The sequence below is a fragment of the Urtica dioica genome, chromosome 1 (assembly GCF_054948205.1).
Source record: "Urtica dioica subsp. dioica isolate 48M chromosome 1, U.dioica_male_clone48M_v1_H2, whole genome shotgun sequence".
Taxonomy (NCBI): domain Eukaryota; kingdom Viridiplantae; phylum Streptophyta; class Magnoliopsida; order Rosales; family Urticaceae; genus Urtica; species Urtica dioica.
In genome coordinates, this window is record NC_142756.1 from 31,332,194 (window position 1) to 31,404,282 (window position 72,089).

The 72,089-nt window shown below is 40.5% G+C and overlaps 2 protein-coding genes and 1 pseudogene across 2 annotated transcripts in view; 1 reads left to right on the forward strand and 2 right to left on the reverse strand.

The window, feature by feature from the left end:
- LOC149407886 (uncharacterized) overlaps positions 1-2,861 on the reverse strand; it is a 3,510-nt gene extending 649 nt beyond the window's left edge. The window contains exons 1-4 of the mRNA XM_089615970.1: positions 2,244-2,861; positions 1,640-1,872; positions 699-1,218; positions 1-613 (exon numbers count right to left, since the gene is read on the reverse strand). The exon at positions 1-613 is cut by the window's left edge and continues 649 nt beyond it. Of these exons, the coding sequence (XP_089472096.1) occupies positions 1-613; positions 699-1,218; positions 1,640-1,870 (1,364 nt within the window). The 5' untranslated portion in view covers positions 1,871-1,872; positions 2,244-2,861. The remainder of the gene's footprint in view (positions 614-698; positions 1,219-1,639; positions 1,873-2,243) is intronic.
- Positions 2,862-10,087: 7,226 nt separating this feature from the next.
- LOC149407887 (uncharacterized) lies at positions 10,088-31,296 on the forward strand (annotated as a pseudogene).
- Positions 31,297-63,376: 32,080 nt separating this feature from the next.
- LOC149407888 (uncharacterized) lies at positions 63,377-64,308 on the reverse strand. Its single transcript, XM_089622500.1, has 3 exons — positions 64,221-64,308; positions 63,877-64,149; positions 63,377-63,765 (listed from the first exon to the last, which is right to left on the reverse strand). The coding sequence occupies exons 1-3, from the start codon at positions 64,306-64,308 to the stop codon at positions 63,377-63,379; spliced, it is 750 nt and encodes a 249-aa protein (XP_089478626.1).
- Positions 64,309-72,089: the final 7,781 nt, after the last annotated feature.

Genomic DNA, 72,089 nt, shown 5'->3' on the forward strand with positions numbered 1-72,089 from the left:
ACGTCGACGTTAAACGCATCTTCGTTGTTGACTTCCTCGGCCTCGGAGATCACGTCAGCCAAGAAACGGAGAGCGATGGCCGAGAGAGCCTCGGCCGCGGCGAGGGCTTCGGAGTCGGGTTCTTCGTCTGAATCATCCACCGGAGGAGGAGCTTCCAGATCTATCCCTGTGAATCGAGCCTCTTCCTCTTCTTCTTCTTCTTCTTCTTCTTCTTCTTCTTCTTCTTCTTCTTCTTCTTCTTCTACTTCAGCGAAGCACTCGTTCAGGTCTATTTGGGGTCTGTGAAAGCCGAGGATCTTCTTGACGTTCGAGCTCTCGCTCGTGGACGATGAGTCCTGAATCGTGAGCCATGGCAGTGTCTTTACCTCGGAGACTACGTGGCTTTCTCTGCATGCGACTTCGCTCTGAGACTTTGTAGAGGTCAATGTAGAGGATGGTTCAGAATCGGCCACATGTATTATTCTCGACTGATTATTATTATTATTGTTGTTATTCCCTTCGGCGACTTCCACGCCGAATATTTTCCGTTTCACCGGAGCTTTGAGAAACTCACTTGACTCTCTCGGATTTCGAAATTCTTCGGTTCGAGATGGGATCTCGTCTTTTATTTGACCTGAAAGAATGATCAACTAGTTATGCTAATTCAGTTTACTATACCAAAAAATAAAAAAGCTTGAGAATAAAGATGTGATGTTTACTAATAATCCCTCCGCTCTTCCCGACTAGGCGATTCTCGGACAGCTGTTTCGCAGCGGACCACATGTCAGCGTACACATGAGATTTTCTCTTCTCCTCCGAAAATACTATGTTCTCGTTTCCGATATTACGGTCCGAACATAATCCCGACGCCTCATCGTCATCAATTTCTATAGGCTCATTGAGATCGGCCAAGTTAAGAGTTCTTCTCGTGATAAGGCTGCCTTTTTTATCTCCTTCCACGTCGTCCCCTTCGTCTGCGGGTATTTCGAGGTCAAAGTCAAACGGTCTTCTTTGAGGCGTCTTGCTCTTGTTGAGGTCCATCGTCTCGCTCTGATCTTTCAGTCTTCCGAAAGTGGGCGGCCCGGCCAAGGGAAAGCCCGAGGCGCACCGACTTCTTTTATCGTCTTCGTGACGAAATCCCGAGGTGAATCGGACCGGTTGTTCTTCTTTTTCATGGTTGCTTCGGACTTCGCTCATCAAGTCCCTTTGCTTTCTGTAGAGGCGATGAAGTTCGTATACCTGGACCAACAACAAGACACTGTTCAAAAATTGATTCCTTACTATATTCCCATTCTCGCATGTTCCAAGAATTTGAAGGAAAAAGCTGTGAAATATTCACATTTTCCTTTAATTTTTTCTCAATCCGAACTAGACATTATGCTACTTTTTTTTTTTTTTTTTCCTTTTCCTTACAGGGGCTCATAGCCATGATCTTTCTTTAGTACTAACTGAAGATCCTTGAAGCAAAATATGTTTAGAAAAATCTTTATATAACCTACATTTCTTGCTACAATCTCATCCTTGTGTCGGATGTGCTTAGGAAAAAAAAACATTTTCCAGCGTATTTTGCAGTTTTTTTTATAACTTTTTTCTTAAATTTTACTCAATCCAATTTAAGACTAATTGAAGATCCTATTTAGGCCATATGTTTGTTTAGTACCTGTTGTCTGAAAATCGAGTCGTGTTTGACGATGGTTTGGCGTAACTTTTCCTTCTCGTAATCGACACCATCGGTGGTTGCCAAGTAGACGCCGTAGTGGTGGTGTTGGGCCGTCTTTAATGGGCCGCTCTCGTGGGCCAAGGCCCAACCGCCGCCACCGCCGTTACTACCTATGCCCTTCATCGAGTAATACCCAGGTATATACATCTTTGACTGCACTTCCGTTACCATTCCTGAATCCAATTCCAATCACAATCCAACCAAATACAAGCTTTTCAATTACTTTGTTCTCTTGTGTCTTCAACATAGCGAAAAGAAAAGAAAAGAAAAAGCATTTTTAGATTAAATCTCTAGGGATTTTAACAGAGATTTTCAACAGCCCGAATTGAATTTTTAAACGCTTAGTTTACATAGGCAGTGCATAGAATGAATAATTTTAAGTCCTGAAAAAAATAATTAGTGAAATAATTAGAAACGCAAATAGAGTCTTACCCAAAAGTAATCTGAATTTGAATTTCATTCAACATACCAGAAAAGCCAATCAACTTAAAAGCTAATAGAATTATTCTCAATTAAATAAATAGATAAAGTTGCAGAAAATTACCTCTCAGACAAGAGCTTCTCTCTCAATAAAATTCACCGAGAATAAGTCCTTCAAAATCCTAGCTATGGCCGAGAAGAAGAAACCCATTTCGCTCCAGAACGATGAACAGAAACCGAGACAAGAGAACCCAGAAAATTCGCCGAAGAAAAACCATAGAAATAAAGTGGATGATGATGATGATGATGATAATAACAATAATATCTCTCAACTTCCATTAAAAGGAAAAGAAAAATAAAAAGGACTCGGTACTGCTACTACAACAAGTAGATCATATCATCTGTATACTAAAAAGGAAAAATATAATAAAATGATAATAAATAAAGAAATCAGATCTGCTGGGCCAGAATCTGAGGAAAAAATAGCGAGAGATCCCACATCCCAGATAGAGAAGATCTTGGGTTCACCTAGGCGAGACTTCTCTCAAGAACAATGACTTCAAATTTGTCAACTTGTGGTCTGCCATTATTCTATATGCCTTGCTTCTCTTAAAGGCTCTATTGATTTTTTCATATTTATTAATTATATACTTTTATTTTACCTAATTTATTTTCTGGGTTTTTGAGGATGTGAAAGATATGGGTATTTTATTTTGTTTTATTTTAATTGGTTTCTAACCTTTGTCTTATGGAAAGGAAAAAAAATGTATTAATAATTTATTGTTTTTACGTCTAGATTCTCTCCACCTTCCATGCTTTTTGGGTACAAAATAGATTTTTTTTTATTATTATTGAGAAAATATGGAGACACCTGGGTAATAACTGAAGCAGCAACGTAACAGTTTCCAAAACTACGATAAGTTTTGCTTCAGTTGAAAGTTGAATCCACGCGCGTGCAATTGGATATATGACTGAGAGCAACAAATAAATTTCATATGACTAAAAAAAATCAGATAAAGTACAATGGTTTTGTACGAAGGAGATCGGTGTTGTGCAACAAGTTATGTGATGACGTGTGTGTTGTTCGGTGGGATTTCGTATCAAACACGCGCTTTTGTAGCGCGTGGTATTGCTCATCCATTATAAAATTGAAAAATAGGAAGAAATAAATCAAGGATTATGATTGGTCCGATTCAGAAATGAGATTATTGTTGGGTTACGTTATAGCTTTTTAATTTATTTTTTAAAATATGTATATATGTGTCTAGCTTTTATTGGCTCTTCTTATTCTTACCACTCTTTTTATTCCTTTTTTTAACCTTTTCTGAAATGGCCTCTAGTCAACTATGTAAAAGAAAAACCAAAAGAAAAGATTGCATTTTCTAATATAATTTTTATTTTATTTTTTTGTGTGTGTGGATATTATGAATGTCATTTACAGCTCAAAAAATACATTTTATATTTGATGATGATATTGAATTTGCTCATTCAATTCAATGACTTGAGGTCCACTCTATGATGCATTATTAATTTATGAACCCAAAAAGCACCACACAAATAATTGATATTATGTATATATTAATAACTATTATTATATTATAATAAGATACAAAAAAACATCGGAAATCAAAATTCTGAAATCTAAACGGTGTATGGTCATATTACAATGAGTACACGTGGCTTAGCGGGAGATACCACATCTCCCGTTACCGCCCCCGTCACCCCTCCCGTTATTTGACCCAACGGGAGTCCCGTCCCGTTAGGTAATGGGACGAGAGCGGGATATGGCATAACGGGAATTCGGACCCCGTTAGGTTTAAAAAAAAAAGTTTTTAAAATATTTTAAATAATTATATAGAATTATGTAATTGAAATTATTTTAAACTAAATGAGTAGAAAGTAATAATAAAGAAGAATGTCAACTTAAAAATGGGTCTCCTAAAAAACATCACTGGCCCTTAAAAAGGTGCGACGGCGAGGAAAAAGAGCACCCCTTATCTCGTTAATTATTTGAAAAATTATCCCGGACAAGGGCCGGGATATCCCTTAATTATACAAGTTAGAATAACCATTGATATTTACATTTGCAAAATCAACTTCAAAATCGTCAAGAATATCAAAGCATATGAATGTTTCTTGTGCTCGATTTCTATGTTGAATCCAATCATTACCACATGTCAATGCTTCGACCATCTCCGGTTTCAAGCTACATCTTCTATCGTCGAGGATGCGTCCTGCGCTACTAAAAGCCGCCTCAGATGACACGATTGAAACAGGGATGGTGAGGATGTCTTGTGTCATAGATTACAACACTGGGATGTTGGAACCGATCTAGGGTTTAAGAAAATAATTAACGCTTCGGTAAGCGGCGGAATTTTAAAAAATTTCTTTTACAAGTAAAAACAGTTTTTTTACTAACCTAGACAAAGTGCAAGTACATGTAATTAAAAACTAATATGAGCTAAGAAGTTTACTAACCTTTCTTGAAGCTTGATCTTTGAGAAGCTCTTAGAAAGTTACAACGCTCGTCTCCCCTCGCAGCACGTCTCTCTTTCTTTCCTCGGCACCTCGAGCAACCACGAAAGTTTCTATCACTAAATCACTCGAAATAAAGGAATTAGTGAGTGGGCACTTTTAAACACTACGACTTAAGAACGAGTCTTGAAGTCGCAGAGCTAAACACTAGGTCGAGTGAGGACCTAGGTGCCAAAACAAGAAAAATCGAAAATAAAGTAGAGAGAGAGAGAAGAGGGGCGGCAACCACAAGTTCTAGAGAGAGAAGCTCTCAATCTCTAACTTATGTGGAATGAATAGAATGAGAAGAATGAGGCTCCTATTTATAGGAGAAGTCTTACCTTCAATAAGGTAGTTTCCTCTTCTATAGAATATCACATATTCATGAGCAAAAAATCCCTTATTTCCCATTCCATTTGGTCGGCCAAGGCAGCCTTCTAGAGGCTTGGATTTGTTTCCTTTTTTGTTCCTTGCCTTGCTTCTTTCTCAACTTGGGCGCCTACCTCATTTCCCTTAGAGGAAATTTGTTTCCTCTTTTTCTTTTGGCAAGTATCTTCATACATTTATGCACAAAATATTCTCTCTATCTCTTGGGTATGTTGGGCGCCTATCTCATTCAAGGAAGGCCTTCTAGAAGCTTTTCCACTTGTTCATGACAACATGAAAAAAAGGCCCATTAAGAATTTTCAATAAAATTCTTATGAAATGAAATTAATTCACAAGGCCCAATGATCAAGTCATGGCCGAGTGACATTTAGTCATCAAATGAACTTGTCAAAAAATTTATTGACATTCATTTCATCCTATGTCTCAAAAGACAAAAATACCCTTTTGACAATTTTCGTTCTTGTTTTGACTTAGCTTCCAGTTTAAATATTCCTATCGATGTGATTCGTGACAGTGACCTCATGGACCCAAATGAACAAAGCTTGAGCTAAACACTTGGACTCAAAAGTTCACAAACCTTTTCCAAGTTTAGCTTAATGCCAACTGACTCCACTAAAGAGCTGACACTGAAAATCTCTCGGTTCAAATGAATTTATTTTCTACTCAAGAATTCACCTAATTATAATGAGTGGATCCATTGAATATTATCTATGCTACCCTTCATGAATGTCATCAGCTAGTCGGGATTTACTAAATTACCATTTTACCCTTCTAGCTGTTATTTCCTCAACTCCTTTGTCGCTTGTGAATAAGTTAGAAACAATGTATATGACGAGGAGCTAACAAGTCACATTGTTTCATCCAAAAGAGTCAGGACTCAATTTGGACACTGGCCAGTTCATTTATACACACTCCAAGGAACAAAGCATGAGGTGACATACATTGCATTTCAGCAATCTTGTACATGAATTCCATATATATGAGAACTTCACAAAGTTACTCATGACATTCTCACAACTTAGTACTTCACCAATAGGCCCTGTTCGGAATCACATAGTGAGTCCGAACTCTGACTTTCTCAAATGAGATTACTAAGGTGTGAAATGGCATGTCTCATTTCAGGATTAAGGTAACCATGATGCAATTCATACATAGTGACTTCGAGACATAAGAGGTTAAATGGTTTGTTCTTATCTTGTCTCTAGAAGTGCACTGGTCAATTCAGTACCTTAGGAAGATACCTAGAAGAACTATAGAGTCTCCAACTCTCAATGCCTCATAACCAGACATCATAGACTCTTCTAAAAATCATACTGAGGTCAATAGTCCTTTGACCCTTAGATTGCGAATATATCGTTTTAAGTAAACTACGAAGAGTTTGTTCATGCAAATCTACATTTGTCTCTTCGTAAGTTGTTAAGTTTGTTTATGGACTAAAAGACTAAGGTTTTATCATAAAGCTTCAAACAAAGAAAGAATGAATGAACGTTTCAACTTTATATTAATGAATAAGCAATTACAAGCAAGAGTCTTCGTAAGACTATATGACATCAAATGTACATAAATAGACACTACTACTCTTCTTGTGGGCACCATTGACAACATGGGAACGTGTGTCGGATGGGCTCGACCTCGGTTGACTTGTCCCACCTTCATGTTGTTGAGGAGATGGGCTATAAGCAGGCGCGTTGACGAACACATTCGTGTATTGGTGTTTTCTTGGATATTGCGTCTGTGATTGACTTGGCTGCGTTCAATATTGCGGTAGGAGTTTCGCTTCGTAAACCCTGAAAAGATCATAAAAAGCTTGCACGATCCTCGCAAGATCAAGTGCAATGTAATCTTGATCCTCGAAATGATTTCTAATGTACTTAAGAAACTTTTTTAATCCACCAATTTTACATTAGCAGTCTAGAATGGCTCCAAAACCGTATAATAATGGAACTTTTCTTGCCCCCCAAAATTTTAGAAACTTGGCTCTCATTGCTTGAATACAATCTTGAAAAATTGTTTCGTTTTTATACTTATCAAAATGCACAGCAATTGCGGTCATAATATGAAGACCGAGAAAAGAAGTATGAGTGTAAACAGGGTAAAGATAACAAGTTTCTTTGTAAAAAAACGTCAAGAAAAGAAACAAATGATTCAGCCATCTTGATATCATATTCGGTAACAGCGTCATCCCCATGTTCACTGTTAATGTGAGAAACAATAACATTGACATAATGCTCAGATAAAAAGTTGGTCAACATAAGAAAGGTAGAATTCCACCTAATTTTGTTATCTAGATGAAAGGTGCGCTCTTGAGACCGTTGTGTCTAAGACGTCTCTTAAGCTCGTCTACTCTAGAGGTTGAACTATTGATCCAACTAATGTAATACCTAATTTTGTTGATGGAATGGTCATAACTAGCGGCTCCAGCTTGAACTATAAGGTTTATGATATGGGTAGCGCATCATTGATGCAAAAGGGTATCGTCGCAATGAAGTCTATCTTTTAACTCTCTAACCATGGCGTTGTTGCTTGTGGCATTATCTAAGGTTACATAGATAATCTTATTGGTCAAACCCCACTCAGCTATAACACTAACTATGATATCTAAGATGTTTTGACTAGTATGAGAACCTTCTATCCTCTTAAAGGCTATGATACGTTTGTTGAGGTTCCAATCATCGTCTATGTTATGCACTACAACACTCAGGAAATCCATCTTTGATTGACCAGTCCATATATCCGAGGTTAATGCTACACTATACCTACCAGATGATATTGTGGCTTTCATTTCTTCCTTTTCTCCTAAAAACCATTTTATGATATCGGATCTCAAGGCTTTCCTATATATGACGTTTGGAATTATAGAACTCGTGAATCTAACAAAGCCTTGAGATTCGATATGACTAAAAGATTGATCGGTGGAAATAAAGTATTCTACTAAATCACGTCTAAAGACTACAGGATCGATATTACTTACAACGCTTGACGAGGCTCCAGATTGCGTCCCCTAGAAGTTCCTGTGATGACTCCACAAGAGCGACGTCCCGACTCTTGTGTTGTGAGCGCTGAAGATTTTTCCACAATCGTGACATTTTCCGGCTTTTTCGCCGTTCGCAATCACCTCTTCAAACCACGTCCACACAACGGACCTACTACGACGTCGTGGTGGTTGTTGTGATTGTTGAGGTGGTTGTTGTGATTGTTGAGGTTGTTGTTGTTGAGCACCTTCATGTTGTTATTGTTTTGTTGTTGTTGTGTGATGAGGACATGCCCCAAAAGGAGCCGCAAGCAAAATACCAAGTGCCGGAAGGACCCGTGACAAGAGCTCGAGCGAGGAGATTCAAGGAGGAGCTTAACAATCTGATCATCAAGCTCCAAGATGAAGAAGGGGACAAGCTCGCAAAGGAGAGGATTCAAGGAAGCCAATGATGAGGACATGCCCCAAAAGGAGCCGCAAGCAAAATACCAAGTGCCGGAAGGACCCGTGACAAGAGCTCGAGCGAGGAGATTCAAGGAGGAGCTTAACAATCTGATCATCAAGCTCCAAGATGAAGAAGGGGACAAGCTCGCAAAGGAGAGGATTCAAGGAAGCCAAGAAACAACAATGAAGAACGTCATTTGGGCTGAATTGAATTAGTCAGACTATTCCTATTTTTCTATTTTCAGTTTATGTTATTTGGGCCAAGACATGTTATTTAAAACGCCCATAATGGTTTGTATTGGGCTGGTCCTTTGTTTTATGCTTATTAGTACTTAAATAAGGCTAAATGGGCTTATTAGGTTATGGGGCCCATGGAGCTGCGAATTTGACCTTTGTAAACTCTATAAATTAAGCCTTTAGGCTGAATGGAAGACACACAATTCTGATTTTCGAGTTAAACACTTTTCTGTGAGGATTTTCATTCTCTCTTTGGTTCGTTTAGAACTATTCGAGTCTCTTACAAAGCGGTCCGTGTAGGAGTTCGAGCCCGACTCATCAGACGGCCATTCGCATCCGTCCGTGGCGTCATTCGATCCACCTTCGTTCCTAAAACGTAGACGATCCGTCGCTGTGCTATTGGGGTATCGGGTCTCGGAGCTTAGTCGGCCGAGGTTCGTATCAAGTGGTATCAGAGCTAGTCTCTACTTTTAGGTCTGCTTATCCTTTGTTTCGTTTTCTTTGTTTTCGTCTCTTCGTTTATGTTGTGTTCATTCCGTACGTACGTATTTGTTGTGTTGAGTCTGTGTTTGTTATCTTCGTATTAGGTCTGTGTTCTTTTCGTGATAGGTCTGTGTTCTTTTCGTGATAGGTCTGAGTTCTTGAGCGTCAAAAAAAAAAAAAAAAAGAAAAAAAAAGAAAGAAAGAGAATCCGTGGAGACATAATTTTCGTTTTAATTGTCAAAGTCTGTTTTAGGAAGTCAATTTTATTCAGTTTCCCGATTTTTGGCACCTAATTTCGGAAGTATCTTTATATCTTAGTTTTCCTGATTTGCTTTTATTCCTTTTATTTCCAGAATCAATTTCCACTTAATTACCATTTCATTCGTTTCCTGATTTCGTGTGATCACAATCAATTTCAGCGTTTCACATTAATTCTGAATTAGCATTTATCTCCCGGATATCAAAAAAAAAAAAAAAAAAAAAAAAAAAGAAAGAGGATCCGAAATTTTATTTTCCTGATAGATTCCTTGTGTGTTTTGGAGCGTTTTTAGGTATCCTACATCCTATCGAAAAAAATTTTGTCGCCATTTGTCATTTTGGGCTGATTGTCGCACCTTGGGAGAATTGTTTTTTTTGGGACTTATATAAGACCTGGTCATAACTTTCCGTGGTGTCGTTTTATTGTTCGTGTCGTTTGGGTGTCGTTTGTGTCGTTTTGGTGTATCGTTTTCGAATTCCTTTCATCACCTTCCTGGTCTCTGAGTAGTTCGGTACGAGCCTATAGAGAGTTTGAGTGAGTGGTAAAAGGCAGAGAGAGTATAACTATCGCCATTATCAAACACGAGCGCTGAGTGATATTATTTGAGTGTAAACACGTGAGGGAGAGTTTGGTGAGGTTTTTCTTTTGTTACTAACAATATCTTGCAGCAACCATGTCTAACAACGGCGACGCAGATGAGGGAATTCCAGACCGGAGGCTGATGATGCAAGCAATGATAGGAGAAATGCGGAGGATGATGAGGGAAGAGTTGGAGCCACTACGAGAACGTGTCGAGAGAGTGGAGGAAGGCCAACAAGCTCCCAACAGAGGAAGACGAAGACATCCTAGGGAGGAGACAGAAGATGAGATGGAGAATGATTTTGAAGAGGAGGATTATAGGAGAGGAGGACGAAACGAGAGAATGTTCGAAAGAAGACATGGAGGAAGGGACAGAGAAGACGGAGGAATTGGTGGCATCAAGCAGAAGATTCCAACATTCCAAGGGAAAAGTGACCCGGACGCCTACTTTGAATGGGAGACCAAAGCCCAGTTTGTGTTCAATTGCTACAACTACACCGAACGCAAGAAGGTAATACTTGCTGCCGCTGAATTCACTGATTATGCTATTGTTTGGTGGGATCAGTTGGTGACGAGTAGGCAACGGGATGGAGAGGAGCCCATAGAGACTTGGGATGAGATGAAGGCCATCATGAGGAAGAGATTCGTGCCTCGCCACTATTACCGAGAGCTCTACCAGAAGCTTCAGCGCCTACGGCAAGGCACTCGCAGTGTTGAGGAGTACTACCGGGAAATGGAGGTTGCCATGATCCGAGCAAACATCGAGGAAGATCGCGAGTCTACCATGGCCAGATTTATCAACGGGCTGAACCCTGACATAGCGGACAAGGTGGAGTTGCAACATTATGTCGAGATGGAGGATTTGGTTCACTTGGCCGTCAAGATTGAGAAGCAGCTCAAGACGAGGGGTAGCATGCAGGGAAACCGATTCTCAGAACAACCTGCATGGAAGAAGACCTTCAACTGAGACGAGAAGAGCAGTTTCAAACCACGAGGGGACGTAGCCAAGCCAAGCACTTCCACGGCCCCAACCACATCTAATCCTGGTCCCAGTGCTCAAAAGAAACCGGAGACGTCATTTCAGCGAAATCGTGATATCAAGTGCTTCAAGTGCCAGGGAGTAGGTCACTTCGCGAATCAATGCCCGAATAAGAGGAGCATGACGATTCTTCCGACCGGAGAGATGATTACCGACGATGAAGAGGAAGACCGAGAGGGTACCGGAGAAGAGTCAGACGAGGAAATTGAGGCACCAGCAGAGATCGTGTTGGTCTCTCGACGAACTATGAACGCGCAGGTTGTACGAGATGATGAGGAATAGCGTGAAAACATCTTTCACACCAGGTGCCATATTGGTGAGAAGGTGTTCAGTGTTATCGTCGATGGAGGGAGTTGTACGAACATAGCCAGCGTTGCTGTAGTGAAGAAGCTTGGACTTTCCACGACAAACCACCCTCGTCCTTACAAGCTTCAGTGGTTTAATGATGGTGAAGAGGTACGTGTCTACAAACAAGTCCTTATCAGTTTCCGGATTGGCAGCTATGAGGACTCGGTGCTCTGTGACGTGGCACCAATGGACGCGGGGCATATACTTTTGGGGCGGCCGTGGAAATTCGACCGGAGGGTGACTCATGACGGCTACACCAACAAGTACTCCCTCAGGCACAAGAATCGTACCATCACCCTCGCACCCCTTACTCCAAAGCAAGTTCATGAAGATCAACTGAGGATGCAACAAGAGAGGGAAAGGTTTAGGACCCTAGAGAAGGGAAAAGAACCAAGGGATGAGGTAAAAACAGAGAGAAAAAAAGAGAGAGTCCCAGAGAGAAAACACGAGAGGGAAGTGGGGAGTGAAGAAAAAGATGGGGTCATGAAAAACAAAATCGGTGAGAGAAAACAAAACAACTTCTTTGCGGGCAAGAGTGATGTGAGGAAAGCCTTCTTTGCCAAACAGCCGATGATTTTACTTGTGTACAAGGAGGCTGCCTTATTCACTAACCAACATGGCGAGGTTCTACCTACTGCCATTGTTTCTCTTTTGCAGGAGTTCAAGGACGTTGTTGTTCGAGATATGCCAACAGGACTACCACCGATTCGGGGGATTGAGCACCAGATTGACCTTGTACCCGGAGCCTCGCTTCCAAACAGACCGGCCTACCGAACCAACCCTGAGGAAACGAAGGAGTTGCAACGGCAAGTCGAGGAACTTTTGTCAAAGGGGTACATTAGAGAGAGCATGAGCCCTTGTGCCGTACCAGTTCTATTGGTTCCAAAGAAGGATGGGTCCCAGAGGATGTGCCTGGATTGCCGAGCCATCAACAACATCATGGTCAGGTATCGATTTCCCATTCCTAGATTGGATGATATGCTAGACGAATTACATGGTGCGTGTGTTTTCTCTAAGATTGACTTAAAGAGTGGGTACCACCAAATTAGAATGAAAGAGGGGGATGAATGGAAAACCGCTTTTAAAACTAAACTTGGGTTGTATGAATGATTAGTGATGCCTTTTGGTTTGACTAATGCACCTAGCACATTTATGCGACTTATGAATCATGTTTTGCGTTCGTTCATTGGTAAATTTGTGGTGGTATACTTTGATGATATTTTGATTTATAGCAAGACCCTGGATGATCATGTCTTACACTTGCGTGAGGTTTTTATTGTACTCAAACGTGAACAGTTATTTGCTAACCTTGACAAGTGCACCTTTTGCACCGATCACGTTGTTTTCTTGGGTTTTGTTGTAAGTTCAAAAGGAGTGCAAGTAGATGAGGAAAAGGTGAAAGCTATTCAGGAGTGGCCGACGCCGACAAATGCAGCACAAGTACGAAGTTTTCATGGCTTAGCGAGCTTTTATAGGCGCTTTGTCAGAGATTTTAGCACGATCGCTGCCCCGCTCACGGAGGTGATGAAGAAAAATGTGGCGTTCACATGGGGGCAAGCACAAGAGGAGGCGTTCACCGAAATCAAAGGGAAATTAGTCAACCCTCCTTGTCTCGCATTACCTAACTTCGATAAACCATTCGAGGTTGAGTGTGATGCATCCGGTGTGGGAATCGGAGCAGTTCTCATGCAAGATCGACGGCCGATTGCGTATTTTAGCGAAAAATTGAGTGGGGCCACCCTTAATTACCCCACTTACGACAAGGAGATGTACGCATTGATTCGAGCTTTAGAGACTTGGCAGCACTACCTTTTGCCAAGAGAGTTCGTGGTCCACACCGACCATGAGTCACTGAAGTACTTGAAGGGACAACAAAAGCTCAACAAACGGCATGCGCAATGGATGGAGTTCATCGAGCCGTTTCCATATGTCATCAAGTACAAACAAGGTAAGGAGAATGTGGTAGCCGATGCCCTTTCTCGAAGGTATGTCTTACTTTCCACTTTAGATGCTAAACTGCTTGGTTTTGAACATATCAAAGAGTTGTATCCAGAAGACCGAGAGTTTAGTGAGATATTTACGAAGTGTGAGAAGGTGGCGTCGGGAGATTACTTTAGGCATGATGGATTTTTGTTCAGGCTTGGTAGACTTTGTGTGCCTAGTTGTTCTCTTCGGGAGTTGTTAGTTAGGGAAGCTCATGGTGGGGGCCTTATGGGACATTTTGGGATAGCAAAAACTCTAGGAGTGATCCAAGAGCACTTTTATTGGCCTCGCATGAAGCGTGATGTTGAGAGGATCTGTGGTAATTGTATCACATGTAGGAAAGCTAAGTCGAAAGTTCAATCACACGGTATGTATACACCTTTGCCTATTCCTAGCTCACCTTGGGTAGATATATCTATGGATTTTGTGTTAGGCTTGCCTAGGACTAAGCGGGGTCGTGATTCTGTTTTTGTAGTGGTTGATAGGTTTTCAAAGATGGCACATTTTATCCCATGTCACAAAACCGATGATGCTTCTAATGTTGCTGATCTGTTCTTTCGAGAGATTGTTAGGTTGCATGGCATGCCTAGGACGATTGTCTCGGATAGGGATACCAAGTTCTTGAGTTACTTTTGGAAGACCTTATGGGCTAAGTTGGGTACTAGGTTGTTGTTTTCGACTACTTGTCACCCCCAAACTGATGGTCAGACCGAAGTAGTCAATAGGACCTTGTCGACTTTGTTGAGGGCAATAATTAAGAAGAATATCAAAACTTGGGAAGATTGTTTACCACATGTTGAGTTTGCTTATAACCGCGCTATTCATTCATCTACTAAGTTCTCACCCTTTGAGATTGTCTATGGTTTTAACCCACTAACGCCGTTGGATTTATCTCCTATTCCTATGTCTGAGCATGTGAATTTAGATGGTGAACAGAAAGCAAAGCTTGTTAAGCAGCTTCACGAGAGGGCACGACTCAACATTGAGCGAAGAACGGAGCAGTATGCGCAGCAAGCCAACAAGGGCCGCAAGAGAGTGATTTTCGAACCAGGTGATTGGGTCTGGTTACATATGCGCAAGGAGTGTTTTCCTGAGCAACGCAAGTCCAAACTACAGCCGCGTGGCGATGGACCATTCCAAGTTATTCGCAGGATCAACGATAATGCCTACAAATTGGATCTTCCAGGTGAGTATAATGTTAGTGCTACATTCAATGTGACTGACTTATCTCCTTTTGATGCAGATCATGATTTGAGGGCAAATCCTTTTCAAGACGAGGGGAATGATGAGGACATGCCCCAAAAGGAGCCGCAAGCAAAATACCAAGTGCCGGAAGGACCCGTGACAAGAGCTCGAGCGAGGAGATTCAAGGAGGAGCTTAACAATCTGATCATCAAGCTCCAAGATGAAGAAGGGGACAAGCTCGCAAAGGAGAGGATTCAAGGAAGCCAAGAAACAACAATGAAGAACGTCATTTGGGCTGAATTGAATTAGTCAGACTATTCCTATTTTTCTATTTTCAGTTTATGTTATTTGGGCCAAGACATGTTATTTAAAACGCCCATAATGGTTTGTATTGGGCTGGTCCTTTGTTTTATGCTTATTAGTACTTAAATAAGGCTAAATGGGCTTATTAGGTTATGGGGCCCATGGAGCTGCGAATTTGACCTTTGTAAACTCTATAAATTAAGCCTTTAGGCTGAATGGAAGACACACAATTCTGATTTTCGAGTTAAACACTTTTCTGTGAGGATTTTCATTCTCTCTTTGGTTCGTTTAGAACTATTCGAGTCTCTTACAAAGCGGTGCGTGTAGGAGTTCGAGCCCGACTCATCAGACGGCCATTCGCATCCGTCCGTGGCGTCATTCGATCCACCTTCGTTCCTAAAACGTAGACGATCCGTCGCTGTGCTATTGGGGTATCGGGTCTCGGAGCTTAGTCGGCCGAGGTTCGTATCATTGTGCTCGTCGTTGTCGTCGTTGTTGTGTCTCCTCTTGTTGTTCACGTTGTCGAGGTCGTGGCACACTAACGGCAAGATCGCTTTGACTTCGACTTCCACTAGTACAAAAAGCATCATTGGGTGCGACTTTTTTCGCACCTAAAAGTCAAAAGTCGCACCCAATGATACCTTTAGGTGCGACAAAGTCGCACCCGAAAGTTCGCACCTAAAGGTGATGGGTGCGAAAAGTCGCACCCGATGGTCATGACTTTTAGGTGCGATTTTCCGCACCGAAATTCGCACCCATAAGTCAGAAAAGATGTGCGAAAAAGTCCGCGGGAAGGCTATTGGGTGCGACTTTTCGCACCCAAAGGCCTACCCGCCAAACCTTTGGGTGCGACTAGTCGCACCCATTGGCCTACCCGCCAAATTTTTGGGTGCGGCAAGTCGCACCCAATGGCTTTCCCGCGAAACTATTGGGTGCGACAAGTCGCACCCAATAGCCTGCCCGCCATTTTGTGGCGGGGAATGTTTACCTTTGGGGTGCGACTATTCGCACCCAAAGGTCTACCCGCTCAATTTTCGGGTGCGGATAGTCGCACCCGATAGTTTTTTTGAATTTTTTTTTTTGGTTTATTATGCTTATAAATTTATGATTATAATCAAATAATACTTACTAAATAGTTTATTAGTTAGAAAATTCATTAATTAATATTCATAATAATAATAAAAACTAAACATTTGTTGTTCGGTTACGATAATTATTATAATGTACGACAAATAATTAAAAAAAATGTTCATTCTTTTCCCTTTCGTTTTCCTCGGTTTGTAAACCACTCCTTCAATGTTTTACTCCCTCTTCCACCAAATCTTCCTCCGGAACTGCTGCTACCTCCTCGTGCACTGCCGCTCATACGCTCTCGCTGGAATTCTGCTGAAGCTGGCGGCGTCGTCTGAGCATCTGCCATTGAAACTGATGGCGGCGTTGTCTGAGGTGACGGGTGCATTTGAGGCGACGACGTCGTCTGAGGCATTCGTGGCATCGTGCCGGGCAACATCTGAGGCATCTGTGGCATCATGCCGGACGACATCTGAGGCAAGGGCGAAAACTGTTGCGTGAACGCGAATAGTTGTCGCTGCATCTCCTCCATCTGTTGTTGTTGGGCTCGCCTCATCTCATCCATAGCGAGTTGTTGTGCCGCCACCTGAGCTTGGAGCTCGCCAACAACTGGATCTGGAACGCGGCGCCGCGATGAGCCTGAGCCTGACGACGAGCTTTCGTCCTGAGCCTGAGCAATACCGCTGGACCTATTCCAACGTACCAATCTTGACGGTTCCTGAGAATTTCTAGCATCGCGTGCTCCTCTGCGTCGTTCTGGTTAAAGACTACGCCTTGCTCTTCTGCTTGTCGCTGAAGATCCGCCAGTAGAGTAACTATCCGCGCCTTTACACATAAGAAAAATTATTAAAAATTAATTAATATGTAAGTAACGTAATCGTAATTATCACATATGACTTACATGTGCTCGTCTCGCCCAATCTGTCGTCCATTCACCTTTTCTATTGTGGTGTTTTTGCTCCCACGTCGTTAACGCGGAGCCCAAAGTCCCATCATCCTTACTCTGCAATTGTTATGAAAATATAAGTATTGAATTTATTTCAAATTAAGTATTTCAAAATTAGAATAACTTACGTTCAAATGACGATGAGCCAAGAAAGAAAGAGATCCTTGAGTCGACCTCGTCTTCTTCTTCTTCGAATTCTCCTTGTTGCGATTAGACTTTTTCTGCAAATAATTAATTTTATCATTATTCAATCTAATAAAGATATTGTGATTTATTACAATCATACATTACGTACCTTCCAATCGTCAGTTGCGAACTCGTCTACCACCGCCTCCCAATCCTCGTTCTTATATCCCGGTGGTGTTTCCGCCTTAGCGTTTTCTTGGCTCCCACAAAACTCCAACATGTACTTCTCTGATAGCTTGGACTTCTGGTTGCGTCGCCTGATCTTGGCATTCCGAATGATAGCCTGATCAATCGTATTCTGAAAGCAATCCGCAGGCAGATCCTCGCCGGTGTCAGGATCCGTGTACACAAATCTGAACTCGGAATGAAGTGCGCTCAAAATAGCAGCCAACGTCTCGAGCGTCACTTCACCTTAATCACGAGTCGTAGGCGGGATATGTGCTTTCACCAAAGCACCGAGGCGGTTGTTAAATAGTCCAACCTTTTTATTTTCTTTCCTTATCTCTTGATAGAATGTTTGGTTTATTAGGTCCCACTTGACCACCTTCGCACCCGGTACACCCTGTGTTGCTCGCGCCGACGTCGAGCCGGTTGTTGGTCCCCTTGATTTCTTAGGACTTTGGGAATCAGGTTCCTGTGGCGGACCTTGAGAATCCGGTCTCTGTGGCGAATCTCCACCAGAACCTGAAGCGGTCGACATCCTATAAAATGAAAACAACATTTGTAAATTGACATCGTATAAAATAAAACAACATTTGTGAACATACATCACAAAACAAAAGGGAACAACATCATACAAAAACGTGGGTGACACCACAGATATATTTTATTATAAAACCTCACATAAGGCGGAGGAAAACCGTGGTTACATAGATAGTTCTCATTCATCGTCATCACTACCTATATCAACATCAACATCAACATCTTCTCCCTAAAAAACGATGCATTCCTCATGATCATCATCGTCTTCCTCACCATCGTCAACGATATTTACTAGCTCAGCATCTTCGATTTCATGTCGATGATTCAGACGATCGATGTTTGACAATTCTATTGTCAACGGAATCGAGGCTGAGGTGGTAGGGTCGACTTCAGGAACGTCCCAAATCCCTCGATGATTGCATTCCTGAACGATTTCCCAGTTATCACCTAAAACAAGATCTTTGATGTAAAAGACTTGTTTCGCCTGAATTGCGAGTATGTACGGCGGCTCCTCTGTAAACCATTGTTTCGCGGTAAAAGCACTCGTTTCTCCAGTAGTCTTATCGTTGTGAACTAGTCGCCGAGAATCGTGCTTGTCACCGTACCATATACATTTGAATAATACAACACGACAGTCGTACCTATAATTCAGCACCAAGACGTCTTCCATCCGACCGTAGTAAGTGAAATCATCCACAGGCACGCATACACCGCTATTTTGAGTGACTCGTTGATTATCGCGACGATGAGTAATGAACTTCACGCCGTTAACAAAGCAGCATGGATATTGATAAGCGACTTGAAGGGAACCGATAGAAAGCGAGTAGATCTCGTCAGACACGTCAGAGCCACTAGCTTTCATTTCAAAAATCTGGTTATTACGAAACAAAGTATTGGTTTGCACTTGTGTGTTTATAAAAAAACGGGTTATTGTGTTATTACCTTGTTCGCAAACCAATCTTTGAATCCCTTTCTATGCTCCGCTTCAATATCGCGAACTCCAGATTCGTTCAGGAAATCCAAATGCTCGCTGTTGTTTAAAACATTGCTTAAACAAAATACAATAATGAAATAACTTAGAGAAGCAAGTGGATCGATTACTTACACCAAATACGGATCCACTTCAGGACAGTTGGTATAGATGTACCACTCCGCTTTTTCTCTTTGTTCATCGTCTAATACTATCGCGTTCATCATCCCATAAGGCACACACATCTTGGATCGAAAAACGGAGAGCTCTCGCACTTGAACTTCATCAACTACTTTCTTATCTTCAATATACCTTGCAATGTACGGTAGAGCTTCTTCTACAACATAAGCTTCTGCAATATAGCCTTCTGGTCTAGCTCTATTTTTGACAAAATGTTTTAACGTACCAAGGTATCTCTCAAAAGGATACATCCACCGCATATGCACCGGGCCGTCGTGCAACGCTTCCTCTGGTAGATGCATCGCCACGTGAACCATGATCGTGAAAAAAGCAGGTGGAAATATCATCTCAAGCTTACATAAGATCACGACGATAGACTCTTGCGCTCTTTCAAGATCTTCGGCTCTTAATGTTCTCGAAGTTATCAACTTGAAAAAGTTGCAAAGATCGGTGATCGTATCATGTATTGGTTGTGGCACAAAAGGATGAATACCAACAGCCAACAATCTTTGCAAGATCACGTGGCAATCATGCGACTTCAAACCTGTGAGCTTCCCATCAGTTGTCACATTTTTTTTAAATTCCCAGCGAGACCATCGGGAAATTTGACAGATTTTAAGTACTCTGTAAATCGCTGTTTCTGCTCAAGGGTTAAAACGTACGACGCTCGCAGTTTGTAATACCTACCTCCATTTGGTTCCAAGTGCAAAGCAGTCTTGATGCCCAAGTCCATCAAGTCAAGCCTCGCCTTCTCGGTGTCATAGTTCTTCTTTTCCAAGCTGAGCATCGTCCCGAGAAGATTCTCACACACGTTCTTCTCTACGTGCATCACGTCCATGTTGTGTTTCAACTGCGACTCAGACCAGTACGGCAACTCGTAAAAGATGTTTTTCTTGGTCCAATTCAGTTCGCACTCAGCTCGCTTTCGTTTTTTGCCTACAGAGGCAGCGTGTTTGCCAGTAGTCGTGCAAGAAACACCAGCCAACTGAGCGAGTATGTCTTGTGAAGTCAACTTCTCGGGTTTATTTCGTTTCTCGTGCTTATCTTTGTAGTGATCGTTGCTTTTCCCTAATCGGTGACGCCTTTTTAAGAACCGACGATGGTCGTAGTAGACGATCCTGTCTCTGATTTTTAGGGACGGCGTGTCAAAGTTGCACGTAGGGCAAGCGAGATACCCCTGGCCGCTCCATCCCGATAAATACGATCTAGCCGGAAAATCGTTTATCGTCCAAAGTAACGCGGCACGCAATCGAAACACTTCATCTTTGGCTCCATCACGAACGCGGACTCCATTCTCCCACAGTTCTTTCAGCTCTTCAACCACAGGCTGCAAAAAAACGTCCATCTCTTTTCCTGGTGAATGAGGCCCCGGGATCAGAAGCGTGAGCATCAAGTACTCTTTCTTCATGCACAACCAAGGCGGCAAGTTGTACGCCGTAAATACTACAGGCCACATGCTGTATGATAGGTTCATATCCCCAAACGGGTTGAATCCATCCGCAGCTAGCCCAAGCCGCACGTTCCGAGGCTCTGCAGCAAAACCTGGGTATCTCTCGTCCAAATTCTTCCACGCTGTACCATCCGCAGGATGTCGTAGAACGCCACCTTCCCTGACGCGATCTCTTTCGTGCCACTGCATATGAAGCGCCGTGTGTCGAGATGCGTACAGTCGCTTCAATCAATCTTTCAAGGGAAAATATCGCAATATCTTTTGCGGTATCTTCTTACCAGTTGGCTTCCATCTACTCTCGTTACATATCGGGCACACGTCGACGTTCGCGAGATGTTTTCGGAATAGGACACAGTCATTAATGCACGCGTCGATCATCTCGTATCCCACGCCAAAACGCTTCAGCTTTGCTTTTGCCTCGTAGTGCTTCTCCGGTATTCGATTACTGGCTGGATGAGACTTCCTCAAAAGCTGCAGTAGTTATGTGAACGACTTGTTCGTCCAATGGTTCGTGACTTTAAGGTGCATCAACTGAACCAAGAATGACAACGACGAAAACTCCTTGCATCCAGGGTACAATTCCGCTTCCAACTCAGCGAACAAGTCTTCCACTTGCTCCTCCACACGCACATCGCTCGGAGCCGGCTCCGTAACACCATCGAAATCCTCGTGATCTCTTATATCCTCCACAACAGCATGTATTCCTCCTACTCCTCTCTGGGCTGTTTCTCCGATGGGGACTTCTTCAAGATGATCGACGGAACGCACGACCTCGCCATGATGATACCATTCTGTGTAGCCCGGGGTAAACCCTTTGTTTAGCAGATGATGCCTTACAACCCTAATGTCGTGCCATCTCACGTTGTTGCAAGGCTTGCATGGACATCGATATTCGTAATTATCGTTCGGAAATCTTCTTGCAGCGCGGATAAATTCATTAACTCTGATTTTATACTGCAAGGACAACCGATTGTTCTCGTTGATCCAATCTCTACTTGGATTGGACATTGATTTCGCTAAACGAAAGAGAAAAAGAACAATTATTAAGAGTTGTTGCTAAATGACGAAGACGAATGAAGTCGATTACTTATGTTGGCGCTGATGCCGAATAGTGCGGCTTAAGAGTTATTGCTAAGGGACGAAGAACTATAAAGGTGAAATTATGAATTTTATGTTATTTGAAATCGAATTGAAAAAATTAGGGTTTTGAGAATAATTGGTTGGAAACTCTACCGAAATTTCGGCAGAATTTCCCCTATAATTCTAACAAACCAAAAACCTGCAAACTCATTTAAAAATCATATACAAATCATCCAAAACTATCTTAATAATCAACTAAACCCTAAATCGAACCTTCGTGGCTCGATTACAACAAAAATTCAATAATATAAACTCATTTATCAAAAATATGTAAACTAAAACTAAATTATACAATAACTCAACTAAATTCAATTTCGTGATTAACAATTGAACAAATAACTTAAATTATATGATATTAACTTAAAAAATTACTAACTAAATTAATTTCAATTACATAAAACATTTTACCAATTTTACTAATTATATCAAATTAATTTCAATTACATGATTAACAATGTTAATAATTATATCAAATTAATTTCAATTACATTAACAATTTTACCAATTTTACTAATTATATCAAATTAATTTCAATTACATAATTAACAATTTTTATAATTCTATCAAATTAATTTCAATTACATAATTAACAATTTTATCAAACTAACTACATTAATAATACATATATATATACATATAAAAAACTATTCACTAGTACAATTAATAGCATCGGGTGCGACAAAAGTCGCACCTGAAAGCACCAATGTCGCACCTGAAAGTATCATCAGGTGCGACTTTAGATGCGACAAAGTCGCATCTGAAAGTGTGCACCTGATGATTTTAGGTGCGACATTTTAGGTGCGACAAGTCGCACCAAACGTCGCACCTAAATATCCCTCAAAATAAGAAATTAAAGCGTGAATTTTAGTATCAGATGCGACTAGTCGCATTTGATACTTTCGCGGGAAGAGTATCAGATGCGACTAGTCGCATCTGATAGTAATTCCCCGCGAAATATTTGGCGGGTGTTAGTACAATCAGATGCGACTAGTCGCATCTGATACTCTTCCCGCGAAAGTATCAGATGCGACTAGTCGCATCTGATTGTCTGTAGTTATTTTTTTTAAAATGCTGATTCTAATAGAATCAGCCTATTAAATATATAAAAATTATAGTTTAAAAAATTAATTAAATATTTTTGTTGTTAAATTAAATAAATAATTTGAATAATATTAATTAGAATAATTATATAAATAATTTAATAGAAATTCTAATATTAAATTCATAAAATTTGATAATTTACATTCAATAAATTAAAAATATTACAATTTATTCTTTTTGTTTCCCTTTTTCATTCGAAGTCTGCCAATTCTGGAATGCACGGCCTCCTCTTCCGCCAGATCTTGCTCGTGCGCCTTGGCGGCCTGATGCGCTGCCGCTCGAACGATGTCGCTGAAATTCTACCGAACCTGGCGTCTGATCAGCATTTGGCATTGAAGCGGATGGCGGCGTCTGAACATTCGGCATTGAAGCGGATGCCGGCGTCTGAACATTCGGCATTGAAGCTGATGGCGGCGTCGTCCCAGGGTGCATCATCGCGGGGGATGTCTGCATGTGAGACGGATGCTGCTGTGTGTAGGCAAAGAACTGTCGCTGAAACGCCTCCATCTGAGCTTGTTGTGCGGCCAACGCTGCTTGTAGCTTGCTAATCACTGGATCTGGAACGCGCGTCGATGAAGAACCTGAGGACGAGCTGTCGTCCTGAGCCTGAGCCAAGAGATACGAGGATCTCGGGATCGAGGGACCTATCCCGACATACCAATATCGACGTTGCCCGAGAACAGTATCCATCGCGTACTGCTCCGCCTGGTCTATGTCAAACATTTGGCCTGACTCCGCTGCTTGTCGCTGCATATCCTCGACTTGAGTCATAATTCGTGCCTTCAAACATATGTTAAAAAAATTATTAAGATTATCGAAACTTGATTATTAAGTAATTAACACAAGTAACTTACAAATGCTTGTTGCGCCCAAGCTGTCGTCCAATTGCCTTGATCATCTTGATGTTTTTTCTCCCACGTGTTTAACGCCGAGGCCAAAGTCCCATCTTCCCTACTCTGCAGTTCTTATGAAAATATGAGTAATGTATTTATTACAAAAAAAATATTACAAAATTAGAATAAACTTACGTTCAAATGTCGATGAGCCAAAAAAGAAATCGACCCTTGTGTGGACTTCGTTTTCTTGTTCTTTGAATTGTCTCTGTTGCGAGTAGACTTTTTCTGCACATATTAAATTGCGTTATAATTCGATTTCATAGAAGATAACATAATTTTTTGAATTATACATTACCTTCCAATCGTCAGTTGCGAACTCCTCTATCACCTTCTCCCAATCGTCTTTTTGATATCCTTTTGGGATTTCTTTCTTGGCGACATTCATGTTAAATCAAATGAAACTAATCACAAATTCATTAACTTCATTTTAACTTAAACTTCATTTTAACTTAAACTTCATTTTATACTAAACATGTCACAAAACATCAAAACATGTCACAAAACACAAATAAGACTTAGATTTAACCTAAACTAATCAAATTATTAAACATGTGACATTATCAATTACAATTACTAATCAATTTCAAAGTAGCATGTTACAATTACAATTTTAATTTCATTAAATAATTTTAAACTAAACAACCTATTCATGTAATTATTAGACTAATTACAATTCCTAATTGATAAATTACAATAAATCAAAACTAATTAAAACAAAACAAATTTAAACTAAACACTAACCTATACTATATCACAAACTATGTCAAAACATGTCAAAAAACACTAACCTATACTATATCAAATTAATACTAATTAAGCTACACATATATATACAAATTAATTCCTAACACATAAACTTTTATCTAATTAAAATTACTTAACAACATATACAAATTACAATATATATTTACACATATACAATATACAATAAACAATAAAATCTATACAATATATATTTACATATAATATATAAACTAATAATACCTAAACAGAAAAAAAATACTAACCTGGCCGGGACTCTCAGAGAAGGAAGGCTCGGTGGCTGGGACTCGGAGGCAGCGGGGCTGGGGCTGAGCGCACGGCGAGGTCCGGAGGCTGTGAGTTTAAACACTGATGAGAGAGAGAGCGAGGCAGAGAGGCAGAGAGAGAGAGCGAGGCAGAGAGGGATTGAGAGAGAGAAATACCGGTTGAGAGGCGGAGCGCGGCGGAGTGCGTCGGAGGCAGCGGCCGGGGCTGAGCGCACGGCGAGGTCCGGAGGCACGGGACGATGAGGCTGTGAGTTTAAACATTGAGAGAGAGAGAGAGCGAGGCAGAGAGAATCGTACCTGACGGCGGAGCGCGTCGGTGAGTCGGTGAGAGCGTTCCTGACGGCGGAGCGCGTCGGAGTGCGGCGGAGGTGGCGCGCGCGGCTTGGTGGAGGAGCTGATGGCCGAGCGCAACCAAGAAGGAGAAGAGAGAGAGAGAAGCGGCGGCGGAGCACGGCGGAGGGTGTGGAGCGCGGCTGAGTTGCAGAACTGGCCGGAGAGAGGTTTTTTTTTTTTTTAAATGGGCGGCGTGAACTGGTGACGCAGATGAGGCAGAGAGAGAGAAGCGGCGGAGGTGGTGGACAGGGCGGAGCGCGGCGGAGGTGGCAGAGAGAGAGAGAGGGTTTTTTTTGTGTTTGGAGCGGAGGTTTCGAAATGAGGAAGACGAAGTGCAGACGATTTTGTTTTATAGAAAAACCTAACTTTCAGGTGCGAATAGTCGCACCCGAAAGATTTATCAGGTGCGACTAGTCGCACCCGATAATAAAAAATTATCCAGAATGCCACGTCAATCTTGAATGAAATAATGAGGGGGAGAGTTGGCCCGCTTAAAATTTTGAAACTATCAGGTGCGACTCTGTCGCACCGGATAGTTTTTGAAACTATCAGGTGCGACTAGTCGCACGTGATATTCAAAAGCAAACAACAAATTTAGCGAAATTTTTATCACTTCGGGTTGACAATCTGGTGCGACTAGTCGTACCCGAAAGTCATTTAGATGCGACTTTTAGGTGCGACTAGTCGCACCTGATAGTCATGCGCATCAGAAAACCAAATTTGTAGTAGTGATTTAATTACCTAACTAATTAACAATTAGACTAATTATACTAATTACAATTAATCTAAAGTAATTAAAAACACAATTAAAAGGACTGCGAGAGGCTAACCTGTAGGCGGGACTTGAGCACGGCGAGGCTGCGAGAGGCACGACGGTGCTGCGACGGGGAGTTCGTGGGCGTCGCTGCCTGGGTTTCGCCAAATCAACTGAAATAAAAAGAAAAAAACACACATACACACTGAGTAACCCTGCAGACTAACAAAAACTAACAGAAAAAAAACCAACCGTTTTGAAACCAACACTGAGAAACCAACAGCCGAGCCCGAGCCGAAGCCGAATAGGAGGAGGCCGACGGCGGAGATGAAGCGCGCGGGTCTCGAGCAGCTTGGCGGGACAGCGGCCTGGAATAAAATAAAAATAAAAAAATACACTAACTACTTTCATATGAATGAACTAAGAAATGAGCTAAGTTATCAGGTACAAGTGTCATTTCAAATTATCAATTTCCACTAACAAATTAACTAACTTCAATTAAACTGACTACTTTCATATGAATGAACTAATAAATGAGCTAAGTTGCAAACTAAGTTATCAGGTTCATATGAACATGTTAATTTCCACTAACCACTCAACTATTTTCAAACACTTATCAATATTAATTAACAAACAAAACTTATTGAACAAAAATAAATAACCTCAAATAAGGAGTCGAGTAGACACACAGGGACATCGGCTCGTGGTCGGGGTCAATTGGACAGCAGCTCGATCAGGACAGCGACACTGAAAAAAAAAATTATACACCAAATACAGTCACAAACACACACACACTCAGTCACATGACAAACTTACAGCAGCTCGCTCGGGACAGTGGCTTGGGACTGAAAAACGACAAAAAATTACAAACTAATACACGCACATGGTCAGGCATACACACACATAAACACACATGAACAAATGACAGATAGAGACAAAGTAATACCTTGGCAGAATGGCTCGGGACAAGTAGCAGCTTGGCGGGACTTCTTGGCTGCAGCTAGAGAGACTCACGGACACACACTCAAGTGCAGAGGCTTCTAGGGGTCGCTCGAGGAAGAGGCCGGTTCAGATCGAGTCTGGCTCGAGGGGTCTCCGGGGGTGGTCGTCGGAGGACTGGTCCGAGGCTGAGAGAGAGAGGGTAGTGGTGGCGGTCGGAGGCTGAGAGAGAGAGCGTAGTGGTGGCGGTCAGAGGCTGAGAGAGAGAGAGCGTAGTGGTGGCGGTCGGAGGCTGAGAGAGAGTGGTAGTGGTGGCGGTCGGAGTGGTGGCGGCGACGGGGGTCGGAGAAACTACAGGAGAGAAATCGGAGAGAGAGAGTAAGTTTTTTGGGTGTTTGGCTCGGATAGAATGAAAACCGATCAGCTTCTTAATTTATATAGACATTTGAATTTGGGTGCGACTTAGTCGCACCCAATGACTTGTGTCAGTGCTTTCGGGTGCGACAAAGTTGCACCCAATGACATTTGTAAAAAAAGGGGGAAGTTTGGCCGCGGAAAAATTTAGGTCATTTAGGTGCGACTTAGTCGCACCTAATACTTTGGAGAAAGTATTGGGTGCGACTTAGTCGCACCCAAAAGTATTAACACACTTTTGGGTGCGACAAGTCGCACCACCCAAATTCAAAAAAATTCGCGAAAATTTTCCAGCGCTTATTTGATTTTTGGGTCCGACTATTCGCACCTGAAAGTCTTTTTGGTGCGACTTTTAGGTGCGAAAAGTCGCACCCAAAAGTCATCCGCACCGGAAAACTGTATTTGTAGTAGTGTTCGACGTTGAGGTGGACGTGGTGGTAGGTCTTCTTCTTCCTCCTCCTCCTCTTCCTCATTTGGATTTTGGGTTTCATCATCATCTTCTTCTTCATTTGGATTTTGGGATTCACGCATATGTTGCTCGTATTCTTGAAATGCTTCATAAGCCACTTCGGATGACGGAATTTGAGCTTGATAGGCTTGCTCGGGATCCATTTGAGGGTAGTATGGCACTTGGGTGTTTGGAATTTCGGTGAATTCAGAATGGACGAAAGTATGAGCAACATAATTTGGATCGAAACTGTATTCGGTGTTTAGGTCGGGGGCGTTTTGAGACAAGTGCAACCAATTTTCTTAAAATCGGTGCATTTGTTGACCTCGGGAAGCTCTTCCCCTTCGACCTCCTCGGTTGTGGAATGAAGATGCAATGAAAAAATGATATTGAGAGCTTGAGAGTTTGCGATTGAGAGAGTTTGAGAGAAATGTGTGAAGAAAATGAATGAAATGGGGGGTATTTATAGATTTTAGAAATAAATGGGTTAAATTTTTTTTTAAATTTTCGCCGAAATTGCCACCAACAGCTATATTCAAACAGTAATAAAAAAAAAAACAGCTCTTTTAAGATCCAACAGCCAGAATTAAAAAAAAAAATTCAATGGCCGGGACTAACGGGTTCACCGCGTCCCGTTAGTCAAGATAACGGGACTCCCCTCCCCTTACTATTTCGGTAACGGGAGTCACGCTCCCGTTACTGTGCCTAACGGTAGCGGAGATTCCGTCCCGTCCCGCTACCGTTAGGTCACGTTTAACAATGAGTTGGTGTGTGTTAATGAAGAAGGTCCCTTAGTTTTTAATTTGGCAGTATATATTTAGTGATTGTGGAGAAAAATATACTCATCACTTTATGGTAGTACCGTATTTATTTGTCAAAAATCTAATTTGAATATTTTATATAGAAATGATTTTAGAAAGCATGTTAAAATTTTGAGATTGTAGATTTAATACAAATTTTAATAAAGTATAAAACTGATCTCAAAGCACATCATCTTTATTTGATTGAATCAAAATCATTAACAACAGACAGAAAACTACAATGTGCAGTCATTTTTTTTTATTATAAAATATTTGACTATTTTGCGTTTTCTTCATTAATTGATTGAAAAACCATACAACTAAAATTCATTGACCAAACAAATGATCGTCCACCATGTAAAGTAAAATCTATAGCAGCATTCCCATATCGCGATCCTGGAAGATGTATAACTCATCTCCAGTTAAACTACAACCCAACTATTTAACATAAAGAAAAATAAAATATAAAATAAAGATAAACTAAGTAAAAACTAGGACAATAAAACAAAAATCTCGTGAGATGAGCAAGGAAACGAGATCCATCTCATGGAGAGCACATACCACAAGATAGCAGGAATCAGCGCCCATCCAACATGGTACACACATTAGTCGTCGAATAGTGGTGGTGGACAACCTCCTAGCCCAACCGAGAATCGAGCCCCATGCAGCTCCCATGACACGACCATACACTACTACAAATGTTGGATTATACAACCCACTTTCTACAACGCTTATGACAAGCGTTGTAGAAACTAGTGATTCTACAACGCTTATGACAAGCGTTGTAGAAACTTGGTGTTTCTACAACGCTTATGGATAAGCGTTGTAGAAACTTGGTGTTTCTACAATGCATATGGTTAAGCGTTGTAGAAACTTGGAGATTCTACGACGCATATAGTTAAGCGTTGTAGAAACTTGGTTTGCACAACTCAAAGCACCCGCCGAGCCCAAATATATATATATATATATATATATATATATATATATATATATATATATATATACATATGTGTCGATGAGGCCACTCCTCTAACAAGGTTTAAAATGGTGGAAGAGGAAAATGGCTTGCAGTGAGCACCACTCAATAGCTCACCCCTTGACACGCTGCTTCGTCGCCACCCTCTATCATAATCTCGACCATAGATCGTCGTTCAGAATCTCATATTTATTTTCATAATAAAGTTATGTGCACAGTTCATCCTTGAAAGAGATCGTCGATGCTCGAAGAGTCTTATGTTTGGAATAACAACATTCTAAACAAGCATAAAATTGAAGATTTTTTTATTTTATTTTCAGAAGTCGATCTCTATGCATGTTTTGTGTTAACATGAAAAATTGGTTATATCTATCTCGCGAAGTAATCTGAGTTCCGAGTACGTACTCTATGCATGTTTTGTGTTAACATGTTTCGTCTTTGATTTTGAATCTTTCTCATTCCTCTTCTTTCACACCGTGCTTTCAAGCATTTCGGCGACATTTTCGGCGAGGATTTCTGTTTTGATCATCCGTTTTTCAACGTCTTTGTCATCACAAATCTTTGGGTACATCTTTCCTTACTTATATCCTTTGGGAAAAATATTTGGGCACCGAGATTTCTTGATACGATGTTTAGTTTTCCCTTATTTAGAAGATATGGGAGGTTCGTTTCGACCTGATTTGAGGATTGACCCCTGAATAGTCAGAAGGACCGAGCCTGATCCTAAAGAAGTGATACTTCCTTCTTGGTCAAGTATCCCTTTTTTCCGAGATCTTGAGTGGTACCACATCCCCAAAGTCGGCCGGGACCGGCCCGTTTTTGCTATAGAGCTCTCCTAGGTGTTCCACCGTCCACTCTTTCATCCTATGCTCATGGGTCGGGAACTAAAAGATCAGATTTTTGATCCTTCCCAATTTGATTGCAGGGAAGAAATGTCTTCAGAGACGACTGTGTCGGAGTCTCGCGAATGGGACAAAAGACTCGAGAATGATCCCGACCGAGCACGTTCTCCTAAGCTTGAGGTGAGAGGTACTAGTCTTTCGCCAGAAAGTGATTCTCCGGGTCCGAGTGACCGGATCCTTAAAGACGAGGGAGAGGGGGTGTCTAAGGCTTGTGAACGGACATAGGGGCAGTTTTTGCCAAGCAATGGACTTCTCGGGTCAGCGATAGCTATATCAATGGCCTTTACGAAAAGTTTAAGATCCCTGAGGGGATTAGGTTGTCTGCTCCTCGGGACGATGAGCGTGCGTGCAACCCTCCTCTGGGAAAGGTGGCTTTCAATGCTTCGATTCTGAGGGTGATCGGAGGCTTGCAGTCCACCCATGGCGGCGGAGCTTCTATCGGAAATGGACTAGCTCCTACTCAGCTTGTGTCGTCCGTCTACAAAATTATTGTAGGCCTTATTGCCCTTTGGGCGAAGCACTACAAGTGCACTCTTCTTCTAGAGGATTTTACTCAATTTTACAGTTTCAAGACATCCCCGGGTCAGCACGGATTCTATTATGCTCATGCTCGGAAAAATACCGAGAAAATTGTTACCTTCCTTCTGACCAGTTAGAAAAACTGGAAGGATTATTTCTTCTGGGTGGAAGGAGATTGGTTTTTGGGAGACAAGACTGTCCCCACCAAGTTTTCTGAGCTCGGTGCGACTTCGATTAGAAAATATTTTGCTTGTAGATACATATATCCATCGCTCTACTAATTCATCCTTGTGTGTGTTTCAAGTGAGCTACCCGTATACAAGCCAGAAGAGCTCGAGGATAGCTCTACTATTTTCGACCTGTCCGAGCAAGACCGCTCTCAATTTACCATTCTCGACCCCGATTTCCTCGACAAGTTTTACGGCCGCCCTTATCGGAGTAAGTAGCCTTGTATTTTATGCGTTTTTATCACTATTTTTATTAGTGAGGTTTACTTGGTCTCTTTCAGAGATGGGAAGGAGGGCCGCTCTTAAGGAGTTTCCAAGGAACCCAAAGATAAAAAATTCTTCCGTCAAGGGTAGGGAACTTCCCGAGAAGAAAACAAGGGTTCCCGTTTCCAGCCCCTCAAAGCCTTCCGAGCCTCTTGTGGAGGTCATCTCGCCTGATGTACCGGAGCCTTCGGACGCCTAATTACATCTTGCTCCGGCCTTCTCGTTCCTTCATGAACGAGTTCATGCCGAGGAGGTCGAATCTTAGCGCGAGAAGACCACCAAGGAGGCCATGACTCTCTATGCTGAGCTCTCCGCCAAGGTAAATGAATTTGTACTTATTAAATTGTTGTGCATTTTTCTAATTGTCTCTCTTTTATCGCAGGATTTTGTTGGTATGGTTCGGCTAGCCGGCATGGTTGGATCCGAGCTTGCTTCCCTCGTTCTCGCAATGAGCTGCATCTAAAAGAGAAGGAGACGGCCAAGGCAGAGGCGAGGAAGGCTAAGGTTGAGCTTCGGTCCAAAAATGCCGAGCTGGAGTCCTCCGGGCCGAGGTCCAAAAAGTCCGAGAAGATGCGGCTGCCGAGGCCGTGGAGGCCTACAAGGCCTCCCGCGAGTACAAGGATATGAGGGACGACCTCTACTCGGCTGGGATGGACTACGGTCTAGAGCTCCTTCAGAAGCGAAATCCTAATCTGGATACCACGGACTTTGATGCCGACATGGAGTCGACCAAGACCGTTCCGAAGGAGGCGGCGGAGAATACAGAGGTCGAGGCGCAGCTATAAAGATCAATTGTGTTGTTGTTTTCTTTCTTTTTTTTTTTATTTGGCCTTAATGGGTTTTGAACTGATAGTCCGTGGTCGGACTGGTTTGTAATATATTTTATATGGCTCGGTCGGGCTTTTGACTATTGGCTCGTGGTCGGACCTTATTTTAACTTGACGTTATCTTTTACTTGTTATTTTATATTTTGAGAATTATAAATGTTTTCTTAATCGGCGAGGCTCCGACTATAAATTTAAAACGTGTGAAATTATTTTATGAAATAAGGTAATCTATATAGATGTTGTACCTGGTTGTCTTAGAAAAATTAGATTGGGATTTAAAATTAATTCATACTACTCTGCTCTTCCCTTGTTTTACTTTGTGTTAGTAAATAGTAAAAGAACTAATATGAGTAAAAATCCATTTTCATTAATCTAGGCGGCCACGCCGCTTTTCGGAATTACAAGCATTACGGCCAAGCCGTTTTTTGAATGTTTAATTGCATGTAGCGCAACCAAGCCGCTTTTTGAAATAAAAATTAAACATTAAATTTTCTTAAGTACTTGGCGTTCCAGGGATTTTTTTTCCATCTTCCCATCTAGCTTCTGGATCTTGTATGCCCCGTTTCCGTAATCTTCATTGATGATATACTATCCTTCCCGGTTGGCTCCGAGAACTCCATCTTGTGGGTTCTTCGTGTGGAAGAATTATTTTTTGAGAACTTTATCACCAACGTTGAAGTTCCGGAGCTGAAATTGTTGGAATTGATCTAGGGTTAAGAAAAGATTTAACGCTTCGAGCAAGTGGCAGAATTTAAAAATTTTCTTTTAAACAAGTAAAAAGATTTCACTAACCTAGACAAAGAGCAAGTATATGTTTATTTTTATATAAAAACTATTAAAGAGCATTACTCGTTTACTAACCTTTGTCAATCTTGAACGTTGAGAAGCCTTAGGAAGGTTGAAACGTTCGTTTCCCCACGCAGATCGTCTTTCTTCTTTCTTCGGGAAAACTCGAGTAACCACGAAAGTTTCTATCACATGAATCACTCAAGAAAGAAAGGAATTAGTGTGTGGGCACTTTTAAACACGATGACTCAAGAACAAGTCTAAGAGTCGCAGAGCTAAAACACTAGGTCAAATGTGGATCTAGGTGCCAAAACAAAAACAAAAAGAACTTAGAGAGAGAGAGAGAGAGAGAGATAGGAGTTGGGCGGCCAAGCTAGAGAGAGAAGCTCTCAATCTCTAAAACTTTTGAATGAATAAAATGAGAGGAATGAGGGCTCTATTTATAGGAGACGAATTACCTTCAACAAGGTAGTTTCCTTTTCTATAGAATATCATATATTCATGAGCAAATATTCCCCTTTTTTCCTTAGAGTCACACGGCCAAGAGAGTCTTCATGACTCCTTGGATTTGTTTCCTCTTTGATTTTGCTCTCTCCTTGCTTGGTTGGCCGAATTCCCTTCTTTTGTCATAGAGGAAATTTGTTTCCTCTTTTTCTTTTGGCAAGTATCTTGATACATCAATGCACAAAATAATCTTTCTTTTTCTCCTTGGGTTGGACGGTCACATTGCTTCTAGAAGGGGCTTCTAGATTTTCTTCATTTGTTCATGACAACATAAGAAAGGCCCATTAGGACAAAATCCTCAAGGCCCAAAATCTTATTATGTCCGAGTGTTTATATGTCATCATATGACAATGTCAAAAATTTTATTGACATTCATTTCATCCTATGTCCAAAAAGACAAAAATACAGACAATTTTCGTAAAACTTGTCTAGTTCTTGTTTTGACTTAGCATCTAGTTTAACTATTCCTACTCGATATGATTTGTGACAGTGACCTCATGGATCCAAATGAACAAATCTTGAGCTAACATACTTGGACTCAAAAGTTCACTAACCTTTTCCAAATTTAGCTTAATGTCAACTGACTCCACTAAAGAGTTGACACTGAAAATCTCTCGGTTCAAATGAATTTATTTTCTACTCAAGAATTCAACTTAATTGTGATGAGTGGATCCACTGAATATTATCTATGTTTACCCTTCATGAATATCATCAGCTAGTCGGGATTTACATTACCATTTTACCATTCTAGTTATTATTTCATCAACTCCTTTGTCGCTCGTGAATAAGTTAGAAACAATGTATTGACGAGGAGCTAACAAGTCACATTGATTCATGCAAAAGAGTCATGACTCAATTTGGACACTGGGCAGTTCATTTATTCACATTCCAAGGAACAAAGCATGAAGTGATATACGTTGCATTTCAGCAATCTTGTACATGAATTCCATATCTATGAGATCTTCACAAAGTTACTCGTGACATCTTCATAACTTAGTACTTCACCAATAGGTCCTGTTAAGAATCTCATAGTGAATCTGAACTCTGACTTTCTCAAATGAGAATACGTAAGGTATGAAATGATATGTCTCACTTCAGGATTCAGGTAAGCATGATGCAATTCATACTAGTGACTTCGAGACATAAGAGGTTAAATGGTTTGTTCTTATTCTATCTCTAGAAGTGCACTGGCAAATCCAACTCTCAATGTCTTATAACCAGACATTATAGATTCTCCTAACAATCATACTGAGATCAATAGTCCTTTGATCCTTAGATTGTGAATATGCAGTTTTAAGCAAACCATGAAGAGTTTGTTCATGCAAATCTACATTTGTCTCTTCATGTGTTGTTATGTTTGTTTAAGGATTAAAGACTATCGATTATCATAAAGCTTCCAATAGACAAGGAAGAATGAATGAACGTTTCAACTTTTATTAATAAATAAGCAGTTACAAGCAAGAGTCTTCGTAAGACTATATTACATCAAATGTATATAAATAGACACTACTACTCTTTTTGTGGGCACTATTGACAACAAACTCCCACTTGACTCAAAGAAGATGTGATTAGTCCTTCTTGCCTAATCCCTTCCGATGCTGGTCGAAGACCTTGTTCGCTAAAGCCTTGGTGAATGGATCTGCTAGGTTGTCCACCGTTGAGATCTTCTTCACCTCCACGTCTACGCGCTGCACGATCTCTTGAATCAAATGGAATTTCCTCTCAATATGTTTAGAGCGCTTATGGCTTCGAGGTTCATTTGAGTTAGCGATAGCCCCACTGTTATCACAATAAAGGGTCATGGGCTCGTCGATGTTTGGAACGACTTCCAAGTACTTAAGGAATTTTCTAAACCATACAGCCTCCTTGGATGCTTCACAAACAGACACATATTCTGCCCCATTGTGGAGTCAGCAATGCAAGATTACTTAATACTCCTCCACACAATAGCTCCACCATTAAGGATGAACACAGATCCCGAAGTGGATTTCCTGGAATCCTTATCCGCCTGAAAATCGGAGTCGGTATATCCCGTCATAGTCAGGTCAGTACCTGAATATGTAAGCATCAAGTTCCTAGTTCTTTGAAGATACTTAAGAACATGCTTAACAGCAATCCAATGCTCGGGTCCAGGGTTGGATTGAAAACAGCTAACTACGCCAACTGCGAAGCAGATATCAGGTCTAGTGTAAAGCATAGCATACATGAGACTTCCTACGGCTAAGGCGTAAGGAATTTTTCTCATGTCTTCAATCTCTTGTGCAGTCTTGGGAGACTGGTCCTTAGAGAGTGAGACTCCATGCCTAAAGGCTGTTTGGCCCTTCTTGGAGTCTTGCATCGAGAAGCGATCCATCACCTTATCAATATAAGATGCTTGAGAGAGCGACAGAGTCCGGTTCTTCCGATCTCGAAAGATTTGGATCCCCAGAATGTATGCTGCTTCTCCTAGATCCTTCATATCAAATTGTTCATTGATGCTAAGATATAGCCTCTCACAATCTCATCGGATCGAAGCCAGGCCGCTAAGGCGTCTTTTTCCTCTTGAGTTGAATCATCATTCTTCAGACGAGGACACGGGGTGGTGAGTACCCATTTGTGCTTGTTAATGGTAAGGATGATATTGAGGTTGCATTTCGAATCTACGTAGTTTTAGTTTTCGAGTTTGTTCGAGGAAAGGATGATTGAGAGATGTTTGAGAGAAATGTTGCATAATTAAGTTGAAACAAGTTTATGATTTAGTCTTTGGTTTAGGATTTAAGTTTGTTTAAGACTTGATAAAATCCATAGGTGTTATAAACCAAACGATAATTTACTCCCTCAAGAGAAGGCCGCAAAAAATCTCCATTTATAAGTAAATGACACATCATTAATGCTTAGCCAAGATGTCAATACACCAATTTTGACTAGCCACCTTTTAAATTGGTTTGATCAGTCACATCCTTTCGCAGAGCCTCAAGGGAGGATTACTAGGGATTGAGCCTAAGTGTGCAACCAACCACTTAGTCCAAAAGGCCAACTTTGAAAAACAATCCCCCAAGGGGAGGCCTTGTCTTCATCGTCTCACTATCGGACGTAGCTCATTGAGCAATGATCGAAGCAAAAACGCCTTAGAGTACTCCCATTTAAGAGAGAGCCACAAGAGCGGCTCTTAGTCTCACGTTAATTGCTTCTTTCATTAGTGTTGGGGATCGTGGGTTACAAACAACAAGTATAACCCTCCCACTTAGTTTTTGGAGTTGGTACATCGACTCTTATAAGTTCGGAAACAGGTTTCCTAGTTATAGAGCGATAGAGCGGACAACTAGAAAAGAATCCTAGATTTTCATGTTCAAAGTTAGTGCATAAAGGCACAAGGTACATACTCGGATCTTTTCCTATTTTCTATTCGGGGAAAGTGCATGAGGGAAGTGTGAACTTCAACTCACTCGAACACTTGAAAGTTTGAGATTACACATCTTTTTATTTTCGGCTTGTCTACGAAGAGACCTCCCACTCATATTTTCAAGAGCATATAGATTTTGAACATATGTGATATAGATATAGTTTTGAAAATATTTTGAAAACTTATTTGATTTGGATGACAAAATATTTTCAAGTTTGAAAACGAAAACGGTTTTTTAAGATTCAAACTAGTTATGTAAACTTCAATTTCAAGTTAAATTTTCAAAAATCAAAACATTTTAATCTTTCACATCATGTTTATAATCTTATGAAAAACATTTTTGCTCAAGAAAATTTTCTCATTAGAGTTCTATAACTCATGGTAGTGGGGCTGAAAATCCGGATTTATAAAAAACTGGACTTTCGAAACTGCCGCGCACCTCGGAGTAAAATCGCCATAACTGGCGGCTCCGATGTCTTTTTGACCCAAAACCGATGGCCTTGGAAAGAGGACAGACAAACCTTTAATTTGATTAAAGAATCATTAAATTTAGATTTCGGAGCAGAGAGCTATGTCACTTTTACTGCGGTTTTTACTCTGGCTCGAAGAAAAAGAAATATTTAAAGTTTGGTCTTTTTAGGTGCGAAAAAGAATCGAGTGTAACGGAACATTTTAGGAAGTTGTTAAAGCTTTTATTTGTGTTTTATTAGCAAGGTAATAACATGGTATAAAAGAAATAACAACAAGCATAAAACGATTCAAGTAAATAAAAGAAACTAGCAAGACAATATAACTAGTCACAAAATTTACTCGAAATTTTCTCAAACTTAAAAACACGTTTTTTAATATAAAAAATTAAAAACTTTTAGAACTGATTCTAATGTGTTTTAATATCATCACAAACTCATAGAAAATCAACATGATTTTAAATTTAAAGGCAAGAGCAATAAATTAAAAAAAATCTAAGAAAACAATTCTAACTTGTCACAAAATTAGTAAACTTTCGAAAACGATTTTCAAGCTCATAATTTAAATTACATGTACATGCATATCTTTGACCATAGCTCTGATACCATTTTTTGGAATTGATCTAGGGTTTAAGAGAAAGTTTAACGCTTCGGTAAGCGGTGGAATTTTAAAAATTTTCTTTTGACAAGTAAAACGATTTTACTAACCTAGACAAAGAGCAAACACGTATAAATAAAAACTATTATGAGCATTAAAGATTACAAACCTTTTCAGAAGCTTGAACGTTGAGAAGCTTTTGGAAAGTTGCAACGTTCGTCTCCCTCGCAACACGCCTCTCTTCTTTCCTCGCCAACTCGAGCAACTACGAAAGTTTCTATCACTATAATCACTCCAGAAAATTAGGAATTAGTGTGTGGGCACTTTTAAACACTACGACTTAAGAACAAGTCTCAAAGTTGAAGAGCTAAACTCGCTAGGTCAAATGAGGACCTAGGTGCCAAAACAAAAACGAAAAGAACTTAGAGAGAGAAGGAGAGAGGGGCGGCCAAGCTAGAGAGAGAAGCTCTCAATATCTAAAACTTTTGAATGAATAAAATGAGAGGAATGAGGGCTCTATTTACAGGAGACGAATTACCTTCAACAAGGTAGTTTCCTCTTCTATAGAATATCACATATTCATGAGCAAATATTGCCCATTACCCTCTTAAGTTACACGGCCAACAAGGCTTCTAGAAGCTCTTGGATTTGTTTCCTATTTTGTTCCTCTCTTAGCCTTGGCCGAAATTCCCATTGCCATGCATAGGAAATTTATTTCCTCTTTTTCTTTTGGCAAGTATCTAAATACATTCATGCACAAAATAATCTCCCTTTCTCTCTTTATGTTGGGCGGCCAAATACTCTCTAGAAGGAGCTTTTAGAAGCTTCTTCATTTGTTCATGACAACATGATAAAGGCCCAATTAATGAATTTTCAATAAAATTCTTATGAAATGAAATTAATCCACAAGGCCCAATTAAACTAACTTGGCTGAGTGATATTGAGTAATCAAATGACCTTGTCAAAAAATTTATTGACATTCATTTTATCCTATGTCCAAAAAGACAAAATTACCCTTTTGACAATTTTCATAAAATTCGTCTCGTTCTTGTTTTGACTTAGCTTCTAGTTTAACTATTTCTACTCGATGTGATTTGTGACAGTGACCTCATGGATCCAAATGAACAAAGCTTGAGCTAAACACTTGGACTCAAAAGTTCACAAACCTTTTCCAAGTTTAGCTTAGTGTCAACTGACTCCACTAAAGAGTTGACACTGAAAATCTCTCGGTTCAAATGAATTTATTTTCTACTCAAGAATTCAACCAAATTATGATGAGCGGATCCAATGAATATTATCTATGTTTACCCTTCATGAATATCATCAGCTAGTCGGGATTTACGAAATTACCATTTCACCCTTCTAGCTGTTATTTCCTCAACTCCTTTGTCGCTTGTGAATAAGTTAGAAACAATGTATTGAAGAGGAGCTAACAAGTCACATTGTTTCATCCAAAAGAGTCAGACTCAATTTGGACACTGGCCAGTTCATTTATTCACATGCCAAGGAACAAAGCATGAGGTGATATACATAGCATTTCAGCAATCTTGTACATGAATTCCATATCTATGAGAACTTCACAAAGTTACTCATGACATTCTCACAACTTAGTACTTCACCAATAGGCCCTATTCAGAATTACATAGTGACACTAGTACAAAAAATAGCAACAGGTGCGACTTTTTTCGCACCTGAAAGTCAATTTTCGCACGCAATGATACCTCTAGGTGCGACTTTTCCGCACCTGAAAGTCCGCACCTAAAAGTTGTGGGTGCGAAAATTCGCATCCAAAAGTCTAGACTTTCGGGTGCGACATTTAGGTGCGAATTTCCGCACCTAAAGTCGCACCTAAAAAAGTCACCAAAAAAAAAAATGGCGACTCGTATCGGGATGGTTCCGGCATCCGTCGCTGCTCCTCGTCGCTCCAGACAATGAACCACACGGCCAATGAACCACACGGCCAAGTGCCCAAAATCAACCAAATTCAACCAAGCCAAAACCTTAGATTTCACTCGGAAATTGAAACCCCCAAATCAAACTCTTAACCCTAACTTTCGAAATTCTTGGCTGAGAATGAAATCTCCTAACCTTGCTCGCGAAGTCAACTCCCGGACGTTACTTCTCTCGCTCTCCGACGTCTCCTCGTGGGCGGCGCGCTCAGCGGCTCGCGGCGGCGATCTCTTCTTCTCAGCCTGCGCGCGCACGCGTCCAGTGGCCCGATCTCGTGTTGGAATTGATCTAGGGTTTAAGAAAAAGATTAAACGCTTCGGGAAGCGGCGGAATTTTAAAAAATTTATTTTCAAGTAAAAACAGTTTTTACTAACCTAGACAAAGAAGCAAGTACACGTAATTAAAAATCAATATGAGCTAAGAGTTTACTAACCTTTCTTGAAGCTTGAACTTTGAAGAAACTTTTGGAAAGTTTGCAACGCTCGTCTCCCCTCGCAGCACGTCCCTCTTTCTTTCCTCGGCACCTCGAGCAACCACGAAAGTCTCTATCACTAAATCACTCGAAATAAAGGAATTAGTGAGTGGACACTTTTAAACACTACGACTTAAGAACAAGTCTTGAAGTCGCAGAGCTAAACACTAGGTCGAGTGAGGACCTAGGTGCCAAGACAAGAAAAATCGAAAATAAACTAGAGAGAGAGAGAGAGAGGATTTTCGGCCACAAGTTCTAGAGAGAGAGTCTCTCAAATCTCTTAAACTTGGATGAATGAAAAATGAGGAAATGAGGCTCCTATTTATAGGAGAGGTCTCACCTTCTATAAGGTAGTTTCCTCTTCTATAGAATATCACATATTCATGAGCAAATTACCTCTTTTCCCACTTGAGATGCTCGGCCAACATAGGCTTCAATAAGCCTTGGATTTGTTTCCTATTTTGTTCCAAGCCTTGCTTTGTCTCTCTCTTGGCCGAAGTTATGCTTTCCTTCTAGAGGAAATTTGTTTCCTCTTTTTCTTTTGGCAAGTATCTTGATACATTTATGCCCAAAATAAACTCTCTTTCCTTGGGTATTATGGGCGCCTATTCTCATCTAGAAGGAGCTTCTAGAAGCTTCTTCATTTGTTCATGACAACATGAGAAAAGCCCATTAAGAATTTTCAATAAAATTCTTATGAAATGAAATTAATTCACAAGGCCCAATAATCAAGTTATGGCCGAGTGACATTAAGTCATCAAATGAACTTGTCAAAAAATTTATTGACATTCATTTCATCATATGTCTCAAAAGACAAAAATACCCTTTTGACTATTTTCGTTCTTGTTTTGACTTAGCTTCCTGTTTAACTATTCCTATCGATGTGATTCGTGACAGTGACCTCATGGACCCAAATGACCAAAGCTTGAGCTAAACACTTGGACTCAAAAGTTCACAAACCTTTTCCAAGTTTAGCTTAATGCCAACTGACTCCACTAAAGAGCTGACACTGAAAATCTCTCGGTTCAAATGAATTTGTTTTTTACTCAAGAATTCGACCTAATTATGATGAGCGGATCCACTGAATATTATCTATGTTTACCCTTCATTAATGTCATCAGCTAGTCGGGATTTACTAAATTACCATTTTACCCTTCTAGCTGTTATTTCCTCAACTCCTTTGTCGCTTGTGAATAAGTTAGAAACAATGTATTGACGAGGAGCTAACAAGTCACATTGTTTCATCCAAAAGAGTCAGGACTCAATTTGGACACTGGCCAGTTCATTTATTCACACTCCAAGGAACAAAGCATGAGGTGACATACATTGCATTTCAGCAATCTTGTACATGAATTCCATATCTATGAGAACTTCACAAAGTTACTCATGACATACTCACAACTTAGTACTTCACCAATAGGCCTTGTTCGGAATCACATAGTGAGTCCGAACTTTGACTTTCTCAAATGAGAATACTAAGGTGTGAAATGGCATGTCTCATTTCAGGATTAAGGTAAGCATGATGCAATTCATACATAGTGACTTCGAGACATAAGAGGTTAAATGATTTGTTCTTATCTTGTCTCTAGAAGTGCACTGGTCAATTCAGTACCTTCGGAAGATACCTAGAAGAACTATAGAGTCTCCAACTCTCAATGCCTCATAACCAGACATCATAGATTCTTCTAACAATCTTACTGAGGTCAATAGTCCTTTGACCCTAAGATTGCGAATATATCGTTTTAAGCAAACTACGAAGAGTTTGTTCATGCAAATCTACATTTGTCTCTTCGTAAGTTGTTAAGTTTGTTTATGGACTAAAAGACTAAGGTTTTATCATAAAGCTTCAAACAAAGAAAGAATGAATGAACGTTTCAACTTTATTAATGAATGAATAGGCAATTACAAGCAAGAGTCTTCATGAGACTTTATTACATCAAATGTACAAAATAAAGACTACAACCCTTCTTGTGGGCACCATTGACAACAAACTCCCACTTGACTCAAAGAAGGTGTGTGTAGTCCTTCATGCCTAATCCCTCACGATGTTGGTCGAAGACCTTGTTCGCTAGGGCCTTGGTGAATGGATCTGCGAGGTTGTCCACCGTTGAGATCTTCTTCACTTCCACGTCTCCGCGCTGCACGATCTCTCAAATCAAATGGTATTTCCTCTCAATATGCTTAGAGCGCTTATGGCTTCTAGGTTCCTTTGAGTTAGCGACAGCCTAACTATTATCACAATAAAGGGTCATGGGCTCGTCTACGTTTGGAACAACTTCCAAATACTTAAGGAACTTTCTAAGCCATACAGCCTCTTTGGATGCTTCACAAGCAGCCACATATTCTGCTTCCATTGTGGAGTCAGCAATGCAAGATTGCTTAATACTTCTCCACACAACAGCTCCACCATTAAGGATGAACACAGATCCCGAAGTGGATTTCCTGGAATCCTTATCCGCTTGAAAATCGGAGTCGGTATATCCCGTCATAGTCAGGTCAGTACCTGAGTATGTAAGCATCAAGTTCCTAGTTCTTCGAAGATACTTAAGAACATGCTTAACAGCAATCCAGTGCTCGGGTCCAGGGTTGGATTGGAAACGACTAACTACGCCAACGGCGAAACAGATGTCAGGTCTAGTGCAAAGCATAGCATACATGAGGCTTCCTACGGCAGAGGCGTAAGGAATCTTCCTCATGTCTTCAATCTCTTGTGCAGTCTTGGGAGACTGGTCCTTAGAGAGTGAAACTCCATGCCTAAAGGGTGTTTGACCCCTCTTGCAGTCTTGCATCGAGAAGCGATCCATCACCTTATCAATATAAGATGCTTGAGAGAGCGACAGGGTCCGGTTTTTCCTATCTCGAAAGATTTGGATTCCCAGAATGTATGCGGCTTCTCCTAGATCCTTCATATCGAATTGCTTTGCCAGCCAAACCTTAACCTCAGATAACTTACCCACGTCATTACCAATGAGTAGTATATCATCGACATATAGTACCAGAAACACAACTTTGCCTTCGTGTATTAACTTGTAAACACAAGGCTCATCTATTGACTGTTCAAAGCCAAAGCTCTTTACAGTTTCATCGAATCTAATATTCCATGACCTAGATGCTTGGTTTAATCCATAAATGGACTTAAGCAACTCACAAACCTTGGTCTCTTGACCTTTATCCACGAAACCGTCTGGTTGAGCCATGTAAATGCGCTCGTCAAGATTGCCATTCAGAAAGGCTGTCTTGACATCCATTTGCCAGATCTCATTGTCGAGAGCTGCAGCTATGGATAGAAGTATGCGGATGGATTTAAGCATCGCAACTGACGAGAAGGTTTCTTCATAGTCAATCCCTTCTTGTTGGGTATAACCCTTCGCCACAAGTCGTGCTTTGAACGTCTCGACGTTCCAATCAGGACCCCTTTTCTTCTTGTATATCCACTTACACCCTACGGGTTTAATCCCTTCAGGAAGGTCTACAAGTTTCCAGACTTTGTTGACATACATCGAGTGCATTTCAACTTTCATGGCGTCAAGCCAAAGGTTTGATTCAGAACAAGCCATCGCTTGGCTATAGGAAACAGGGTCATCCATGTCGGAGACGGCTACAAGAGAGTCTCCATAAGACATGTACCTGTCAGGCTGTTGAACAACCCTCCCACTACGTCGAAGTACTACTTGACGAGATTCTGATGAGTTAGGTTGTGTTTCAGTTGGGGTAAGAACAGTTCTTACAGATGAGGTAGAAGCTTCCTCACCCAACTTTTCTTCAAGCACAATTTTGCTTCTAGGTTTCGCATCCTTCATAAAGTCCTCCTCAAGGAAACGAGCATTCGTGCTAACGAAAGTCTTATCGTCCTCGGGACTATAGAAAGTAAAACCTTTGGTTTCCTTCGGATATCCTACAAACAGGCACAATTCTGACCTACTAGCCAACTTGCTAGTCTTTTGCCTCAGCACGTGTGCAGGGCAACCCCAAATTCGGATGCGGCCAAGATTCACTTTACGGCCAGTCCATCGTTCATAAGGAGTACCAGAAACCGTTTTGGACGGAACTTGGTTCAGAATGTAGGCGGCTGTTTCGAGGGCATATCCCCAAAAGGAAGGAGGGAGTGATGAGTAACTCATCATTGATCTAACCATCTCCATTAGAGTTCGGTTCCTTCTCTCTGACACTCCGTTTTGTTGAGGTGTGCCAGGTGCGGTAAGCTGAGAAGCGATACCTTCTTCTTTAAGAAAGTCATCGAACTCTCCAGACATATACTCACCACCTCGATCGGATCGAAGGGTTTTGATCACTTTGCCAGTTTGCTTTTCCACTAAAGCCCTAAAGACCTTAAATACGTTAAAGGTCTCGGATTTGTGTTTGAGCAAATAGACAAACCTATATCTTGAGTAATCATCAGTGAAGGTAACGAAGTATTCGTATCCTCCACGTGCCTGTTGGTTGAGCGGACCACATACATCAGAATGTATTAGTTCCAGCAACTCAGTGGCTCTTCGACCCTTATCGGAGAAAGGTCGCTTAGTCATTTTTCCTTCTATTCAGGATTCACAAGTAGGTAGTGAACCTATTGCAGAGGCTTGGAGTGGACCATCCCTCACAAGTCTCTTAATCCTATCTAGACTGATATGACCAAGTCTCAAGTGCCATAGGTATGTTGATTTTGTTAGATCGGAGGATTCAGAAAGTTTGATCCTCTTTGGCTCCCTAATTAGATCGTTATCTATTTCGGTGTCTAAAAGAGAAGGTTGAGTGGGATAGATGTAAAAAAGACCATTCTTCATACATGCATCAGTGACGAAAGAATTAGAAAAAGAAATACGAATTCCATTCTTTATAAACTTTAAATTATAATCTTGCTAAAAAACTTGAGCAACAGATACTAGGTTTTTCCCAAAGGAAGGAACATAATAAACATTATTCAAATTTAAAGTTCGATCTTCAAAAGATAGCGTCACGGATCCCACAGCATTCGCAGACACCACGCTCTCATCACCCCACTTGAAGCAGAAGTCGCCATCCTCTAAGCTTTTGCTTTTCCTAAAACCAGTCAAGGAGCAGCAAATATGGTTAGTAGCAGCGGAGTCAATAATCCACGATGATACATTATCAGCTACTAAACAAGCTTCAGTAACAAGTACAATACCTTTTGCTTTGGTTTTGAGGTAGGCAGGACAGTTCCTACGCCAGTGACCAGGCTCGTTGCAGTGGTGGCACTTGTCGTTAGACTTGTCCACCTTTGGAGCCTTTGGCGCCTTCTTCTTCGTGTGAACCTTAGGTTGGTTCCTCTTCTCGGCATTGCGAGGTCTCTTCTTAGATCCAGAGGTGGAGGCAGTAGCATGTACTTCTCCATGAACCCTCTTTTTCTTAGTGAGTGCCTCAGCGGTTTGAAGTTCCTTCATGAGCTCGGTAACAGTGTACTCCAGCTTGTTCATGGAATAATTCAACTTGAAGGTATCAAAGGTTTCGGGGAGAGTTTCCAAGATCATATCTATTTTAGTCTCCCCATCAATCTCAGATCCAAGAATCTCCATTTCGTTTAGATACCTAATGATCAGCATCATATGATCTCTAACGGGAGTTCCAGCCTTCATACGACAGTTCATGAATTGTCGGACCGCTTGTTGCCTAGCTTGACGTCCTTGCCCTCCAAACATCTCATGGAGATTGTAGAGCATCGGTGGCAGTTTCATAATCACGATGTTATTGTTGCAACACATTGTTCATCGATGCCAAAATATAGCACCTCGCAATCTCATCGGATCGAAGCCAGGCCGCCAGGGCGTCTTTCTCCTCTTGCGTCGAATCTTCATTCGTTTGAGGACAGGGGGTGGTGAGAACCCATTTGTGCTTGTCGACAGTAAGGACTATGTCGAGGTTACGTTTCCAGTCGACGTAATTGTCGCCTTCGAGTTTATTCGAGGAAAGAATTGTAGAGAGAGGGTTGAGAGACATATTGCCTATAAAAGTTGAAACAAGTTTATGATTAGTCTTTGGTTTAGGATTTAAGTTTTATTAAGACTTTTATAAAATCCAAAAGTGTTATAAACCAAACGATAATTTACTCCCTCAAGAGAAGGCCGCAAAAAATCTCCTTTTATAAGTAAATGACACATCATTAATGCTAAGCCAAGATATCAATACATCTATTTTGACTAGCCACCTTTTAAATTGGTTTGATCACTCACATCCTTTCGCATAGCCTCAAGGGAGGATTACTAGGGATTGAGCCTAAGTGTGTAACCAACCACTTAGTCCAAAAGATCAGCTTTGAAAAACAATCCCCCAAGGGGAGGCCTTGTCATCATTGCATCACTCTCTGACGTAGCTCATTGAGCAATGATCGAAGCAATAACGCCTTGGAGTACTCACATTTAAGTGAGGGTCGCAAGAGCGGCTCTTAGTCCCACGTTATTGCATCATTCATTAGTGTTGGGGATCGTGGGTTACAAACAACGAATATAACCCTCCCACTTAGTTTTTGGAGTTGGTTCATCCACTCTTATAAGTTCGGAAACAAATTTCCTAGTTAGAGAGCGACAGAGCGGACAACTAGAAGAGAATCCTAGATCGACATGTTCAGAGTAGTATTAGTGCATAAAGGCACAAGGTACATACTCGATCTTTTCCTATTTTCTATATCGGAAAGTGCATGAGGGAAGTGTGAACTTCAACTCACTCGAACACTTGAAAGTTTGAGATTACACATCTTTTTATTTTTCGGCTTGTCTACAAAGAGACCTCCCACTCAAATTTTCAAGAGCATATAGATTTTGAACATATGTGATATAAATATAATTTTGAAAACATTTTGAAAACTTATTTGATTTGGATGACAAAATATTTTCAAGTTTGAAAGTGAAAACGGTTTTTCAAAATTCAAACTAGTTTTGTAAAAACTCAATTTCAATTAAACTTTTCAAACATCAAAACATTTTAATCTTACACATCATGTTTATAATCATATGAAAAACATTTTTGCTCAAGAAAATTTTCTCATTAGAGTTCTATAACTCATGGTAGTGGGGTTTGAAAATTCGGATTTCTAAAAAACTGGAGTTTCGGAACAGCCGCGCACCTCGGAGTAAAATCACCATATCTGGCGGCTCCGATGTCCTTTTGAGTCGAAACCGGTGGTATTGGACAGAGGACAGAAAGAGCTTTAATTTGATTCAAGAATCATTAAATTTAGATTTCTGAGCAGAGAGTTATGCCACTTTTAATGCGGGTTTACTCCAGCTCGAAGAAAAAGAAATAATTAAAGCTTGGTCCTTTTTAGGTGCAAAAAAGAATCGAGTGTAACGGAACGTTTTATGAAGGTTGTTAAAGCTTTTATTTGTGTTTTATTAGCAAGGTAATAACATGATATAAAAGAAATAACAAGCATAAAACGAATACGGTAAATAAAAGAAACTAGAAAGACAAGGTAACTAGTCACAAAATTTACTGAAATTTCTCAAACCTTTAAAACACGTTTTTCAATATAAAAAATTAAAAACTTTTAGAACTGATTCTAATGTGTTTTAAAAAATCCCAAACTCATAGAAAATCAACATGCTTTTTAATTTAAAGACAAGAGCATTAAATTAAAAAAAATCTAAGATTACAATTCTAACTTGTCACAAAAATAGTAAACTTTCGAAAACGATTTTCAAGCTCATAATTTTAAAAACATGTACATGCTAATCTTTGACCATAGCTCTGATACCATTTGTTGGAATTGATCTAGGGTTTAAGAAAAATATTAAACGCTTCTGGAAGCGGCGGAATTTTAAAAAATTTATTTTCAAGTAAAAACAGTTTTTACTAACCTAGACAAAGAAGAAGTACATGTAATTAAAAATCAATATGAGCTAAGAGTTTACTAACCTTTCTTGAAGCTTGAACTTTGAAGAAGCTTTTGGAAAGTTTGCAACGCTCGTCTCCCCTCGCAGCACGTCCCTCTTGCTTTCCTCGGCACCTCGAGCAACCACGAAAGTTTCTATCACTAAATCACTCGAAATAAAGGAATTAGTGAGTGGGCACTTTTAAACACTACGACTTAAGAACAAGTCTTGAAGTCGCAGAGCTAAACACTAGGTCGAGTGAGGACCTAGGTGCCAAGACAAGAAAAATCGAAAATAAACTGGAGAGAGAGAGAGAGGATTTTCGGCCACAAGTTCTAGAGAGAGAGTCTCTCAAATCTCTTAAACTTGGATGAATGAAAAGTGAGGAAATGAGGCTACTATTTATAGGAGAGGTCTCACCTTCTATAAGGTAGTTTCCTCTTCTATAGAATATCACATATTCATGAGCCAATTACCTCTTTTCCCACTTGAGATGCTCGGCCAACATAGGCTTCAATAAGCCTTGGATTTGTTTCCTATTTTGTTCCAAGCCTTGCTTTGTCTCTCTCTTGGCCGAAGTTATGCTTTCCTTCTAGAGGAAATTTGTTTCCTCTTTTTCTTTTGGCAAGTATCTTGATACATTTATGCACAAAATAAACTCTCTTTCCTTGGGTATTATGGGCACCTATTCTCATCTAGAAGGAGCTTCTAGAAGCTTCTTCATTTGTTCATGACAACATGAGAAAAGCCCATTAAGAATTTTCAATAAAATTCTTATGAAATGAAATTAATTCACAAGGCCCAATAATCAAGTTATGGCCGAGTGACATTAAGTCATCAAATGAACTTGTCAAAAAATTTATTGACATTCATTTCATCATGTCTCAAAAGACAAAAATATCATTTTGACTATTTTCGTTCTTGTTTTGACTTAGCTTCCAGTTTAACTATTCCTATCGATGTGATTCGTGACAGTGACCTCATGGACCCAAATGAACAAAGCTTGAGCTAAACACTTGGACTCAAAAGTTCACAAACCTGTTCCAAGTTTAGCTTAATGCCAACTGACTCCACTAAAGAGCTGACACTGAAAATCTCTCGGTTCAAATGAATTTGTTTTCTACTCAAGAATTCGACCTAATTATGATGAGCGGATCCACTGAATATTATCTATGTTTACCCTTCATGAATGTCATCAGCTAGTCGGGATTTACTAAATTACCATTTTACCCTTCTAGCTGTTATTTCCTCAACTCCTTTGTCGCTTGTGAATAAGTTAGAAACAATGTATTGACGAGGAGCTAACAAGTCACATTGTTTCATCCAAAAGAGTCAGGACTCAATTTGGACACTGGCCAGTTCATTTATTCACACTCCAAGGAACAAAGCATGAGGTGACATACATTGCATTTTAGCAATCTTGTACATGAATTCCATATCTATGAGAACTTCACAAAGTTACTCATGACATACTCACAACTTAGTACTTCACCAGTAGGCCTTGTTCGGAATCACATAGTGAGTCCGAACTTTGACTTTCTCAAATGAGAATACTAAGGTGTGAAATGGCATGTCTCATTTCAGGATTAAGGTAAGCATGATGCAATTCATACATAGTGACTTCGAGACACAAGAGGTTAAATGGTTTGTTCTTATATTGTCTCTAGAAGTGCACTGGTCAATTCAGTACCTTCGGAAGATACCTAGAAGAACTATAGAGTCTCCAACTCTCAATGCCTCATAACCAGACATCATAGATTCTTCTAACAATCGTACTGAGGTCAATAGTCCTTTGACCATAAGATTGCGAATATATCGTTTTAAGCAAACTACGAAGAGTTTGTTCATGCAAATCTACATTTGTCTCTTCGTATGTTGTTAAGTTTGTTTATGGACTAAAAGACTAAGGTTTTATCATAAAGCTTCAAACAAAGAAAGAATGAATGAACGTTTCAACTTTATTAATGAATGAATAGGCAATTACAAGCAAGAGTCTTCATGAGACTTTATTACATCAAATGTACAAAATAAAGACTACAACCCTTCTTGTGGGCACCATTGACAACATCTCGGTGGCTGTCGGCCTCGTTCACTCCCTCGCTCTCTTCCTCTCTTTCGGTCTCTCTCTTTCCCTTTCTCTCTCGGACTTCCCAGCAGTGGCTCTTCTCCCCGGCCAAGATGCGCGCGTGGGCTCGGTGGTTGAGTTGCTGGCCGAGCGCAAGCGAAGAAGAAGAAGAATGGAAGAGATGGTGGTTGTGGCGGCCGGAGATGGGTTGTTGTTGTTGAAATATTTGTTTCCTCTTTGTTCTTGCAGGTGAGGCGCGCGGCAATGGAGAAGGAGAAGAAAAAGAGCAGGAAAGAAGAAGAGGGAATGAGGAAAAATGAAAAAAGACCGCTCAAAAATGAAAAAATTGAAAAAAGACCGCTCAAAAGAAGTTGGACAGTCGCACCCAAAGGTATGGTGAACTTTCGTGTGCGACTTTGTCGCACCCAAAGGTATGTCTAGACTTTTGGGTGCGATTTTTCGCACCCAAATTTAAAAAATTTGCGAAATTTTTTGTGCGACTTCAGTGACTTTTGGGTGCGAAAAATCGCACCCGAAAGTAGTTTTTTGTCCGACTTTTAGGTGCGAAAAGTCGCACCCAAATTCATCCGCACCGAAAGACAGTATTTGTTATAGTGTGAGTCCGAACTCTGACTTTCTCAAATGAGAATACGTAAGTTATGAAATGGTCTCATTTCAGGATTAAGGAAAGCACGATGCAATTCATACGTAGTGAATTCGAGACATAAGAGGTTAAATGGTTTATTCTTATTTTGTCTCTAGAAGTGCACTGGTCAATTCAGTACCTTCGGAAGATACCTAGAAGAACAATAGAGTCTCCAACTCTCCATGCCTCATAACCAGACATCATAGATTCTCCTAACAATCGTACTAAGGTCAATAGTCCTTTGACCCTTAGATTGCGAATATATCGTTTTAAGCAAACTACTCCTCCACACAACTGCTCCAACATCAAGGAAGAACACAGATCCCGAAGTGGATTTCCTGAAATCCTTATCCGCTTGAAAATCGGAGTCGGTATATCCCGTCATAGTCAGGTCAGTACCTGAATATGCAAGCATCAAGTTCCTAGTTCTTCGAAGATACTTAAGAACATGCTTAACAGCAATCCAGTGCTCGGGTCCAGGGTTGGATTGAAAACGGCTAACTAGGCCAATTGCGAAGCAGATATTAGGTCTAGTGCAAAGCATAGCATACATGAGACTTCCTACGGCTGAGGCGTAAGGAGTTTTTCTCATGTCTTCAATCTCTTGTGCAGTCTTGGGAGACTGGTCCTTAGAGAGTGAGACTCCATGCCTAAAGGGTGTTTGGCCCTTCTTGGAGTCTTGCATCGAGAAGCGATCCATCAGCTTATCAATATAAGATGCTTGAGAGAGGGACATAGTTCGGTTCTTCCGATCTCGAAAGATTTGGATCCCCAGAATGTACGCTGCTTCTCCTAGATCCTTCATATCGAATTACTTTGCCAGCCAGACCTTAAACTCAGCTAACTTACCCACATCATTACCTATGAGTAATATATCATCGACATATAGTACCAGAAACACAACTTTAGCTTCGTGTATTAACCTGTAAACACACGGCTCATCTATTGACTGCTCAAAGCTGAAGCTCTTCACAGTTTCATCGAATCTAGTATTCCATGACCTAGACGCTTGCTTTAATCCATAAATGAACTTAAGCAACTCATAAACCATGGTCTCTTGACCTTCTTTCACGAAACCGTCTGGTTGAGCCATATAAATCGCTCGGCCTTAGGTTGATTCTTCTTCTCGGCCTTGCGAGGTCTCTGCTTAGATTCAGAGGTGGAGGTAGTAGCATGTACCTCTCCTTGAGTCCTTTTTTTTTCTTAGTGAGTCCATCAGCGGTGTGAAGCTCCTTCATAAGCTCGGTAACAGTGTACTCTAGCTTGTTCATGGAGTAGTTCGGCTTGAAGGTATCAAAAGACTCCGGGAGAGTTTCCAAGATCATGTATATTTTAGTCTCCCCATCAATCTCAGATCCAAGGATCTCCATTTCGTTTAGATAGCTAATGATCAGCATCATATCATCTTTAACGGGAGTTCCAGCCTTCATGTGACAGTTCATAAACTGTCGGACCGCTTGTTGCCTTGCTTGACGTCCTTGCCCTCCAGATAGCTAATGATCAGCATCATATGATATGTAACGGGAGTTCCAGCCTTCATGTGACAGTTCATAAACTGTCGGACCGCTTGTTGCCTTGCTTGACGTCCTTGCCCTCCAAGACGACAGTCTCAATGTCACGATGTTGTTGTTGCAACAAATTATTCATAGATGCCAAAATATAGCACCTCGCAATCTTATCGGATCGACGCCAGGCCGCCAAGGCGTCTTTCTCCTCTTGTGTCGAATCTTCATTCGTTTGAGGAGGACAGAGGGTGGTGAGAACCCATTTGTGCTTGTCGACAGTAAGGACTATGTCGAGGTTACGTTTCCAGTCGACGTAATTTTCTCCTTCGAGTTTATTTGAGGAAAGAATGGTTGAGAGACATTTTGCCTATAAGAGTTGAAACAAGTTTACGATTAGTCTTTGATTTAGGATTTAAGTTGTTTGACATTTGATAAAATCCAAAGGTGTTATAAACAAAATGATAATCTACTCCCTCAAGAGAAGGCCACAAAAAATCTCATTTTATAAGTAAATGACACATCATTTGATGAGAACCTCGCTGCCTTTGCGATGAACGAAGCTCAAATCGTTGCGGAATTACGTGGGTTGCCTCAATAAGTCTTTGCTTCAATTTGGATGAAGGTTTGCTGTTTTGTTGTTGTAGGGAATTTTTGGTGGTTTTTGGATAGGTTGAAAGGAAGGGTCGGTTTGGTGTTTTGGGTGGAGTGATAATCGTCACAATAATTTGTAATTTGAACTATTGATAAGATTGAGGCGGGGAATGAAAGACGCCACAATAGTCTATGGAATGAAACTATTGATAAGTCTAGAACTCGAAGAACGCCACAAAGTTATTTGCCTTGATAAGTTCAACGATTTGAGCTTCGTTCATCGCAAAGGCAGGGAGGTTCTCATCATTTGGTATCAGAGCCGAAGACGATCCTGAATCATGCAACTTTTTGCTGGATTTATTGATGATGACTTTATGTCACGCGTGTTCAAGATTGACGACGAAGAAGATGAAGAATATTTCTTCGAGGCAATCGGTGATCCGATCTACGATGAAAGCGATGATGAAGAAGAAATCATTGGTGAGCATTTGAGCAGCCAACTTTTTAATGAAATAGAGAAAGAAGAAGAAGTGAAGATAGCATTCATTTCAACAACCGATCAAGCTTATGGAGTTCACGAAGACTTTGTTAATATGCCCAGTTTATTTGAGATGGAGCTTCGATCTTTGGAGTTCATCAAGAAAATCATTCTCCTTCCACAACACCTGAAGATGCATCGAATTCGAGGACGAATTCTTTCCAACCCGGAGAGAATGATGCGGGTCGAATCTGCGTCCAAATCTGTCGGTCCAACTTCAGAGGGCCGTATCTTTTGACTCGGTAATCTGATGTACGCGTACAGCATATCAAATCGAAGAGAAAGACGAGATCTTTAATACAACGCCGACAGTTTGTTAAAAATCGAATCCCAGACCCAGTTTATTCTGCTTCGAAATATCTCCGCCCAAAATGAAGTCTTGGACAGCCCAATTTGAATCCAGGTCCACAAATCAACACAATCAGCCCACTTCTTCTTTATTTGGACGTCCACTATAGAAGGCTTTTCATTTTCTACAAGTCTTTTCATTTTCAAAGACTTTTCACTTACACAACTTTTCATTTCCAAAAGACTTTTCTTTTCCTAAGTCTTTTCATTTTCATTTGAATTTATGTTAGTGTTTAAAGTTTTAATTATGTCTTTTGGTATGCTTGTAACCATCATTTGAAGTTGTATTTATAGGCAACTCAATCTGAATGAAAAAAAACGAACATTTCTGAAAACACTTTTGTGAGAAAATACTCTCTAAATGCTTAGGTTCTAAATCGTTGAACTTATCAAGGCAAATAACTTTGTGGCGTTCTTCGAGTTCTAGACTTATCAATAGTTTCATTCCATAGACTATTGTGGCGTCTTTCATTCCCCGCCTCAATCTTATCAATAGTTCAAATTACAAATTATTGTGACGATTATCACTCCACCCAAAACACCAAACCGACCCTTCCTTTCAACCTATCCAAAAACCACCAAAAATTCCCTACAACAACAAAACAGCAAACCTTCATCCAAATTGAAGCAAAGACTTATTGAGGCAACCCACGTAATTCCGCAATGATTTGAGCTTCGTTCATCGCAAAGGCAGCGAGGTTCTCATCATTTGGTATCAGAGCTTCGTTCATCGCAAAGGCAGCGAGGTTCTCATCTCCTTTCCAAAGAGTTCATCATTCACACCGACCACGAGTCCTTAAAGTACCTCAAAGGACAACACAAGTTGAATAAACGACATGCGACGTGGGTAGAGTTCCTCGAACCTTACGTCATTCGGTACAAATCAGGTAAAGAGAATGTGGTAGCCGACGCCCTTTCTCGGAGGTATGTTTTACTTTCATCTTTGAGTGCACACTTGTTGGGTTTTGAAATAATAAAAGAGTTGTACAAAGATGATTCGGATTTTGGTGAAATTCATGCAAACTGTTCACAAAAAGCTTTTGGAAAATTTTATTTGCATGATGGATTTTTGTTTTACAAGAACAAGCTATGTTTGCCTAGTGGTTCTATGCGTGAATTACTTGTTCGTGAGGCACATAGTGGTGGTTTGATGGGTCATTTTGGTGTTGCTAAAACGCTGCCTATTTTGCAATCAAATTTTTATTGGCCGAACATGCGAAAAGATGTTGAACGAATTTGTGGAAATTGCATTGTTTGTAAAAAGGCTAAATCAAAAAGTCAGCCCCATGGTATGTACACTCCTCTTCCCGTTTCTACTTCTCCTTGGATTGATTTATCTATGGACTTTGTTTTAGGTTTGCCTCGATCTAGCAAGGGAAATGATTCCATTTTTGTTGTCGTTGATCGGTTCTCCAAGATGGCGCATTTCAGCCCCTGCAAGAAGACCAGCGATGCTTCCAACATCGCCAACTTGTTCTTCCGCGACATCGTACGACTCCACGGTATGCCTAAAACCATTGTTTCCGATCGTGATGCGAAATTCTTGAGTTATTTTTGGAAGACATTGTGGACAAAATTAGGTACGAAATTACTTTTCTCTACCACTTGTCATCCCCAAACTGATGGGCAAACGGAAGTTGTGAATAGAACATTGTCTACTTTGTTGCGTGCCATAATCAAAACTAATCTTAAGTCTTGGGAAGAATGTTTGCCTCATGTCGAATTTGCATACAATCACAGCAAGCATTCAGCCACTACATTTTCACCTTTCGAAATTGTGTATGGTTTCAATCCTATTACGCCTTTGGATTTGTTTCCTTTGCCTAGTTCTCAACAGGTTAATCTCGATGGCGCACGGAAGGCTGATTTTGTACAATCTCTCCACGAAAAAGTTCGGGCCAACATTGAGCGACGCAACGATCAATATGCAAAGCAAGCAAACAAAGGGCGCACAAAAGTTTTGTTTCAGCCCGGAGATTGGGTTTGGATTCATATGCGCAAGGAACGTTTTCCAGAACAACGCAAGTCCAAGTTACTCCCTCGCGGCGACGGTCCATTCCAAGTGGTGTCGAAAATCAACGACAATGCATACAAACTTGATCTCCAAGGTAAGTATAATGTAAGTGCTACTTTTAATGTTGCTGATTTGTCTCCTTTTCATGCAGATTTGGATTTGAGGGCAAATCCTTTCCAACCCGGGGGCAATGATGAGGACATCACCACGAACATGCATTCGCATTCAATCAAGGATACACCGGAGGGCCCAATGACGCGAGCCAGAACCAAGAGATTCAAAGAGCAAGTGACCAGCCTACTTCACAAGTTTGGAGCCCAAAATATTGCCATAGAAGAGCCCAGAATTGTCAACATGATCTCAGCCCAAACTCAAGGCAATAATCCGAAATAGAGTCAAGCCCAAAGGGATAAACGAATTTTATGTCTGTGTGAGACTGTTGGTTTTCTTGTAACCGTTTGTGAGTTTATGGTCTGAGAGTTATTTCCTTTTTGTGTTAAATTCGAGATTTATGGCGTCTCTTTGGTTTTTGTAACCATAATCTCGAATTGAGTATTTGTAGTAATTGTGTGGAAGTAGAAGGCAGACCATCTTTGATTATCAAACATTTGTGTGAGGATTAGTTCTCTGAAATTTTAAGCCCTAAACGAAGAACTTATCAAGGCAATCCCTTGTGGCGTTCTTGATTATCCAATCTTATCAATAGTTCGCACCATAAACTATTGTGGCGATTTTCAATCCATACAACCTCTACGACCCTTATCTGAATTCAACACAAACCATAAATCCACAAACAACATCCGAAATTGCATATTCAAGGCCAAGCTGATCAGGTATTTCGACTCTCGAGACGACTCCACGTTCATTCCGCTTTGATCCGAGGCTCCTTTCATTCTCTCGAAGGGATTCTCTATCATCATTAATGCTTAGCCAAGATGTCAATACACCAATTTTGACTAGCCACCTTTTAAATTGGTTTGATCACTCACATCCTTTCGCAGAGCCTCAAGGGAGGATTACTAGAGATTGAGTCTAAGTGTGCAACCAACTACTTAGTCAAAAAGGTCAACTTTGAAAAAACAATCCCCCAAGAGGAGGCCTTGTCTTCATCGTATCACTCTCGGACGTAGCTCATTGAGCAATGATCGAAGCAAAAACGCCATAGAGTATTCTCATTGAAGAGAGGGTCACAAGAGTGACTCTTAGTCTCACGTTAATTGCTTCTTTCATTAGTGTTGGGGATCGTGGGTTACAAACAACAAGTATAACCCTCCCACTTAGTTTTTGGAGTTGGCACCTCGTCTCTTATAAGTTCGGAAATAAATTTCCTAGTTATAGAGCGATAGAGTGGACTTCTAGAAAGGAATCCTAGATCTTAATGTTCAAGGAAGAGCAGTGTTAGTGCATAAAGGCACAAGGTACATACTCGGACATTTTCCTATTTTCTATTCGGGAAAGTGCATGAGGGAAGTGTGAACTTCAACTCACTCGAACACTTGAAAGTTTGAGATTACACATCTTTTATTTTTCGGCTTGTCTACGAGGAGACCTCCCACACAAATTGTCAAGAGCAAATAGATTTTGAACATATGTGATATAGATATAGTTTTGTAAACATTTTGAAAACTTATTTGATTTGGATGACAAATATTTTCAAGTTTGAAAACGAAAACGGTTTTTCAAAATACAAACTAGTTTTGTAAAAATTAATTTCAATTAAATTTTCAAAAATCAAAACATTTCAATCTTTCACATTATGTTTATCATCTTATAAAAAAAACAATTTTCTCAAGGAAATTTTCTCATTTGAGTTCTATAACTCATGGTAGTGGGGTTTGAAAATCCAGAATTCTAAAAAACTGGACTTTCAGAACAGCCGCACACCTAGGAGTAAAATCGTCATAACTGGTGGCTTCGATGTCCTTTTGAACTAAAACCAATTGCATTGGAAAGAGGACAAACAGGCCTTTAATTTGATTCAAGAATCATTAAATTTCAAATTTTGAACAGAGAGTTATTCCACTTTTACTGCGGATTTTTCTCGAGCTCGAAGAAAACTGAAATAATTAAAGTTCGGACTTTGAGTGCGAAAAAGAATCGAGTGTAACAGAACGTTTTAGCGATTTGTTAAAGATTTTATATGTGTTTTATTAACATGGTATAAAAGAAAATAACAACAAACATAAAACGAAACGAGTAAATAAACGAAACTAGCAAGACAATATAACTAGTCACAAAATTACTCAAAATTTTCTCAAACTTTAAAAACATGTTTTTCATTATAAAAAATTAAAAAATTTTTAGAACTGATGCTATTGTGTTTTAATAATATCCCAAAGTCATAGAAAATCAATATGATTTTTAATTTAAAGGCATGAGCAATAAATTAAAAAAAATCTACGAAAACAATTCTAACTTGTCACAAAATTAGTAAACTTTCGAAAACGATTTTCAAGCTCATAGTTTTAATTACATGCACATGCATATCTTTGACCATAGCTCTGATACCATTTGTTGGAATTGATCTAGGGTTAGGAAAAGATTTAACGCTTCAAGCAAGCGTCGGAGTTTAAAAAATTTCTTTTAAACAAGTAAAGCGATTTTACTAACCTAGACAAAGAGCAAGCACAAGTTTATTTTTATATTAAAACTATTAAAGAGCATTACTTGTTTACTAACCTTTGTGAAGCTTGAACGTTGAGAAGCCTTAGGAAGGTTGAAACGTTCGTCTCCCCACACAGCTCGTCTTTCTTCTTTCTTCGGGAAAACTCGAGTAACCACGAATGTTTCTATCACATGAATCACTCAAGAAAGAAAGGAATTAGTGTGCAGGTACTTAAACACGACGACTCGAGAACAAGTCTAAGAGTCGAAGAGCTAAAACACTAGGTCAAATGTGGACCTAGGTGCCAAAAAAAAAACGAAAAGAACTTAGAGAGAGAGGGAGAGCGAGAGAGAGGAGTTGGGCGGCCAAGCTAGAGAGAGAAGCTCTCAATCTCTAAAACTTTTGAATGAATAAAATGAGAGGAGTGAGGGCTCTATTTATAGTTGATGAATTACCTTCAACAAGATAGTTTCATTTTCTATAGAATATCACATATTCATGAGCAAATATTGCCCTTCTTTCCTTAGAGTCACACGGCCAAGAGAGTCTTCATGACTCCTTGGATTTGTTTCCTCTTTTATTTTGCTCTCTCCTTGCTTGGTTGGCCGAATTCCCTTCTTTCCTCATAGAGGAAATTTGTTTCCTTTTTTTCTTTTGGCAAGTATCTTGATACATTAATGCACAAAATAATCTCTCTTTTTCTCCTTGGGTTGGACGGCCACATTGCTTCTAGAAGGGGCTTCTAGATTTTCTTCATTTGTTCATGACAACATAAGAAACGCCCATTAGGAATTTTCATATAAAATTCCATGAAATGAAATTAATCCTCAAGGCCCAAAATCATATTAGGGCCGAGTGTTTAAATGTCTTCATATGACAATGTCAAAAGATTTATTAAATTCATTTCATCCTATGTCCAAAACGACAAAAATACCCTTAACACAATTTTTGTAAAACTTGTCTCGTTCTTGTTTTGACTTAGCATCTAGTTTAACTATTCCTACTCGATATGATTTGTGACAGTGAGCTAACATACTTGGACTCAAAAGTTCACAAACCTTTTCCAAGTTTAGCTTAATGTCAACTGACTCCACTAAAGAGTTGACACTGAAAATCTCTCGGTTCAAATGAATTTATTTTCTACTCAAGAATTCAACTTAATTGTGATGAGTGGATCCACTGAATATTGTCTATGTTTACCTTCACGAATATCATCAGCTAGTCGGGATTTACAAAATTATCATTTTACCCTTCTAGCCGTTATTTCGTGAACTCGTTTGTTGCTTGTGAATAAGTTAGAAACAATGTATTGACGAGGAGCTAACAAGTCACATTTTTTCATCCAAAAGAGTCATGACTCAATTTGGAATTCACATTCCAAGGAACAAAGCATGAGGTGATATACATTGCATTTCAGCAATCTTGTATATGAATTCCATATCTATGAGATCTTCACAAAGTTGCTCATGACATCTTCATAACTTATTACTTCACCAATAGGTTCGGTTCAGAATCTCATAGTGAATCCGAACTCTGACTTTCTCAAATGAGAATACGTAAGCTATGAAATGACATGTCTCATTTCAGAATTGAGGTAAGCATGATGCAATTCATACGTAGGTGACTTCAAGACAAAAGAGGTTAAATGATTTGTTCTTATTCCGTCTCTAGAAGTGCATTGGTCAATTCAGTACCTTTAGAAGATACCTAGAAGAACTATAGAGTCTCCAACTCTCAATGTAACATAACCAGATATCATAGATTCTCCTAACAATCATACCGATATCAATAGTCCTTTGATCCTTAGATTGTGAATATGTAGTTTTAAGCAAACCATGAAGAGTTTGTTCATGCAAATCTAAATTTGTGTCTTCATGTGTTGTTAGTTTTTTTTTAATACTATAGACTATAGATTATTATAAAGCTTGAAACAGACAAGGAAGAATGAATGAACGTTTAACTTTTATTTATAAATAAGCAGTTACAAGCTAGAGTCTTCGTAAGACTATATTACATCAAATGTACATAAATAGACACTACTACTCTTCCTGTTGGCACCATTGACAACAAGACTTTCCTCTTAAAATGTCGATCAACCCTTTTCTGATTAATTAAGTTTTTGAGTTATGCCCTTTCTCGTCTTTCTTCTAATATATCGAGACTTAGGTTTAGATTTGAAGTGTTCACCTCCGTGGAGAAATTTTCCCTTCCGGGTGTCGGAATGAGGACGTCTGTTGGTATAACTGGATCTGCACCGTACACGAGAGAGAAAGGCGTTTCTCCAGTTGCGGAGTGGCCGGTGGTCCGATATGACCACATCACCTCTGGGAGCATCTCTACCCATTCCCCTTTGTGGCTGTCCAGCTTTGTCTTCAAACCATGTTTGATGGTTTTGTTGACTGCTTCCACTAATCCGTTGGATTGTTGTCGGACTGGAGTTGAGAATACTTTGTTAATTCCATATTTATATAAAAATTTCGGAAATTCTCGCTGTCGAATTGTGTTCCATGGTCGGAAATTATTTTGATCGGGATTTCGAATCTCGTGATGATATTTTTCCAAACAAATTTTTCAATACTGTAGGTAGTTATTTTATTCAATGGTTCAACTTCAACCCATTTTGAAAAATAATCTATAGCTACAACTGCGTACTTGCATCCGCCCTTCCCTGTTGGTAATGTTCCGATTAGGTCGATTCCCCATTTTGCGAACAGTATCGGGCAAGTGAGTGTGGTAAGGGTGTTTGGAGGGAGCCGTGGGATGTTTGGGAACTTCTGACATTTCACGCATTTTCGAACTTTATCTCGGGCATCATTTTTTAGTGTCGGGCAAAATAACCCTTGTCGGATGATTATTTGAGCTAGAGCGTCTGCCCCTATGTGACTTTCGCATATTCCCTCGTGGATTTCCTGGGTGCGTACTCGGCTTCATCTTCATCTAAACATCTCAGCAATGGATTGGTGAAGCTTCTCTTGTACAAAGTTTCTCCGTTTAGGAAATAGCGTGTTGCTCGGAACTTTAAGTTCCGAGCTTCTGCTATGTCCTGTGGGAGAATCCCATGTTCCAAGAAGTGTCTGATTAACGTTTTCTATGATTCCGAGCTTCGTACTTGGAAGATAAAACTCCCTTCTGCGATGCTTGACTGTTGGACTTGTATCACCGGTATGTGCTCGGAGGCTGATCCTTGAGTAGCCAGCTTCGCCAATGCGTCCGCTTCTTCATTTAAGCTTCTCGAAATCTGTGTGATTTTGCAGAGCTCAAACTCGTTCCCGAGATTTCTAGCTTTCTCGGCATAGAGCGACATCTTTTCGCCTTTAGCTTGAAATTCGTTTTTCATTTGATTGATTATTAATTGAGAGTCCGAGTAGACTTTTAGCTTTTTGATTTCTAAATCTCTGGCTATTTGTAGGCCATGTATCATGGCTTCGTATTCGGCCTCATTATTTGAAGCGGGAAATAATAATTTTAAAGCAATCTTTACCTTGTGGTTGTCTGGCCCTGTGAGTGCTATTCCGACTCATGCTCCTTTGCCGTTCGCCACTCCGTCTACATGCATATCCCATATGGGATGTTCTATTGGTCGGTCGGTGAACTCAGCGATGAAGTCCGCCACAGCCTGGTCTTTCACAGCTGGTCGGGGTTTAAATTGAATGTCATACTGAGTCAACTCGATTGACCACTTCATGAGCCTTCCGGACGCGTCTAGTTTCTGTAGGACTTGTCGGAGAGGGAAATTGGTTAAGACCGTGATTGGATGTGCCAGGAAGTAATGCTTCAACTTCCTGGAGGCTATTACCAACGCGTATGCTAGCTTCTCTAACTCCGGATATCTTCCTTCGGCACCGTTCAGGCGCCGAGAAGTATAATAGACGGGGAGTTGATGATTTCCCTCATTTTTTATGAGAGCCGAGCTGACCGCGTGTTCCGATACCGCTAAGTAGATATCGAGGGGCTCTCTATCTTCTACTTTTCTTAAAGTTGGAGGCCATGCGAGGTGTTCCTACAAGGATTCGAAGTCTTTATTGCATTGCTCTGTCCATTCGAACTCCTTAGATCATCTCAGAGTGTTGAAGAAGTTTACGCTCCTGTCTGTTGACCTTGAAATAAAGCGGCTTAGGGCTGCGATGCATCCAGTGAGCTTTTGTACTTCCTTGATATTTCTGGGCGGCTTCATCTCAAGTAGCGCCATGATCTTATCGGGATTTACTTCTATTCCTCTTTCATGGACGATATACCCGAGAAATTTGCCTGTAGAAACACCAAAACTATATTTTAAAGGGTTAAGCTTCATACGGTATTTTCTCAAAATCTTGAAGGATTCGTTTAGATCTTCGGTATGTTTTCTTATATTGCGACTTTTTACTAGCAGATCATCGATGTACGCTTCCATCATACTGCCGAGAAGGTATGCGAACATGCTATTTACCAATCTTTGGTATGTAGCACCTGCGTTTTTGAGATCAAAGGGCATTACTGTATAAGAGTAGAGTCCTCGATCAGTAATGAAGGCAGTATGATCCTGGTCTGGACCATACATTGGGATTCAATTGTAGCCTGAATATGCATCCATGAAACTCAAGATTTCATGTCCTGCTGTTGCATCAACTAGTTGATCTATTCTCGGCATGGGGAAACAATCTTTTGGGCATGCTTTGTTAAGATCTGTAAAATCTACACAAGTTCGCCACTTGCTGTTAGGTTTTTTAACTAACACGGGATTAGCTACCCAACTCGGATATTTGGTTTCTCTAATCGATTTTTTCGAGATTAACTTGTCTACTACTTCTTTTAAAGCAGCGTATCTCTCGTTATTTAGAGCCCTTCTTTTTTTTGTCTAATCGGTCTTTCTTTGGTATCTATATTCAGCCTATGACATGATAGCTCGGGATCTATCCCTATCATGTCGGCTTGAGACCATGCAAAGATATCCAAGTTTTTAGACAATAGATTAGAAAGTTTCGATTTCACACCTGACTCGAGATATTTCCCGATTCTGAGCTTCTTCAGCAGCTGATTTGGATCAGGTGCGATTTCTTCAATCTCGTCTCCGGGTTTAATTGCGTCTCGACTTGGCAGACGTGGATCAAAATCAGAGACGCTTGCCATCACCTTCTATGTGTCTTTGTTTTGGCTGGCTAGTCGGGAATTTCATCTTTAGTTATTCCACGGATGTTATGGCTCTGAGTGCCTGCAATACGGGCCTACCAATGATTGCATTGAAGGAGGACGAACCGGGGACTACTACCCATAAGAGATTGGTAGTCTTAGATCTCGGGTCTTCTCCCACAGTTACTCTGGCCGAGATAATACCCTCGGGCCGAATAGAATCACCAGTGAATCCGTATAGATTTTCCAGAGAAGGGGCTAGCGAGTCTTCTTTGAGTCCCATCCTTATGAATGTCTCTTCATAGAGGACGTCCATCACGCTTCCTGTATCTACTAGGATCCTGTGAACAAGTCGGTTGCCTATTAGGGCTGAGATCACCAGTGGGTCGTTGTGCGGGTACATCACATTCTGAGCATCTTCGGTCGTGAAAGTGATTGGTTCTGCACTTGAATTGATGATCTTGCTCGACCTTTGGGTGGTAGGAAAGAGGATTTGTCGATGTCCGGCCTGGGCTTCTCGGACGTAATTTTTTTGAGCATTTCATGTATTACCTCCTACGTGGGGCCCTCCGACTATCAAAGAGATTTCTCCGTAGACTTCTCTTTTTTCTTGATCTTCGGGTAGATTCGATCTGAATTTCTTCAATGACCCTCTTCGGATCAAAGCTTCTATAGCTTCTTTCGGGTTGAAGCAGTCAGCCATCCGGTGTCCCACGTCGATGTGAAACGCGCAGTACTTGGTTTTATCTCTTTTTGAGACGTCATTCTTGATCCGACTAGGTTTCCCAAAATCCTCTTTTTCTTGAGTAAGCGCAAATATTTCCTCTATTGGAGTATTAAGAGGGTGATATCAGTCAAACTTACATGCAAAAGGATTTTTAGGGCCGGCTTCTAACCTGCTCTTCTTCGATGGACGGGAGTCTTCTTCACGCCGAGGCCTTGGGGCCTCAGCCTTCCGTGCTGCCCGCTTTGCCTCATCGACATTGATGTATTTCTGAGCCCTTTTCAAGAAATCATTATAGTCTTTAGGACTTGTTTTTTGAAGTGACCACCAGAGATCTGATTCTGATCGGATTGCCGATGTGATCGCAAAGACTTTGAAATCTTCATTGAGCTCATCAACTTGTAATGCCTGCTCCGAGTAGCGATTTATGTATCTTTAAGTGGTTCGTCATGGATTTGCTTCACGGCCAGAAGTCTCTCCTTTGGGACCTTCCTCGAGCTTGATACAACAAACTGCTCCATGAATTTTTCTGGACAGTTGTTTCCACGAGCCCACAAAATTTGGCCTAAGTTTTCTGTACCACCTTTTGGCCGAGCCAGCTAGTGTGATAGAGAATGCTCGGCACATGATTTTCGGGCCAGCTCCATGCAGATGCATCCACGACGAGAAGGTATCAAGATGATCTCCAAGATCAGTCTTACCATCATAGGTCGGTATGGTAGGCATTCTGAAGCATTCGGGCAATGGGTGTGCTAATATCCGTGCGGTGAAGGGGGAGACAGTTTCTCCAATCTTTAGGGCGGGCTCTTTCCGGCCTAAAGCAAGTTCCTCAATTCGACGCTCCAATCTTTTGAAGTTGGTCTCATTGGTGCTTGCGCTGTCACTCGTCTCCGAGTTCACTTCATGATCTTTCATGGTCTGGGAACGGCTTCTTTCTCCGGAAGGTTGGCACCTGTCAGGGATCTTTCCCTGACTGGTTTGGAAACCTTCCGAGTCAAAATCTTCCCAATCCATTTCATAACGATCCTTGGCGTGTCTCTGGGATTTCTTAATCCTCAGTTCCTGCTCCATGAGCTCTTTCCCGGACAAGTGCGAGGGCTCTTCATCAGGGATCACAAATGCGCTCCTCATTGTGACCCTTTTCGCCTGAATTCTCCCGTGTAGCTCCGTATTGCTGGTTTCCAATGCCCGGATACGCTCTCGCATTTCCTTGAATTGTTCAGCAAGATTGGGCAGTAGGTGGAACTTTGCCATTTCCTTCGCGGTGGGCGATAGAGTGCTGTTGTGATGATCAATCTCAGCGTCGAGATTACCATCCGTGGTGTTATGGTCTAGAATGGATGAACTGGCCATAATTCTTCAGCTCCCCCCTCCTTCTAGCGCGAAATGTTAACCTGAAATATTGGTTACACCTATCTCGCGAAGTAATTTGAGTTCCGAGTACGCAGCCTTGAGAGTTCTCAGGATCTAGGCAAGACTTTCTCTAAATAAAGACGAATCTATTACAAGAGAGCAATATAAATGAGAGTAATCTTCGGAGCTATATCTCGTTCTTCCTCCTTCCAGAAATTTCAATCCCCCTTGGTCTTTGTCGATGTCTCTATTTATAGGAGTCTGGGGGTCTTAAGATTTGTTAATGGATGTCGTGGGATAATGTTGTGGGTTGTGGGGTGATCAGCCTCGCGTCCCATAGCGGTTATTTGATCTCCACTCTCTTTTATGAAGAGTGGGTGGTTATTTGTGCTATCATCGGTGTTAACCGTTGAGGTGAGCGTTTTGATTATTTATTACACGTGTTTTATTGTCCGACTAGTCTTTTTAAATTTATTGTCTTCTCTTCTCTTCGAAGTTCTGAGTAATAGGGTTCGTTCTTTGTTTGTATGAACGTTCGCTCCTTAACTTTCATGAGTTCTCGGACCTTTGGGTACGAACTCCAGTGCTGGATATCTCTATTCTCGGAATACCGATTAGATCGTTTGATCTCGGCGATTTCTATGAGTAACATTTTGTATAAAATATAAAACATTCACACAAAAATGAATATAGTATTAATTATTATTTATCATTCTATTGCCGTGATGAAAAGTTAAGTTCTAAATTTTGTGATAATTATACAAATGCCTCTCTCTCTAAAACACTCGTATCAGAGAACACTCGTATCAGAGAAAACCTAGTTTGGTCGCCGCCGCCTACCCCCTTGGGTCACGGTCGTCGTTAACGCGACTCAGATCCGGGGGGGAGGGCGGGGTTCGTGCGCAGTCGCGACTCAGATCCGGAGGTGTCTCAAGTCCAAGGGGGTGGTCGCGCGCAGTCGCCGTGGTCAGAACCGGTGGTGTCGCGCGCAGTCGGTCAGATCCGGTGGTGTCGCGCGCAGTCGGTCAGATCCGGTGGTGTCGCGCGCAGTCGGTCAGATCCGGTGGTGTCGCGCGCGGGGTCAGGTCGGTCAGGCGGTGGTCGCGGTCGGTCGCGGTCTCAGATCCGGAGGTGTCGCGCGCAGTCGCCGTGCTCTCAGGTCGGGTCTCAGGTCGGTCGCGGTCTCAGGTCGGTCTCAGGCGGTGGTCGCGGGGTCTGGTCGGTCAGGCGGTGGTCGCGGTCGGTCGCGGTCTCAGATCCGGTGGTGTCGCGCGCAGTCGCCGTGCTCTCTGGTCGGGTCTCAGGTCGGTCGCGGGTCTCAGGTCGGTCTCAGGCGGGGGTCGCGGGGTCTGGTCGGTCAGGCGGTGGTCGCGGTCGGTCGCGGTCTCAGATCCGGTGGTGTCGCGCGCAGTCGCCGTGCTCTCAGGCCGGTCGCGGTCTCAGGCGGTGGTCGCGGTCTCTGGCGGTGGTCGCGGTCTCTGGTCGGTCTCAGGCGGTGGTCGCGGGGTCAGGTCGGTCAGGCGGTGGTCGCGGTCGGTCGCGGTCTCAGGTCGGTCACGACTCAGATCCGGGGTCAGGTCGGTCTCAGGCGGTGGTCGGTCGGGTCCTCTCTCGGAGTTGCGGGACAGACTCGTGCTCACCCACCGGGGAATGCTTTTGGCGTCGGTGGTTCCGAGCGAGTCGTCACGAGATACCTGAGTTTCCTTTTGTTTTCTGGTTGTTTAATTACTGTTTTCTGGTTGATTAATTACTGTTTTTTAAGACTTGGTTTTGGTAATATGTTTGTTTTGTTTTCTTGGAGGCGGAATAGCCGTCCTTCACCATCCCAGTGTGGATCTCCTGTTAGATTCGTGTCTATGCAGGTTGAAGAGTCATCTTCTTCATGGTCATCGGACCGCGGTCATTTGGATCTTTCCATCAACCATTATGGGTTTATCGAAAGAGCCAAATGTGTGCTCGATTTTGAGTGTGTTCTTTATTCTTCCTTCTGTTGGAAGTACGCACAATATGAGCGAACACCTGTACTTAGTGTTAGATTCATTCCGATCTAAGTCTGTGTCGTGTCTAAGATGTTATTCGTCTGTATCGATGGGTATTCTACCCGTTTTTTAATGATAGCTTTGTGCAATTCTCAAAAAAAAAAAAAAAAATTTGTGATAATTATTTCAACAAAGGCCATGAACAAAATCTGCCTAACTGAATTGTCAATTAGTTTTTATTTTCCCTAAACATGTGCATGATAATATGATGTATCTTGGTAGTTGCACCTTTTATTAACATGGGTCATTGTGCATCATCATTCAATAATATATTCATGTTTTTTTTATTGCTTGCTAATGGAAATATCAAGTATGTCGTTCTTTTATGTGTTATGAGGATTGATATTATTTATTAACTTGTGTAATCGCTAGGATTTAAAGCTATCATATTCAATCTATTAATACTTGTTTCCAAAATCATGGGTTGATTTGTTTTAAATTACATGAATTTAATATATATTTTTTAAACCACAGTGTTTGAAAAAACGAAATATCATATCTAAAATACAAACAAAAATATTTAATTTTAAGATAATATATTATACAGGATATGATCACTTTTGTGTCACTCTAATTAACGAGTCAAATTAAAACGTTGATTTTATAAAGTAATAAATATTATATAATATTACAAAATAGTTATTAGTTATTAATAAGTCTATATAGACGAATTTGACCTTTAAATTAAGATTCTAAATCTTTAATAACCGATTTTAATCCAATTAAAAAATAAATAAATCTTTGACATTTTCTTTTCTCCATCTTTCTGATTGAGATGAGAAATGTAAAAGCCTTATGCACTGTTTGGATGCTCTCTCAGGCCCCCACAAAATTTTTTTGAACATGGGGAGTTCGACATATATTTTAGGATTTCTCAAAAAGAAAAGAAAAAGATAGAGATCTGTAATCTATACATCAATTTACCGTTAATTAAAGTGTGAATATCCTTTTACCAAATTCAAATTGAAAACATCGGTCAAAATTATTTCAAGTACTTTATACTACGTTTATTTACAAAATTACCCATTTGATTTATCTATATTTTTAAGGATATAGCTCATATCTTGGATGCCCTAGCCACAGATGGTATAATCTAGTGCAAATGTATCTAGTATTTAATAAATTTTATATTCTCAAGGGAATAGTTCCCATTAATACAATCCATATATTTGTATTCACTTTTGAACTATATAATATATTTTTCTTCTGAAAATATTAACATGTGCTTCTTTATCGCTCACAACGATTTACCAGCGTTTATGAGCTATGAAAAGGGAATATAATAAATCAACATTTCTTTCCTTTGATGGCAGAGAACCTATTGTCGCTAGGTTTTTAAGTTTATCAAAGAGCTGTATTAAAATTGACAGCTCAATGTGCTCTAATAAGTAATTAATATTATTACCAGTTTGGTTGGAGTGACATGTGAATATTTAGAAATAATAAAATATATGCAGTGCCTTCTAAAGGCATAAACCATGTCTGGAATCTTATCCCAATTATTGTCTTTGCTGAAGCCAAATAATATTTAGCTTGGATAAATACATTTATGAAAAAAGATATGTGTTCCACGTTGACTCGTCGGAAGCCCAGTTCTAACTTCTAGTGGATTCAATTATATATAATTTTATATGTATATATTTGTGTGTGTGTGTGTGTGTGTGTGTATGTGTGTGTTTTGTATAACTTTACTAAATAGTTCAGCTTCAGCATCATACTATATATTATTAGCTTATAACTTTACATATCAAAGTAAACAAGAAATATAAATAAATAAGTAGTTCAGAATCACTACCAAACCGGCCACAGCACTATATATATATAGATAATAAAACCAATAGAATATATAAAAAATTTCAGGCCGCAATGTTTTAGAACTATTGCAACCGAAGAGACGTCTCTTTGTCACATTCAATATATACTTTAACTTCTTATTCAATATATATACTAATCAATCAGTTTAGTGCGAACCTGATATGTACGATGCTCTTAATTTATATTTCAAGAAATTAACTTATGAGTTGGACATGTTATTTTATTATTCCGTTACTTATAATTATTTGATAATTTATTTTTCTTTGTTTGTAGTTGTGTGATTTGGTAGCCAAATATGTCATCTAAATTTGAGTTGAAATGATCCACAAAATCATGAATATCCTGAAAAAGATTAAGCATGCTATATGTATCACATATTCATACATATATTCCAAACAACATTTTGTCTTCATAATGGGAAATCGATTAAATGAAAATAGATGTAGAATTGAAATTAAAATAAAAGAATTATGATTAATTAACTGATGTGAAAGTTATTAATTGTATTTTAGTTCATATTTTGTATGATGTGACAAATGAAGTCAACCATTTATTAATGTCACGATCCGCAAGCTGTAACTCACTCGCGAGCCGCGACGTTCTCAAATCAATCGTTCCAATATTCAAAATATACAAATAATTTATATTTATAAAGAATTTGTTGCAACTAGCCAATTATCTAACTTCTTTTAAAATTCTGACCAAAGTTTCATTTTAATAATAAAAAAAAAGCTTATCAGGCTGAAGTAATTAAGCAACCCGGTTAGGTTAATTAATTTACTTCTACCTGGTGTCTGCGAAGGCTGTGGGATCCGTTGCTCGTCTTCTTGAGCAAGATTATTGTTTAAAGTTCATTAAGAATGGAATACGTATTTCGTTTCCTGATAATTCGTTTGTCACTGATGCCTGTATGAAGAATGCTCTTTTTTACATTTATCCCACTCAACCTTCTCTTTTAGACACCGAAATAAATAATGATCTAGTTAGGGAGCCAAAGAGGATCACACTATCTGAATCCTGCGATCTAATAAAATCAACATATCTCTGGCACTTAAGACTTGGTCATATCAGTCTAGATAGGATTAAGAGACTTGTGAGAGACGGTCCACTCCAAGCCTCTGCAATAGGTTCACTACCTACTTGTGAATCCTGCATAGAAGGAAAAATGACTAAGCGACCTTTCTCCGGTAAGGGTCGAAGAGCCACTAAGTTGCTGGAACTAGTACATTCTGATGTATGTGGTCTCAGTCAACAGGCGCGTGGTGGATACGAATGCTTCGTTACCTTCACTGATGATTACTCAAGATATGGTTTTGTTTATTTGCTCAAACAGAAATCCGAGACCTTTAACGTATTTAAGGTCTTTAGGGCTATAGTGGAAAAGCAAACTCGCAAAGTGATCAAAACCCTTCGATCCGATCGAGGTTGTGAGTATATGTCTGGAGTGTTCGATGACTTTCTTAAAGAAGAAGGTATTGCTTCTCAGCTTACCGCACCTGGCACACCTCAACAAAACGGAGTGTCAGAGAGAAGAAACTAAACTCTTATTGAGATGTATAGATCAATGATGAGTTACTCATCACTCCCTCTTTTCTTTTGGGGATATGCTCTCGAAACAGCCGCATACATTCTGAACCAAGTTCCGTCCAAAACGGTTCCCGGTACTCCTTATGAACAATGGACTGGCCGTAAAGTAAATCTTGGCCGCATCAAAATTTGGGGTTGCCCTGCACACGTGCTTAGGCAAAAGACTAGCAAGTTGGCTAGTAGGTCAGAATTGTGTCTGTTCGTTGGATATACAAAGGAAACCAAAGGTTTTACTTTCTATAGTCCCGAGGACGATAGACTAGCACGAATGCTCGTTTCCTTGAGGAGGACTTTATGAAGGATGCAAAACCTAGAAGCAAAATTGTGCTTGAAGGAAAGTTGGGTGAGGAAGCTTCTACCTCTTCTGTGAGAACTGTTCTTACCCCAACTGAAATACAACCTAACTCTTCAGAATCTCGTCAAGTAATACTTCGACGTAGTGGGAGGGCTACTCAAAAGCCTGACAGGTACATGTCCTATGGAGACACTCTCTTAGCCGTCTCTGACATGGATGACCCTGTTTCCCATAGCCAAGCAATGGGTTGTTCTGAATCAAACCTTTGGCTTGACGCAATGAAAGTTGAAATACACTCGATGTATGTCAACAAAGTCTTGAAACTTGTAGACCTTCCTGAAGGGATTAAACCCGTAGGGTGTAAGTGGATATACAAGAAGAAAAGGGGTCCGGATGGGAACGTCGAGACGTTCAAAGCACGACTTGTGGCTAAGGGTTATACCCAACAAGAAGGGATTGACTATGAAGAAACCTTCTCGCCAGTCACGATGCTTAAATCCATCTGCATACTTCTATCCATAGCTGCAGCTCTCGACTATGAGATAGGGCAAATGGATGTCAAGACTGCCTTTCTGAATGGCAATCTTGACGAGCGCATTTATATGGCTCAACCAGACGATTTCGTGGATAAAGGTCAAGAGACCAAGGCTTGTGAGTTACTTAAGTCCATTTATGGACTAAAGCAAGCATCTAGGTCATGGAATATTAGATTCGATGAAACTGTGAAAAGTTTCGGCTTTGAACAGTCAATAGATGAGCCTTGTGTTTACAAGTTAATACACAAAGGCAAAGTTGTGTTTCTGGTACTATATGTTAATGATATATTACTCATAGGTAATGATGTGGGTAAGTTATCTGAGGTTAAGGTCTGGCTAGCAAAGCAATTCGATATGAAGGATCTAGGAGAAGCCACGTACATTCTGGGGATCCAAATCTTTCGAGATAGGAAGAA

What these genes read in the sequence shown, in the direction of transcription:
- LOC149407888 (XM_089622500.1), bottom strand. Translation starts at nt 64,308, where the DNA reads ATGTCGATGAGGCAAAGCGGGCAGCACGGAAGGCTGAGGCCCCAAGGC. An exon ending in CGTCCATCGAAGAAGAGCAG is followed by an intron (nt 64,150 to 64,220) that starts GTTAGAAGCCGG and finishes ATACTCCAATAG; the next exon opens with AGGAAATATTTGCGCTTACT. An exon ending in CGGAGGGCCCCACGTAGGAG is followed by an intron (nt 63,766 to 63,876) that starts GTAATACATGAA and finishes ATTCAAGTGCAG; the next exon opens with AACCAATCACTTTCACGACC.